Below are 63,300 nucleotides of genomic sequence, written 5' to 3' on the forward strand. Positions count from 1 at the left end.
ACTTAATCAGATGCTTAACTGACTGAACCACCCAGGCGCCTGGACAGAATGATAGAATAGACTTTTGAAGACTCAATTACAGTGTCACCTAAGTGGCAGTATCTTGCAGGGCTGAGGCAAGATTCTCCAGAAGATTGTATACTCTCTGAATCAGCATCCAATGCATGGTGCTATTTTTCCAATAGCCAGAAGCCATAGGTCCAGGAACTGAGGGATGTAAACTGAAATAGCACCACTCCCATTACCTTAGTCACCCACTAGCAAAATTTCTGATTCCTACTCCCACAACCTCATGCTTTGCTGGCCTGAAGGTCTTGAAACACAGAGGGAGAAAGGCTTCCACTAGGAGACACAATGATTCTATTGAACTGGAGGTTAAGACTGCCACTCAGCCACTTTGGTCTCTTCATGCCTCTGAATCAATAAGCAAAGAAGGCTGGTTGGGGTGATTTACCCTGACTACCAAGGGCAAATTGGACTACTACTCCACAATGGAAGTAAGGAAGAATATACAGGAGATCCCTTAGGGCCTCTCCTAGTGTTACCATGCCTTGTGATCAAGGTTAATGTAAAACTATAATGACCCAATTAATAGGCAGGATTATTAATGGCCCAGACCCTTCGGGAATAAAGGGTTAGGTTTACCCACCAGGTAAAGAACAAAAATTAGCTGAAGCGCTTGGTAAAGGCACAGGGATACAGAGGAGTAGTGGAAGAAGGTAACTATAAATACTAGCTACGACCACATGATCAGTTATATGAGGACTATAATAGTCATGAATATTTCCTCCTTATTTTACTATGAATACATTTGTGTCTGTCTTTGTTTTCTTTCCTCCCTTACATTATTATCATGTAACATAAGATGTACCAATTTTTGTTATAGGATTTAAGTATGGCCAATTCTACATCATAGTGTTTAAGTTACATGGTTTCAAGGAGAAAAGTAAACATCACTCAAGGACTTCCCTCCTCTTCTAGGGAAGGAGTTAGTGCCTTTTTGGTCTTACAAAGGTTGTATCATGCTAGACAGAATCATGACCTTGTTACTGTCCTTATTTGGCATTTATTTATGGCTTAAAGATGTATATGGGTGCCAAATTGACAAGGGGTGGGCTTAGGATGGTTAATTTTATGTGTCAGCCTGACTAATCATCGGGAGTCTATATTAAACATTATTTCTGGGTATGTCTGTAAAGAAATTTCCAGGTCAGAGCAGCATTTCCACTGAATCAGTGGCTTCCAAAGCATATTGTCCCCACCCTGTGTGTGGGCATCATCCAACCCACTGAGGGCCTGAATAGAAACAACAGAAAGCAGAGGAAGGAAGAATTCAACCCTTTTTCTTTGCCTTGCTGTCTGAGCTGGAACATCTCATTACATCTCCTGCTCTCAGACTGGGATTTTTATCATTGGCTCCCCTGTTCTCAGGCTTCAGACTCACACCAAATTACACCATCAGCTTTTCTGGGTCTCCAGCTTGCAGATGGCCAATCATGGGACTTTTCAGCCTCCATAATAACATGACCTGACTTCACGTACTAACTTCATAGATATCTGCAGCGCACACTGACAAACCCATCATGTGTTTGTCCTTGCCTCACACACCAAAAAGGATGACAAAGAAACAAAAGGGCCAGAACTGCAGCAGGGGCTGTGGTATGCCCCATCACTGAGAAGCCCATTAAGGAGCCCACACCTCAGCAGAGCTCCTCAGGAGTCAGGTTGTGAGTAAAAAGTGACCTCAAAAGAGGCTCCACAGGCCTCCCCCAGCATTCTAGAAGGTTCACAGATGTTCTGCCAAGACTTCCATCAGCTGTGGTTCATGCCTTTGTTTGCATGGCCTATGTGGATGTGTGCAGGGTGCCAGGACACCAGAGCAGAACCATGTCTCTATGTACACAATAAGACACTCACACACAAAAACTCAAAGCACACACAACACTCAAGCACCAACCCCTATAAAAACCTCACAGTGAAGCTTTTAGCCCCACACACATAGATACACACCCCCTCACGCCACAGACTCAGCTGTGCCTGTTCAGGCACACAGTCAGAGACAGGGACTGTAGCTCCCCAGCACACAATACAATCAACCGTACCCGCCTGATATTGAAGAGTCAGCCCAGTGTGCTCCAGTCACCGAAGTGCTACCAGCCAGGTTCTTAGGCTTGGGAGGTCAAGTGGAGTGGACAGATAGTGACTACAGAGTGAAAGTCCATGGTAGACACTATCCAGTGTGTGAGTGTTATGTGGCTCCACTGAGTCCAGATACACAGGGGATGTGTACCCCCACTGCATGTCCCAGCTACATGCCAGTCCCCTGTTCCTGCAGACAAAGCTCCCAGTGGTGCCAAAACCATCAGCCCTGGGGATCTGGCGGTCAGAACACCTCCCTCCAGACTGGGCCCTTGTGATGACCCTGAGGTAGCCCAGGAGTCCCTGTGCCTGAGTGACCCACTGTCTATGTCCACACTGGGGAGAAGGGCCCCTAATGCAGGTCAGAGTAGGGTTGCCAGAGAGGGCCTTCCTGCTCCAGCAGCAGAACAAGACTGTGGAGCAGCCTCCAAACCAGGTCTGCCAGACTTTGCCGACCTGGCCTTCCCAGGACTTGGAACAACCAGATACACTGAGCTTGTATGGGCAGAGGGGCCTTATGATCACCCAGATGACACAGCACAAATCCCTATCTTAGACTCCAGGCTTCATGCAGGTACCCTTCACAGATGGGGAACTGAGAGGTGGGCCCAGACTGAATCCCCATCACTTTCCGTCACCCAGGTCTCCTTCAGAACTTGGGTGGGCACCCTCACCCAGATGCTGCTATCACCCTCTAACCATGACCTCCAGGGAGGTGACAGCATCCTGGCCTAAACCAGCCCATTCCTCCAGCCACTCACAGCCGCTCAGTGCCCAAGTCGCAGCTCCTGCTCCTGCCACCAGCTAGGAGTGTGGTGCAAGGTGCCAGTGTGCACCTCCAGCTATGGGTTTTGCCTGTCCTCCATACTCTACAGCACTGGCCTGAGTGCTTGTCATTCATTCATTGTATTCATTCCTGGCCCCAGACTCAGAGCATATGTGGGGAAGGGAGAGCCACTCCTGCCAGGACTGAGGAAACATCGTGGAGAAAACTGTGAGGACTAAGTGGGGACTTCAGTACAACCCCAGATGGCTCTAGAACCCCACCTCCCTGTGTTGCCTTCCCCTGACCCTGACCCAGGTGAAGCCCTGTCATCTCACCAGCATGGTGGCTACTGAGTGGCTTGTGAAAGGCAAATCTGATCATGTCTGTGCCCCCAAACCTTCAGATCTCCCTACTGCTCTTAGGACAATCCCTCAGGAGCCTCTGTAACATGTCCCCGCTGCACTCTCCCTTTGGTTGCTGCAGCCCAGCCACATGGGTCCTCTTGAGAATAGGAGAGTAGGGGACAAGGAATCTGATCGGTTTCAAGGACAATCAGATGTCAAAGGTAGGGAATTCTCTCTAAACTGACTTACCAGGATTCTTGCTGCAACTAGACTAGGCAGGCTTAAGACAGCGCCCAAGCATGAGGCCTAGTTAAAAAGAGAGCTAAAGGGAGCCTGACCAAAGTTTGGTTAAGGAGTCTTCTTCAAGGAATCAATCACCCCAGGAAACGCCCTAGTTAAGCTGCCTCCTCTCCTTGGGGCTGATGCTACATAGCCCCCAGGGCGTCAGCATGCGTTTCTCCTCCAAAGTCTGGGCATTCTATCCATAGTCAGTTGGATTTGTCTGCTCAAGTTGGCCACACAAGCCTTCTTTCTGGTTGTCTTCTTCATGAATCTACCTACTTTTGCATTTTGCTATACAGCAGCCTCTTCCCAGTTTTTGGCAGCACTGAATACTCTCCCACTGAGATGAAGAAAACATGATGCTAGTTCTCCATGGCGGGAATCCCCTGCCCCCATGAGTCCAGCAGGATATTCAGCAATCCAAACTTTGTTTTGTATATTTTTGTGGCTTATGAAGAGTGTAATTGTGGATTCCAGGACTTTTATTCTCAATGTTGGATTGAAGCATTGGGCCAGGTTTTCTTCGACACGTTGACGACGCTGGTGGAGGCAGATAGGGGGTGGGAACAGAGCTCTCCCACGAAGGTGTTGGGGCTGGGGAGGGCGAGGGACTCACCGCCATCCTTCCTCCAGCGCGCAGACCCTTCCTGCACCACCGCTGCTGGAGCTCCCAGACCCCATGTCAGAGAGGGAGAGAGGGGTCTCGCTTGACAGGTAACCCGGACAAACGCCCCATGAGTGGAAGACAAGGAGACTGAGGCCTGAAGGTGACAAAAATGGCCCAAGGTCACGCCGCTAGTATTGGTGGAGCTCGGGACTCAGTGACTCAAGCGCTTTTGCGGGGAGCAAAGAGGAGCAAACACGTTGCGACAGCAGCAACCACACGGCATCCCAACAGGCGCATGCGCTGGACCACACCCACACCCTCGCTGAGTTAGCCTAGTGGGGCGGGGCCTCGGTCCGCGCCGACTCGGGGCGGGCAGGGTGGGCTTCTTCGAAATCTCGCGATTTCGAGGCTGTGGTGTTATGCCTTAGGTCGCGTGGGCCAAATGGCAGGATAAGGGGTGGGGACAATGAGGGACCCTCCTAGGAACCTCTGCGTAAGAGCGGAGCGAGCCTCGTACGGGAGGGCGCAGGAGGTGGGCCGCACCGCCTCAACTGTCGTAAAAGGGGGCGGGACGCGCCGCGTTCGAGATGGTCGTAAAATGGGCGGGATGCGTCTCACTCGGACCTGACGCAGAGGAGGCGCGGGTTGCTCCGGCCGGCGGCTGACTGGGCGCGACCACCATGGAGCGCTACGGTGGCGCCTTCGAAGAGGCGGTAGATGGGGCCCGACAGCAGGAGCGGCACTACCAGCTGCTATCTGCACTACAGAGCCTAGTTAAAGAGCTTCCCAGGTGCGCGGCCGCGGGGTGGGGCGGAGCGGGCAAGCTGAGGCGGCCCTGGGTCCCGCCCGCGCTCACCGCGTCCCTCTGCCCGCAGCTCTTTCCAGCAGCGCCTGTCCTACACCACGCTCAGCGACCTGGCTCTGGCGCTTCTTGACGGCACCGTGTTCGAGATCGTGCAGGGGCTGCTGGAGATCCAGCACCTCACCGAGAAGAGCCTGTACAATCAGCGCCTGCGGCTACAGAATGAGCACCGAGGTGCGCGGGGGAGGCGGGACGACGCACGCTTCTCCTCCGGGAGTTTAGCTCTCGGTGTCTGTGTAGGCCGAGTCCTTCCCTGGGTGTCGCTCGGATGAAGACCCTAAAATTGACCAGGTCACGCGCGTGGAGACTGCTAGCGCTTTTTTGGTGACAAAAAGGTCAAGGCAGTTTAATTTTGTCAGTTGCACGACCCCGCATCAACATAACATCGACACTCCCTGCCCAGACTTAGCCTTGTCTCCACCCTCGTCCACGCAAGATGGCCCAAGGCCTTCCTGTGTGGTCATTCCGTGGGCGGATCCTGGTGCTGGCGGTCAGCGGTAGCGGCTGACTACCTTCGGTGATGCTCCAAAGTGTTGACAGTTCTTCCGTGCTTTAGGGTCAATTCCCCTTCCAGCGGCGCAGAGCCCCACACCACCCCTGCCCCCTCACCCGCACTATGCCCTGTGTCACCCTTTGGAACCAAAAATTTCTTCACTCGAGCCACACCCTCAGCCCTTGGCTCCTCCCAGGCGTACCCACTCGGGGGTCTCCGGAGCCCCTTCCTGCAAGGTATGCTGGGCAGTTCTCCCTGCCCCCATGAGATTTCCTACCTTTGTTATTGTATTTTTACCAAACTTATTTAAAAAAAAAAAAAAGGTTAAAATATTTAGTAAAGTTGGAAGAATAATGTATACCTGTATCCCCTCCAGGTAGATTCAATAATTAACATTTTGCCGAAGTTCTTAATACCTCTAAATATATATGTAACACCATAGGGTTTCACCCTGGGTCTTCAGCATTCCTCTAGACTGGGGTTTTCTAACACAGCACTGTTATTTGTGGCTGAACAAGTCTTAATGGTGAGACAGTGTCTTGTGCATTGCAGGATGTTTAGCAGCATCCGTGGCTTTTACCCATTAGATGACAGTGGCATATTCCTCCAGTGACAGCCAAAAATGTCTCCAGACATCATTGGGAGTCAACGTTGGCCCAGGATTGAGAACCAGTGCCCTAGAACAAGAACACTCCAATGTGACCAGGGACAGCATCCTGAGAATTTAATCATTCCAGGGTGTCTTCTGACCTTCAGTCCACAGTCACATTACCCAACTTGTCACAAACTGTCTCTGTAAGGACAGTGTAGGTTTATGCATTGCATTTGGTTACTTTGGTCTCTGCTCCTGGAATAGTCTCAAAACATTTACTATGGCATTGACTTTTTGAAGAGAATGTCCCCATGCTGGGTCTGTCACATTGCTTCCTCATGCTGTCATTTAACCATTTCTCCACCCTGTTTCCTGTAAACTGGACAGCAGTTGCAGACCCAATGATACGCAACTTAAACGTTTATGGCAGAAATTAGCATTTCTCTCAGAAACCAACATTGGATTTTGTTGAATCCCTTTTTCTAGATCTATTGACATGATCATGCGGCTTTTTGGTTACTATGGTGAATTACACTGATGTTTTTAATTCCTGGGATAAATCCTAGTTGGTCAGGATGTATTATCCTTTTTGTCTATGTTGGATTTGATTTGCTAAAATCTTGTTAAGAATTTTTGCTTCTGTGTTCATAATGAACATTGATCTGTAGTTTTTTATAATGCCTTTGCATGGGTTATTAGGGTAAGGCTGGCTTCATAGGATGAGTTGGGAAGCGTTCTCTTCAGGTTTTTAAGTTTTTATAGAATTGGTGTTACATTTTCCCTGCTGTTGCAGTGGTTGTCTTTGTAAACCTTTCCATTGAGGCGTAAAATGCATACAGTCAAAAATCCAAAGTACATAGCTCATTATTCTTTATAATGCTCAAATTGGGCCACATATGGTCAGTGGGAGAGCTCTTGGGCTGGCTCCTGTGTTCTTTTGATGTGTCCCCATCATTCTTGGAGCACTTCCTTGCTTTCTGGTACAGGAAGGTGTTTAGGCTCATCTTTTCTTGTCTTTCCCTGCCTCAGTCTGTTTCCGGCTTCAGCAGCCTCCCATCAGGATGGACCTTTCCCTTTGGCCACCAAAAAGCTTTCCCACTCCTCCTGCCTGTGGTTGAGTCTCTACCAAATGCAGGCAGTGATGGTCACTTACTCTTGCTGTCAATAAGTAGTTCTCATTCTCATGTGGGTGGCCTTTGTTTATCCACAGAGATTACTAGTTCAGGGAGTGAATAAAGCACTCCGAATAATAAAGGGGGGCAGGCAGGGAGGGCAGCAGTTACTCCAGAGTCCTGGTTCCTTTTAGTGAAGATGTTTTGATAATCCTCTAGACACCTTGCTACTTGTGCTTCAGAAGTTTTGGACAGGTTTTGATGTCACCAGCAATGGGTGAGTACCCTGTGACTTTCTGCTTTTCCTTCCGACTCAGCAGATGGTGGTGATTGGCTGCCATTGCTTTCCTTGGTCACTGCTAAAGCCAGGCAGTGGCCACAGCTCTCGTCTCACCCAGTGGAAGCTGGATGTTGTCCTGAGATTTGCAGCAATGTTTGATAAACAAAGTGAAGGAGATAACGTGTTCCTGCATTTATCTATTTATTTCCTCCCATCCTGCCTCCACGTGGTGTAAACATTTACCAGGGAGCATCTTCCTTGTCCCTGTGTGTATGCAGGTGTCTCAAGGGTGGTTCTTGGTTTCACACTCATTTAATGTGATAAATGCCATTGTTGAGGTGTACACAGAATGCCAAGAAACAGGAGATTGGTAAGGTTCAGGGCACAGCAGGTGCCAAACCACTGGCTAAGAGGTATCTGCCTAAGACCTAGTGTTGGGTTTGTTTCCTTATGGCCGAGGACCCCTCCTTACAGGAGAGATCTAGCCATTTGACATGGGTCTAAGATCTATGCTGTAGAGTTTTGTATATTCTGTTTTGTGATTGGTTTCTTTCCATCCCATGATACCTTTCTCCTTAGCCAGTCCTATCAGATTAGACAACTTTGCTTATGTTTATGGTATGATTTAGTGGCAACTGTAGGAGCTTTCCTCAGTGGCCTTGGTGAACTCCTCTCCAAGTAACATAGACACCCCCCCCCACCCCCAGCAGAGGACCTCTAATGGCTCATCTCATCCTTGGGCCCATCCTACTCCCTCTGGGAGTGGTGGATGGGGTGGGGCAGGTCTGCCCACCCTGAAGGGCAGCTCTGAGGGAGTGACACAACCATGCCTCTGGAAGCAGAGACCATGCCATGCTTTGGCACAATGACTCCTCATCCTCCTTTTCCCAGACCTTTGCCTGGGTGGTCTCCTGGACATCTCTGTACATATCACATGGGTGATGGGCAGCTCACACCCAGGAATGCTGGCCTGTGGCCATCTGAACCTAGAAGCCTCCAGACCGCAGTCTCCCACTCCTGTTGGTCTTCTGACCCCGGGCTATAGCCCCGGCCCCACCCCTACACCAGCCTGCCCTCGCTCACCCTCCTCTGTTGCATTCTTGCACCGAGTCCCCTCGATCCTCGCTGCTAGAGAATGGCCCTGCCCTGGCTGAGGGAAAGACTGAGTGAGCTAGGGGATTGGGCATCCCCCAGAACTCCACCCAGCTGCTAGTTCAGGGCTTTGGGCAGGCTGGGTCATCAGGCAGGGGTTCATGTCTGCGCCTTGTCCTGGCTGCCCCATGGTGGGACAGCCAGGGCAGGTGCTGAGGCAAGAGGTATTCCCTGACCCCCTCCCATCTCACCTCCCACTACCTACCTGACTTCTCTGGTCTCATCTCCTCCTAGTGCTCAGGCAGGCGCTGCGGCAAAAGCACCAGGAAGCCCAGCAGGCCTGCCGACCCCACAACTTGCCCGTGCTCCAGGCAACTCAGCAGCGTGAGCTGGAGGTAGGGGTGTGGGCAGGGTGACTGGGCCATGGTGGAGGGGGCCCAGGGTGGAATGGGAGCTGCTGTCTGCTCTGGGCCTCAGCTTGGGTGGTCCACTAGAGACCTGATGAGCCCCCAGTATGGCTCTTCACTGTGGGGGTTGGGATGTGGCAGAACTGGGTAAAAGCGTATGATTCCCTGCTCCCTGGGGCTGCAGCTGCTCGTGGGCCGGGCCTGTGCAGGGCAGGTGCTGAGTGGGAGGCCGTTGTGCCCCAAGGCTTTAGAGGTGCAAGGGCAATGGTGGGATTATGAGGCCAGCCCCAGAGGCCTGTCCTGTTCCCAGATTGCTCAGGACAACCAAGAGACCCATATGTAACTGAGAAGCCATGGGTGGTAGGAGTGCATGGAGGGATTTGTACAGGGTCCCAGACGGCCCCAAGCCAGGGCATACAGGGAAGAGGTGCTGAGCTGGGGTTGACTGGCAGTCCCAATGGGGAGGGAACATATGCAAAGGCACAGAGGTGGTTGGCAACTTGATAGTAAGCAGAGGTGGATCTGGCATCTGGCCAGCTCATGGTGGTCCTGAGCGGTCATTGCTGGGCAAAGTCTGGCACAGCAAAGGAGGGACACCTGGCCGGAGGTCCTGGAAGGGAGAACATTTGGGGTGAGGCAGCTGAACTTTTCTCCAGGGTTCAGTGTGGCCGAGGAGGGAGCAACCTGGTGCAATAAGGGCACCATCAGTGGCCTTGGAATGACTGGGAAGGTGGGGGGGTGGGGGAGGGCTAAAGGAAGTGGCAAGCCACCAGTGTATGTTTGAGGCATTGATGGGCAGGGGGCTAACCCCCTGAGCCGCCCTCACCGTGCAGGCAGTGGAACACCGGATTCGTGAGGAGCAGCGGGCAATGGACCAGAAGATTGTCCTAGAGCTAGACCGGAAGGTGGCAGACCAGCAGAGCACACTGGAGAAGGCAGGGGTTGCTGGCTTCTATGTGACCACCAACCCACAGGTCAGTGCCTCAGGTCTGCCCTGGCGCAGCCCAGGGGATGCTGGTTCCCAAAGGTCCAATTCCCTCTGGGGTTTTATCATTGGTCACTGGGGAGCTAGGCCCAGGGTGTGTAGACAGAGGGGAGAAGGGAGAAATTAGTAAGGCAAGTCCCACTGCCTCTGCCTCCCCTTCCCCAGGCCTGCTACTCACAGGACCCTCATCTCCTCCCTACATACATCTCTGTGTGCACCAAGCCTGGACAACTGCAGCCTTGTTGGGGTTGGCATCCCCACTTTTTCCCCTTTCTGGCAAGCCATGGGCAGGATTCACTGGAAGTCAGTCCCATGGGTTCATTGCTTGGCACTCTTAGGCCCTGGTAGCTGCCTGTGGGCCTTTGGGAAAAGGAGGCTTCTGCCTGGGGCTCTTGCCAGTGCAGGAGAGTCTAGGTGTCATGCTGACCTCACAGCAGCCCTTCTGCATCTCAGGAGCTGACACTGCAGATGAACCTATTGGAACTCATCCGGAAGCTGCAGCAGAGGGGCTGCCAGGCGGGGAAGACAGCTCTATGACCAGATGGGGTCCCTGCCAGTTACCTGCTGCCCATCATAGCTGAGAAGACAGCCCTGTTCCTCAGTTGCTACAGGCAGCAGAAAGCTGAATGGAACCTGGCCACCACCTTCCCAGCTGCCTGCAGGAGGAGTCAACCCTCTGAGGAGAGGCCAGATGGGACTCTGGCTGCACCTGCCATCCACCTTTGCTTTTGTCCAAAGCTAGGATGGTATGGTAAAGGGAAGAGTGGGCCCATCCTGCTAATCGGATGCCTCAGAGCTGAGCACAGTAGGGCTGGAGGTCCTAGCACCTTCTCACTCCACTGGGCGCACCCAATCTCTGCCATGCTTCAGGCTTCATGCTTGTTCTGGTCTCAGCCCTTCCCTTGGCAGATGCAGCCCAAGTCAGTGGGAGAGGCTCCAAGGCCCAAGCCCTCTGAGGCCCAGAGAAATAAAGGTGCCACAGTGTGGCCTGCACGTGGCTTATATGACAGCTCTGTGGTATCTGCCATGACTGGGGCCCTCACCTGGTAGCTCCATGGCCTATGGAGGAGCCAGCAGATGCCCCCACTCCCCATGTCACAGAGGTTCCTCCCAGGGGCACCCCCTCTGGAGCTCCCTCATGGAGCTGCAGGCCCAGCCATACCACCTTTCCCCCAGGGCACTAAGACTATATCTAGTCTGCTCTGGGGCTGAGGACTAGAGGGAGGAGGCAGCTATGAGTCAGCTCTGGTCACAACACTAGGAGCCTGATGGGTCATTAGGACAACTGGGGTGAAGGGCACCGAGCAGCAAGTGTCGGGGGGGCGGGGGAGAGAGAGTCCAAGGTGGGGAAGCAGCAAGCCCACCCCAGGAGCATCCTGTCTGGGGGGGGGGGGGGGGGGGAGTCCAGGGTGGGGAAGCAGCAAGCCCACCCCAGGAGCATCCTGTCTGCATTGGTCTGTGCCCAGGGGCGCTGCTATCTGTCATCTTGGGGTGGGAGTGTCTAGCACCCTACATAGCCAAATCTGTGATACAGCCTGAAGGAAGGATTGGTGGGTCCACTCCACCCATGGTGGGCCTCACTCCCAGGGACACATGGTGACAGAGAGGCAGAGCCATCAGAACACTCTGTCTTTGATACTGACCCCACAGGAGGACTTGAGGGGGAAAAGCGTTGCAAGAAAGAAGTTGAGGGCTGCAGGAATAGTGGTTTATTGACCAGGCCAGCTTCCCCACTGGTGACTACCCACCTGAGGGGCTCAGGGTATGGGCTGGATGAACTCTGTCAGAAGGTGGTCCTTTGGGTCCAAGGTCATGGGGTTGTGCCCACTTATTGAAGGGCAGTCCCTGACAGTTCCCAGTGGCTCTGGCAAGCAGCAGACATGGTCTGGGTGCCCATGTCCTAGGCAGAGGCCAGAGGGGCACCGAGGCCCGACTTCCAGTGGATCTCATAGTCTTGGGGCATAAAAAGGTGAATCCACGTGAAGTTTTGGTTGGGCTATAAATGTGGCATTGGCCTAGGAGGCCATAGCCCAGGCAAGGGAGCATCTGAAGGCCAAGTCTGAAGGTGGGTGGTGGTGCCCCACGAGCACTAGGCTGGACGGTGAAAGAGGTTGCCTGTGCGGAGCCTCCGCTTGAGCTCCTGCCACAGCAGCTGCCTCTCCCGCCAGGCACCCTTCATGACACCACTGTTCTCCAGGGCACGGCGGGACAGGTAGGGCAGCACTTCCATCACAGGGCCATAGGGTACATACTTGTACACGGGAAAGCCCGCCTGACCTGTACACACAGGCAGAAGCAGTGAGTCCCAGTCCTAGACTTCCCCACCCCTGCTCCCCTGGGAGACTCAGCTCACCTAGTGGGAAGCTGATCTGATCACACATGCCCAGTAGCTGTCCAAAGTACACCTGACGGTCAGCAGGGTGCAGGCCCAGCTCCTCCATCCTGTAGACAGACAAGATGGCAGGTGAGCCCCCAGGGCAACTTGAGCTAGCTCTGAACCCTCCACTTCCACTCCCAGATCTTCATACACTTTAGTTTCCATCCCCTGCAGGGTGGGGCATAGGTTTAGGCTCTGTGCTGCCCAGACCAAGCATCTGCCCTGCAAGTCCGACCTCAGGTCATGGCCACCAAGTTCCCTCCTCTCCCAGCCAGCCTCCCCCTCCCACTATGCTTGCTCCCCATGGCCCCTTCCCTCTCCCCTCTCGTCTGCCCTAACCTAGTGAGGCAGGCCTGCCCCAAAGCCTAGCCTGGGTAAGCTCTCAAGAGACCCTCGTCCAACCCCTTTTTGAGCCCCTCTCCTTCAGTGCCACATCCCCTCCGTCCCACACATCCCTCCACCCCACCCGGTCTCTTGTCCTCCCCTTACTGGCTGCTCTGTCCCATACAGCAGCACCAGCCACTGGTGCCCAGAGTCTCTGAAAGTCAACTGGTCTAAACTGAGACGTGCTAGAAGTATCTAACACACATGGGATTTTGAAAACTGGAAAAAAGAATATATTGTTTTTCTGAAATACTGAATATAGGTAATATTTTGGATATGTTGGGCTAATTGAAAGGTATTATGGAAATTAACGTCATCTCTTATGTGGCTAGTAGAACATTTAGAGTAGATGTGGCTCACATTTCTATTAGTGCTGCCCAACATCTGGCCCCCAACTGTGTCCAGCACCCTTTCCTGACTTCACACCTCCCTTGTATGGTCTTAGAAAAATTTCCAAGGTTTGCAATGTCTACTTACTGAGGATTCTTATATTTTTACCTCCAGCTTGCTGTATCCACATGTCCAGACTCAATTACCAGCGCTCTGGAATCTGCCCTCATCCTTCCACCTCCCTCCAAGGGCATGTTTAGCCTGGGTCCTCCTCACACGCACCCAGGCTGCAGGCCAGCAGTGTGCTTCCCTGTCTCCAGGGTCCCCCTCTTCTCACTGTCTCAGGCCCCTCACTCCTAGAGCATTGAGGACATCTCACCCCGGCCCTCCACATGAGGATCATCCTCCAGAGGTCCTCTCCCTCTTTCTGTCAGAGTGGCTCCAATGTGGGGGCCACCTACTCTAAAGCAGGCCATGGTCTCTACCATGTGGCCCCGGTCTCCAGCTTAAGTATCTCTGTCCCTCACTGGAGCATGAACCCTGTGAGAGCAGGGCTGCCACCACGTTGCTGCCCACCTGACTGGCAGTGGTGGGGACATTCATGTGGTTCCTGCGGAAGTGGCTGCTGACCCCTCTCCACCCACTAGGCCATGTGACTGCAGCTTCTCCCAGCAGGCAAGGTTCTCCACCTGGCTTCTGAGCTAGGCCTCCTGACTTCCTCTGGCCAAAAAGAGAAGAGCAAATGTGATGTGGGCAAAGGCTTGCCCTCTCAGGGCTTCTGGAAGCCTGAGACCACCATGTGGCAAAGCCTGCACTGGCCTATAGGAAACTAGATGTGATGCAGTCCCTTTGCTGCCCCAGCCATGAATGAAGCCATTTAGGTCCAGTCAGGCCTTAGCTGACCACAGATACAAGTCAGATCTCAGGGCAGGGCCAGCAGAAGCAGTCCCCAGCTGAACCCAGCCAACACTGCTGGCCCACAGAACATGCTGTTGTCCAGGCCTCTTGAGTTCTGGGTTGGCTTGCCACTCAGCCAAAGCTTACACAGGCTGTCTGAGCTCCCTGATGTGGCATCAGAGACCCACACTACTTCATCAGGGAAAGTAAGCCCAAGCTGCCATGGGCTCCCCAGCTCCCAGTGCAAGAACACAGAACCATGTCCTGCAGGAGCCAAGCCTTCTCCATGATAGTATTTGTGGAGTGTGACACGGGCCCTGGGGGCTATGAGAAAGGAGAGCGCACTCAGCTGGCACTTCAGACAAAGGAAGCCACGTCCAGGGCAGGAGCCTCCCTGGCTAAGATGCCGAGAACAGGCTTATTCTCAGCGGGAAGATTCAGAAAGCAGAAGAGAGGAAGCCCTTCTGAGGGCAGGTTATACCTTTAGAACTTTCACTCTTTTCTGTCTAGCTGGTGAGTGGCCTACCTGTGACCCCTACCTAAAATGGGAGTGGTCAGGCAAAGCCTGCTGAGCTCATAACTGAAACCTAAGAAGATGCCACTTGTACATCACTGACCCTGTGGGCCTGCCACTTGTGTAGGGGTGCAGGTTCCCAAGTGCCAGGCCAGGGGCACAGGGAGGCTCTTTGTATACATCATCTAGTGGATGATCAAGTTTCCATCACGGAGTAACAGAATATTTTTTAAGTCTAAGGGAAAACCAGGTTTTAAGATTTGCAACTTAAACCATCTGTTTTAAAAGTCAAACCAGAATTTTTTTTTTTTTTTCACCAAGCACAAAAGGTACCCCTGGCTCTCTGACATCCAGTCACAAGGCTGGGGCATCCAAGGCAGTAAATGAGCAGCTGGGAAGTCCCCAGGGATGGAGGGAAGAAGGTGGAGCAGTCCTGTCCAGCTAGGACTCCACTCAGCCCCTCACCAATCCCACAGAAACAGCCAGACCCTGATCCTGGCAGGGACTCTCAGGAGGGAAACTTACCACAGTCTATACTCGGCCTGGGTGGCACTGGTGGCCTCAGCACTCACATCCCCACCCTGATAGCTGCAACTGCTGTGCATTAGAAATCATGGTTTTCACTAACGGGAAAACATGCTCAGCATCACTCATCATCAGGGAAATATAAATCAAAACCACAATGAGGCACCACCTCACACCTGTCAGAATGGCTAAAATTAACAACTCAGAAAACAACAGATGTTGGTGAGGATGTGGAGAAAGGGGAACCCTCTTGCACTGCCAGTGGGAATGCAAAGTGGTGCAGCCACTCTGGAAGACAGTATGCAGGTGTCTCAAAAAATTAAAAATAGAACTACCCTAGGGATGCCTGGGTGACTCAGTAGGTTGAGCATCTGACTCTTGATTTCAGCTGAGGTCATGATCTCAGCGTTCGTGGGATCGAGCCTGCTTGAGATTCTCTCTCCCTCTCTCCCCCCTCAATCTCAAACAAACATTTAAAAAATAGAGCTAGCTACCTACAATCCAGCAATTACACTACTATGTATTTATCCAAAGGATACAAAAATTCAGATTTGAAGGGGAACATGCACCCCAATGTTTATGGCAGCACTATCAACAATAGCCAAATTATTGAAAAAGCCCAAATGTCCAACTGACGAATGGATAAAGAAGATATGGTGTGTATGTATGTATGTATGTATATTATATATATACACATACATACACACACAATGGAATATTGGCGACCAAAAAGAATGAAATCTTGCCATTTGCAACAATGTGGATAGAACTAGAATATATTATGCTAAGCAAAATAAGTCAGAGAAAGACATATCATGATTTCACTCATAAGTGGAATTTAAGTAACAGATGAACATAGTGGAAGGTAAGAAAAAATAAGAAAAACAGAGGGAGACAGTCCGTAAGAGACTCTTAAATACAGAGAACAAACTGAGGGTTGCTGGAGGGGAGTGGGTTGGGGGAATGGGCTAAATGGATGATGGGCATTAAGGAGGACACTTGTGATGAGCCCTGGGTGTCCTATGTAAGTGATGAATCACTAAATTCTCCTGAAACGAGTATTATATGTTAAATCACTTGGATTTAAATAAAATTTTTAAAAAATAATAGTTTTCAGCTGCAATTTTAGGCTGTGAAAAAGCAGTGCCATCACAAGCAGAGAATAAGCACTGCTTCACCAAATGGGTGTAGAGTGACCAGAGTCAGCTCGTCAGGCAGCTGGCTGTGCCGTGCCTTGGCTGTTCATTCACTGCTTCTTCTGGAAGCCCTGCTTGGCCACAATTTGGCTGCCCTGCTTTGCTCTTGGAAAAGGCGAGAGCCACCAAGACCACTGCCACCGTGCTTCCTGTCGGGCCTCAAGCCCAGGAAGGTGGAGACTGGGGAGCAGGAGGAGTGGCTAGGACCCCTCATGTGGTGCTCCTTGGGTTAAGATAGAAAACACAAAAACATGGTGATAACACTGGAATATTTAAGAATTTACTTCATGGGGCACCTGGGTGACTTGGTTGAGTGTCCGACTTTGGCTCAGGTCATGATTTCTGTGGTTCACAAGTTCGAGCCCCGTGTCCGGCTCTGTGCTGACACCTCAGAACCTGGAGCCTGATTCACAGTCTGTGTGTCTCCCTCTTTCTATGCCCCTCCCCCCTCTCATGCTCTGTCTCTCTCAAAAATTTAAAAACATTAAAAAAAAATTTTTTTAATTTACTTCACCTTATTCCTATATCAGACTTGCATGGATTCTACCAAAGTTTTGCCCCACAAGACACACACTTAAAGAGAAAACAGACTATATTAAGTTCCAAATGCAATTTAAAATGTTAAGAGTAACTATTTATAAATAAGATGATATGCTGGAGGCCTCCTGAGGGGATCTGACATTGCACACTGTATTTGTGCATTTCAGCAAGCTATTTAAATCACCTAATGAAATTTAATTTCTGATTTGAAATTTCAATAAGTCAGGTATTAATTTTTAAAAACCCAAGTCACTGCAAATAGCCTTTTTGCTACTGCAGTGCCAATGGCCAGCTGGACCTGGGGAGACAGGAAGCTGGCAGGACACTAAAGGTGCCACTCTAGCTCATCCCACATACATCACCCCTAAATGCCACCACTCTGCATAGCTTCCACACCACTCATCCCAAGCCCTCCCTCACTAAGAACACCAGACAGCTGAAGGGGGTGCCTACCTGCGCAGCGTGAAGCGAACTGTGTCCTCATTGTGAGAGGCCACCATCACTTTGGCCTTGGCATTGTGCTTCAGCTCCTCCAGGACATAATTGAGGCACCTAAAGGGAGTGCCACGTAAGCCCCAGCCTGTAGAGGCCACAAGCAGGCCCATGGCTGTCCAGCGAGCCCACTCCAAGTGTGGCCATGGTAATGGGACCAAGGCTGTACTTGTCATTCCTCAACACCTCGTAGGTAAGAAAGAAAACGTGAGCAGTACCTGGGGCTAGACATTCAAAAGGAGACTACCTGGGACACAGTGCACTCAGGACAGATGGAGCTTTGCTTCCAGAAGGGGTCCATAAGGAAACTGAAGCCTCCCTGAGCATAGAGAGTGTGAGGGTTCTGCCATCTGGCAGTGATGGTGTGTGTCCTTATGACCATTTCCAGGAACATGTGACAACTATGTCTTTGCCCATGAGTACAGGAGACAGGGGCAAAGTGTGCTATGAGTCACTACTGTAATGGCCTGACAGCAAACCACCAAAAGCTCACAAAGATGGGCACTCTGCTGGCTGTTGGGTTAACACTGTGGGCTGGCACGCTGACACAGGAGGATCCAAATACGTGTTACATGGAAAAGCAAGGGCACAGGACTGAATGCACAATGCCAAAGCAGATGTGGGTATACCCATGGCACACTTGGATACTCCCAGAAACCAGGGCACTGCCAGGGAGGGAGCGGGAGCCAAGGCACTCAGGGTCTATTTGCGACACACACACACACACACACACACACACAACCTCACAAAGAAAAAGCATGGGATCTGCATGCAAGGCAGGAGGGCTGCTCAGGGATCTCTTGTCCTAAGTGTCAACAAGAGCTGGCTGGGGGACCTGGGCCAGTTTAGTTTTATTCAGTAGACTTTTCTGTACTAAAAATCCACCTTAAAAGTTTTTAGAAAGGGTAAAACAAAAGCTGAGGATTCAAAAAATAAATAAAAAGCAGAGAAGATAATCAGCTCTGGTCTCAGGACAGAAGTCTTGCTCCTACAGAGGCTTCTGACACACTGGGCTGCTCCACAGTCAGATAGGGGTCACATCAGGTCACTTCCACCACCCCTGCCCTATTTTGTCATTCCCCTCCCCAGGAAGCCACGAGGCCCCCAGGGGCCAAGAAGGGCTGGCGCACCTGTGATACATGGCATGAGTGGCTTCGTACGTAGGGTTAATGGGGTCCTCATAGCCAATCTCCGCGGCGCGGGCACGTTCCTGGGCCATATATGCACCCCGCACCAGCTTGGCCCCAAAGCACCAGCCCTCACGGCGAGCCAGCTCCACATCCAGGGTGATGTTGACATAGGCGTCCTGTGGGACCAGGGCCAAAAGTTGCTGCTGACCAGGATGGGGCCCTCTCCAGCCTGTGTCCCCTGAGGCCCAGGTGCCCAGGGAAGCAGGGAGACAAGTGTGAGTGAGGAAGGCCCTCCAACCTCCATCTCTAAGAAATGGTGACTCCTCAGTGTGGCCTGAGGACAACTTTGTTGGGGGACAGACTAGGTGCCAGCAGCCACGGTATTCTCCGGAGTCTTCTCAAGCTGACTCAGGGGCAAGGGATGCTGCCCCATCCACCCACCCACCCACCCACCCACTTCCCCCAGCCCTAGAGCCTTGACACCCATCCCACACCGTCTCCTCCAAATACCTGGCTGGTCCCAGAGCAGCCCAGCCCAGGTCTGTGCTCAGCGACCCCACCCTCAAGCACCCTGGGCTCCCTGAGGTACATGCAAGTCTCTTTGTGAGAAGGGGACCAGAGATTTCATCTGATCCTCAGAGGGACCCAAACTAAAAAATGGCAGGAAATAAAAATAGCAGGAAAAAACTTACTCATGAGGCCTTCAAATTTTAGGGATTAAGGCACATGAAGCAGACTGCAAAAAGCCTCCTTCATCTTCCTTCTACCCCTTCAAAACCCTGTCTGGGATCTGAGGCCCAGAGAAGGGCCAGCACACAGCCGGTAACAGAGTCCTGGGGCCTTTCCTCCCACTCAGAGGCTGGCACACTCAGGCAGCGGCCTCTCCCAGCACCAGCACAGGACTCAAGTGAGGGGCATCACCTGCAGACCGGTGGCGGAGGTGGGGGGCAGTAGGCAGGGGCCATACCTTGAGGTAGCACTGGTATGTGTTGAAGATGAGCGGCTTCTCTATGTTGAACTTGCGCTGCATTTCCAGTGTCAGGCGGCTGATGGCTGGCTGGAAGTAGGTCTGCTCGGCATCCACCATCAGCCGCACGCCCACCTCGGTGGCTTTCTGAGAAGTACAGGGTGGGACAGAAGGTTTGACTGGGATCAAGTGAGACAGGTGCCCCCCACCCTCTCTGGGCACATCCCAGGGTCCTCGACCTTGGCCAGGATGTCCATTCTTTGCAGCATCCTCGTCATCTGCCGCTCTTCCTCCTCAGTGAACTGTGACAGGAGAGGCTCCAGCTGTCCTGTCTGGGGCAGCATATGGTCAGGCCACAGCAGGGCCCCAAGCTCCCACCTCTCAAAGGCACAGCTCCCTCTGCCTGAGGGCACCCACCTGCCCCCATGTGCAGGTCCTACCAATACCCCAGGACCAGCAAAGGCTATCCCATCCCCTGCCTTGGTCACATGGTACCCCAGAACCTTGCTGCCAGCCAGCACCCTCTGACTCACAGAGCTAGCTGCCCCAGGTCACACCTACACCCAAGGTGTCTGCTCCCACACAAGGGTGAGGGTCCATCCGATCACCCAGAAGGACTCAGCCCCTAGCAGAGAGAGGGATCGGAGAAAGAGTGGTGGCTACAAGCAGGAGGGAAAAGTTGCAGTAGACAGACAACACAGAGCGGGGACAGAGGCACCATCTCCAGACAGTGGTGGCCTTCAGGGAGCTGGCAGGTCAGCAGAAAGCTGGTGCTCAGCAGCTGGGGTGGGGGTGGGTTTGCGGGTGGGGAGCACCTACCCTGGAGGCCTGTGCAGCCCTGGGCCCTCTGCTAGCCCCAAATGCCCACTAACACTGCCTGGGGCGCTCTCAGTGGGGCCTCAAGCATGCCCTTCCATTGGCCCTCGGTGTCCTAGCTTGGGGACTGAGCCCTCCATCAGCTGGGGCTGGATACTCGTGGAAGGCAGTATCTGTGGGATGTTTTCCCAAGGGACTTCTGCTGCTTTCCATCCCAGCTCAGGGGTGGTTTCAAACAGGGCACAAATTCCAGGCACCTCCCACAGGCAGGATGGGGCGGCTGGGCGGGGGGGGGGGGGGGGGGGGGGGGGGGGGGGTGGTTCTCATTCCTCTCCCCCTGAACACAGGCTGGCCTAGTAACTCGCTTTTAACAAACAGAACTGGGCCTAAGTGATGCTGTGGGACATCTGGAGCTAGGTAATAATGCTTCCGCCTGGCTCTCAGGGGACACTCAACCTAGGAACCCAGCCACCACATGGTAAGGAAGCCCTGGCCCACAGCCAGAGTCAACTGCTGACTGTGTGAGTGGGGACCCACAATGACCCCAGCTCCCACCACCCTCTGAGAACCGCAAGGGAGACCTTGAGCTAGAACCACCCAAGCTGAGCCCTGTCCTTCCAGAACTGTGACGTGGGATAATATGATTACTGCCATTTCAGGCCAATAATCATATTAGGTTTGGGGTGACCTGACACGCAAGGAGAGAGGACACAGGTCTCTCTCCCCTTCTGTGGGGCACTCATGGATCTGTCCTCTTCCTCCAGACCACAGGGGTGTTACGCAGCCAGGAAGGACTCTGGTTTCATCCAGCTGCGACCCCAGCTGCTGCCTCAGGGAAAGCAACAGGGAACATTTCCCTTCTCAGCCTTGTGCCCCTGTGAGACAGGGTGAGGGGGCGAGGGGTCATCACCTGCATGTTAGGGACCACCAGGTGCTTAGAGAGCTCAGTCCTGCTGTCGATGAGGCTGCTCCAGTCCAGTAGGTCCAGAGTGCTGTGGAAGAAGCTGCATCAGCACATGGGTGCTAGGATCTGTGGGGGGGCCTAGGCCCCAACCAGCCCATTCCTTAAAAGAGCATCCCAAGCCCAACCCCCACAAAACTTACCTCAGCTTTCAGTTTCAAAGGACAGACAAAATGTTAACATCATCCTCTGTTTACAAAATGGAAACCAAAACCAGAACATTCTTGCGTCAGGGTGGTAGCAGCTATAAAAACCCAGGGAGAACACCAAGAACACCACGAGCCATGTCAGGCTTGGGAAAGAGCCAAACACGGGAGGCCAGGAAGGAGGCAGACCCTGCACGTAAGGGGACACCCTCTGCCAGTCCGGGGAACCTGGTGACCTCAGGTCCAGCCCCCAGGTCTCTCAGGATGAGGCATGGGCCCCTCCAGGATCTCAGCTGCCCTGACCCTCCACCTACCTGCCGTGTGGGTCCCAGGAAGGGCTGAGTGTGGCACCCTCATGCTAGGACCTGAATAATTCTGTGAGCAACCCTGCTGGTTGTTGTCTAAGCTAGCCCTGGGCTAGCTGCAGCCCCAGCCCCCAGGACTCCAGACTCCCTGTCAACTCCTGCTGTATGTGTCAGGGAACAGGTCCTTCAGCATTGTCACCCCAGGCCCATGCTCTTCAGGAGGGCAATCAGGACTGGGAGAAGCCGTTGCAGCTCAGCTGGAACCATGGCTGAACCAGAGCATACACTCCCAAATTCCCAGCTAGGGGGCTACTCTTACCCAGACACGCCCAAGGTCTCCGCAGTGAACCAGCTCTCAATCTCCGTCCTGGATGCGATGCCCATCTTTGCCACACTTTCCTTGAGAAGTGAGAAGGTGGCATTCCCATGGACGTGCCCCAGCCCCATTCACTAACATTTCCTGTTTCCCTGAACATTTGTGTTGCTCTTTTGACTTTATTACACAATTAGCGAGAACAAGATAGTTTTGGCCTGTGTTTCTGTTCCATAGACAGGTCTATTCCTACCTGTCCCTGATGCCCCTTCCCAAACCCAAAGCCAGCACTCAGCCATGTGCAGGGCAAGTACCCCCCTCCCTAAATCCTGCTGCCCAGCATGTCCTCAACCTCTGGGAACCCACCTCAAACACTGCCTGGCGAGGTCCCCCCCAGGCAGGGCTCCTTCCCAAGCCCCCACTGTGTCCACCCACTCATACCCACGAGGGCAGGGCTGTCCCACCTGTAGCACTGCCACCTCCAGCTTCATGTCCATGGCAGCCAGCCCAGCCTTCCCTTGCTCTGCAGCCATTTGGTGAAAGAATCGTCTCCACTTGGTCAGCACGTCTGAGAACTGCAGCTGCAAGTGCAGGCCTGAGGCACCGGCTCTGGCACATGCCCAGCTCCCTGCCCCCAGGGAGCATAGCTCCAGGCCCCCTCCCAGTCTTTCCTGTGTGCCTGGCTCCCAGCACCAAGGTACCAATACATGAGCTTTCACTTAATGCTCATAGCAGCCCCAAGTTCTCACAGACTCTCTCTGCAGGTGGAAGGTTCTGGCACTTACCAGAAACTGGGGTCTCCCCAGTGCGGTGAGCTTGATGGCTGAGAAGCCATCATCACTGGCTCTGCCTGTCAGAAGCCACAGGAATAACCATTAGGGCTCCATAGGGGGATGAGGAGGACCAGAAGCCTGTGCCCAGAGCGTATACCACTCAAGAGTGACAGACACGTGACAGACTGCAAATGGCTGGCGTGGCCCCTCTTCTTATCAGTTACCTACAACATACATGGTACTGGGTCTCCCTGACAGATGGGCCCCCAAGACCACCAGGGAGCCTTGAATGATCCAGTTGCCAAAACTGATGACAGTGCAGTGGGACCAGCAGATCTCTCCCCCCTCCCCCACCCAAGCCTAGCAGGGGCTGCAGCAATGTCTGGGTGGGCTGCCTGCTCCCCAGCATGCATGCCTTACCCTCCCTAGAAGTAGTTCTAGTGACAGCTCAGCAATCTCAGGCTAAGGTGGGTGGCACCAAGGATCCCTGCTGCCCCTGCCCCCAACAGGAGGAGAGAGCCCAGCAAAGAGTCAGATATCCTGGGCTGCTGGCTAACCATTTATAGGCAGAAGGACCATGTCTCTACCAAGCACATAAATGCCCATGTACACAGCTGCTCAGATACCCCACCTTGGAGGCGGGAACAGGCAACTTGGCAAGGTTTGTTGGCCACATGGGCCCAGGAATGCACTGGGCAAAGGAGCCAGTGAGACTGGCCCATTCTGTCCCTGCCTCCATGTCCTCTCCCATGCCACTGGCACCCCAGGCTGCCCGTGGGGGGATTCACAAAACACAGAAATGCCCAGTGAAGCACAGGGTGGAGCACCGAAGGCACTCAACCACACTTGCCTCTCTCCTCCCTTCCAGAAACCCATGACCCATCTTGGCTTCTGTGACCTTTGCTTCAGGCAGAGCAGGCACAGAGGTAAGGAGGCGCACCATGCTCTGGACCCTCTCTGCCTGGCATCTCCCCAGCGCTGATCTCAGAAGGCTGCTTCTGAGTACAACTCACTCCTGCTCCTTCTAGCGTTCAGAAGGTACAGAGCCCACTGATGGAAGGGGGCTCTGTGGCTGGGGCCACATGGTGGGCCGCACTGTGGCTGGGGGGGATGTCCTAAAGAGTAAAGGACTCAGAGGCCCACTTAACTCACCTCCCTTGGCAGGCTCTCCACATAAGGCCAGGCAGGAGGAGTCCTCTGTGGCAACAGCACAGCCATTGGCAAACCCCAGTGCCACATGTGGTGAGGCTCAAGCCCCTGACCTATATGGGGGTGCTGCTCAGCCCACTGACAGCCTTACTGAAGTTCACATCTGGGCACTAGTATCTAGGAAGGGGCAGGAGGTGCTAGGCTCCTTGGGTAGGAGCTGTACTCAGGCGTGACCCCAGTGTGACCTAAACCCAGCCTATCTTCCCCAGTGTCACCCATGGTCATCCCTCACGACTGTCCAAGCCCCAGGCAAGTGCTCTAGCCTGGCCTTGCTTTCACCCACCAGCATCTCTACACAAAGAGGTTGAGCCTCCCTGGCAGGTGTACAGCCGGCCCCACCTGAAGCCTCAATGCAGCGCAAGAACGTCTCCATGTGGCTGTCACACTTGGCTTCATTGGCATAGAAGTAGGTGCGGGCACTGATGACACCATCCCTGCGGTCTCCAAAGGCCCGGTGGGCCTGGTACTGCTTCTCCCTCTTACTTGTACCTGGAGGGATGGGCACATGGCCTGAGCACACACAGGCTCTGTGCTGTGCTCTGGCTCCCACCCCACTCTAGGCAAACATGGGGCTTCCCCTGCATCCAGCAGGACCTGCCCATGGCCCACAGCCCTCTTCCCTCAGGACAGGCTCCTTAGCAGCCACAGCCCCCTCCACTGTGCTGCCCACCACTCCCTGCTCCTACACTCAGTGTTCCTTCCCCCTGGCCAAATCCTAGTCACATGGCAAACTCAGGCCAAAAGGCAGAACCCAGACCCACTTAGGACAAGGGGATGAGGACCCCTGGGAAGGCCCTGAGGATGTCAGCAGATCTGGAGCAATGGCCTGGGTGCACACAGGGAGAAGCCACATAGGCACAGGGAGGAGCCTTGGCCCCAAGTCTTGCCTGTGCCCTTGAACCCAGGTCTCCCAAGTAGGGGTGGTGAGGGTGAGGGGGGCAGGTGGTGAAAGTATTTGTTCCTGAATGGCCTCCTCATACTCACCACTGCCCTCCCTCTCTACAGCCGATGTACAGGACCTGTGGGAAGGAACAAGAGGGTGAGGGTGGGTCACACCACCTCAGGCTGCAAGTGACAAGCACGTATTCCCTTTGAGCAAGCAGAGGTGAGAGGAAGCCAGGGGTGGAGTCCTGAACCTGACCTGACATGGCGGACTGTACAGGAATAGCTGGGTTAGCCTGGGCAGGTAAGAGTGACTCAGGTGCCCCACCCACCTCCTTACCCACCCCAGGCCTGCAGGGTCACCTCCCCTGAGCAGGGCAGGGCAGCAGCCTCACAGACCAACTTGGCCTACAGGCTCTACACCCTGGAGAAGGCTCAGATTCCTCCTGGGTAGGTGAGGAGTGAATAAAACTAGCTGATAGCCCAAGGCAAAGAGGAGGTGCTTGATGAAAGCTAGCTAAGGGGGCATTCCTTCTGAGGGGAAGACAGAGCCTCAGGGCCAGCCAGGACTGATAAGGAACGGAGCCCGACAACTACCAAAGTACAAAATTCCCAAAGCTGAGGAACGAGGCCGCTTGCTCTGCCCTAAGCCCCCTGCATCCAGGCACCTCCAACCACCAGGAACCCCAGGCCAGGCTCTGGGCTCCTGCCCAGGTGCACAGCTAGCTCCACCTCCAGCCACTGCCTGCCAGCACCCTGCTTCAGTCTTGCCCCTTAGGTGTATCTTCTAACCAGTAATCAGAATTTTTCTTTTAAGATGCAAGCCCTCCCCTGGCCTCCCATCACAAGGGAATAACACCCCCCCAGTTCTCATGAGGACAGATCAGTGAGGCCAGTCTGAGAACATGGTTGCCTCTGCCCACCCTCAGGCCTCCCTGCAGTCCCTTGGCCATGCCCTCACCACCCCTGCCTGGTCTGCCCCCACCCAGGTGCCCCCTCACCCAGAATGCCTGCCAGAATCACAACAGACACCATCCCCCTCTCAGTGGCTATGACGTCTGGGACAGCAAATGTCATGGCTAAGCCTACTCAGATGAAGGAGCCGCTCACCATTACTGTCCTGGAGTGGCATTCGAGCAGCTTTGTCCATCATCTGACTTTGTATTTAAAGCCTCTTAAATCAGTTCCCACAGAAAGAGTGCAGCTGAAGCCCTGTGGCTTATCTGGTGAACTCCTAAATGCTCAGACCCCTGGGGGCTCCTGAGGTTCTGCCCATACTTCACAGGAAAAGGACAGTGTTTTCCCCGTCCCCCACCCCCACCCCCTGCGCTGGGGCACTTGAGACAGAGGTAAAGCCAGCGAAGCCACAGAAAGCTAATTGCACCTGTGGTAGCCTCAAGCTGAATCAAAGGTCTAAGGCAGCTTTTGACCTCCCTGCTCCTGCACCCAAGGGCTGCCAGCCGCCTTCCAGGGAGCCCTCCCTTTAGACCCTGGTTCCTGTGTAACCTCAGGGCCCATATCTGGCAACTGTGAGCCAGGATGCCCAGGTCAGGACCCAGGAGTCCCAGTAGCTGGGACAGTTCACAGGAGCCGCGCACATGGCTGCACAGCCCATAAGACCCCCGCCTGGGAACAGGGGACAAGAGCCACTTCATGCCAACTAGACATATGTGCTTGACATACAGAAGAGGGTGAGGTGTGCCTGTGTGACAATATCTGACTCAGTAACATAAGGGAGGGGGTCAGCCCCACACACAACATCCCCACTGGGAATAAGGAGCACCTGTAAGACCAGCCCCAAGCTGTGGTCCAGGTACAACCAGGCAAATAGCATGACTCAGGACCCACCATCTGCACTAAGGCATGGGTCTAACCAGCAAGGACGATGGCTGCTGGGGACTCGGGCCTTCTCTGTAACCACACAGCCCATGGCTCAGGGAAACACAAGTATTCACCTTCAAGGTCCCTGCATTCTAGGTAGGCTGCATTCTTTCACATGGGCCCCCAGGGACCCAGCGCTGTGTAAGGTGCCCACTCAACATTTCCACAGCTGGCCTACCCACCCTCCAAGCCCCAGCCAGTCTCCAAAGGGTGTGGGCCACTCCCATCCTCACTGCCAGTAGGTTCAGTGGCAGGAAAGCAGTCAGTCTGTGCTATTTCCATCCATGAACCTTCTGGGCACAAACCAGAGGGGAAGCACTTTAGAAATGGACTGAGAAGAGGAACTGGGTCAGCTGCACAACCATGTGGTCAGGGGGACAGCGGCCTGTCTCTGAGCAGATGGCACTGAGAAGGATCAGGGTCACACTGTCAACCAGACCTGGTGGGTGGGTCACAAGAAGACAAAGATGGCAGCTGCCAGGTGCAGTGGAAGGGAGGAGGGTCATGTGACTGGCAGGGACCGGAAGAGACCACCCAGTGCGAGCACGCGCACACGTATGCACACATGCATGGCCCAGGATGTGAAGGAGGGAAGAGAATGCGCCGAGGGGCAGAGGGCAGAAGAAGATGAATACAAGTGGCCCAGGGGGTTGAAGAGGCAGTAGGGAGGCCCTGACCATCTCTTGGCTACCTCCAAGCTCAGCTCACTACACTGGGTGATGTGTTGACTGGACGCCTTTTAGAAAAAAGCAGAAAGTGAGGGGAATAAGGTAGCAGGAAGGAGTGAAGCACAGACAAGCCCAGTGGAGCTCATTCCTGCCTGCACATCCACATCCCTAGCCCCTCAGACCCTGGCTCCAGGCAGCACCTGAGTGTTCTGCGCACACCAGTCCTATAGAGCTGCCCCTACCTTGGGGCTCCACCGCCAGCCAGTCCTGTGTCTGCACAGGCAAGACAGGCACACCTGCCATCCACACTATCCCCAGATGTCCTCGTCATAGTCAATCATCAGGAGGTACACTTTCCCTATCCCCACAGCTCTCAGCCTACTGGGGAGACCCTCTGGGGCTCCTGCCTTCTACCAGGTGTTCTGAGAAACACCGTCCCACCCCTGCCCTATGTGGCTACTCTCTCCCTCTGCCACCTGTAGCCTCCTACCTCCTGCTTCTTGCCCAGGGATCCCTTCCAGGGTCCCCTCCTCAGAACTTCAGGAGGCCTGCTGGGCCTCCTGTGCATTCAGACACTTCTATCCTTTCTGTGCCTCACATGGTTTTGCCCACAGCAGGCCCAGCACCACCTGTACCCTTCCTACTCCAACCCCTGTGAGCTTAATTTGGGGTAGTGGCCTCTATATCACTCCCCAGAGCAGGGTCTATGTGCCTCGTGACAGGATTAGCAAAACAGACCTCTGGGCCCCACCAGGACACAGAAGTAGTTCTCTGCATGGGGGGTTGCGTGGATGAAGGCTGCACGGTAGGAGTCACTCTTGACTAAACACCCAGGAAGCCAGGCAGGCAACTTGACAGTATAGATGTTCAACCAGCACCCACAAGCCTGGTTCCGTCACCCTGGTCCAGGCCTCTCCAAAGGCACATGCCTGGCAGCAGACCTGGGCATGAGTGGACACCTGCCACTGGCATCAGATGGTGGGCACCATGTTAGGATGGGAGGGACCACCACTCACATCCCAAAGCCCACCAAGCAGGGCTGCTACATCATGATGGGTATCAACAGCAGCATGGCCCAGGGGCACAGGTTCCTTGGCTCCAGGACAGGGCAAGGCCAGCCCACATCCCAATGCTCCCCCTGCAGGACAGGAAGGAAGCCAGCCAGATCACCCTAGGAAAGAAGTCTTTTCACACCAGAGGGAGAAAATCCTATTGTGAAATCACTCTGCCCTCAACTTAGACACAGCGGGAACACAGAGTCCCTTAGTTATTCAACAGGCAGCCTCACTGAAGGCTGCAGCCCCAGGCCACAGTGAGAAACACACAGAGGGGTGCCAAACTGGAGAACCCTGCCTTTAAGACAGCAAATGGCTAGACAGGGGCTGGGCTCCCCAGGCCAATCCTCTGCTGCTGTTGCTGCTTGGCTTGGACATTCCGTTCCCAGGGCAGGAGCTTCATGTGATGCCTTTCCCTCCCCTCCCCTCCTGTCCCCATGCCAGAGCAAACACCCCAGCGTGCGACAGGGCAGGTTACTCAGCAGGCCTGTCTCGAGCCTCACGTGGTCAGGCACAGCTGCTATCAGAACTAAGGGTCCCAAATGCAAGCAAGGGCCTGGCATGAAGGGGTGCATGTATCAGCACAGGAACCAGTCATTTTGCACAGAAAGGGCTGGTCTTGCCGGGATCTACTGTGAGGCCACCTCTCCCGGAAGCAGAGGGTGACCTTGTCCTCTAAATTTTTTTCTGTGGCCCAGAAATGTAGGTCAGGGAGGTACCCATCTGCCCCTATACCCACTGCCCAGAGAACAGGTCCTACAGCAAGTTGGTGATCTCAGGAGGAGACCCCAGGCCAGCCCGTCACACTGCTCCTGGCTGCACATTCCCTTCTTGGACCCTGGGTAGGCACCAGGCTTGACAGGCTCCATACTTACCAGGCAGGGCCCACCTGCTAATTAGAAAATCCTCCCAAGAGCTAGGCAAGGGTTGGGCAGTGGTACCTGTCCAACAGGTTAGCAATGCCTCAGAAGAAATGCTTTAGTAGAACAGAAAGCCAGAGCACCTCCTACATCAGGGTCAGAAAACGGTTTTTGTAAACGGTCAGGTAGCTTCTATCTTCAGCCTTGTGGGCCATATGGCATCTGTCACAGCTACTCAACTCTGTTCCTCTAGGTCAAAAGTGATTTGAATTTCATATACTTTGTTTTCAAATGTTTATTTTTGAGAGAGACAGAGAGAGAAAGAGAGAGAGACAGAGCATGAGTAGGGAAGGAACAGAGAGAGAGGAAGACACAGAATCCAAAGCAGCTCCAGGCTCTGAGCTGTCAGCACAGAGCCTGCCACGGATCTTGAACTCATGAACTGTGAGATCATGACCTGAGCCGAAGCTGGACGCTTAATCGACTGAGCCACCCAGGCGCCCCGAATTTCACATACCTTTAAAGTGTCACAAAATAGGGGCGCCTGGGTGGCTCAGTCAGTTGACCATCCGACTTCTGCTCAGGTCATGATCTCACAGCTCATGAGTTCAAGCCCCGCGTCAGGCTCTGTGCTGACAGCTTGAAGCCTGGAGCCTGCTTCGGATTCTGTGTCTCCCTCTCTCTCTGCCCCTAACCCACTCGCATTCTGTCTCTGTCTGTCTCAAAAACAAATAAACATTAAAAAAAAAAATTTTTTTAAGTGTCACAAAATAGTATTCTTGTTTTCTTCCAACCATTTAAAAAAGCAACAACCAATCTCACTTTGCAAATCACACAAAACCAGGCAGGCCAGCCACATTGGGCTGTGGATCATGGTTTGCCAACCCCTATCCCTGCCCCTCCTCTAGGCTTGTGAACGCAAGACCTTTTGTGAAAGCCCAGGGCTGTCATCCTCACAGAGCAAAAAATACAAGAACCCCAGGCGGAACACAGGAGGGCCACTGGTAAGCAGACTGACCAAGCCCTCCTATCCTTGGGGACCTCCTCCCAGCCCAGCCCCAGGTGGCCCCAGGATGCTTTGGGGTTACAACCCGATGCCCAGGCAGGCCTTACTCCATCTCCTTGTGCTCCGCCTCCTGGGGGCTCAGATCCTCCTCCACCCCGTAGTCCAGGATGGAGCCCACGCCAAAGGCCCTGTTGTGCTGGATCAGGGGCCGGATGGACTCCTGGTCCTCACCAGCCACAAACTGCCCATAGAAGGTCATCTTCATCAGCTTGTCAAACAGGCTTTGCCCCAGAAGTCTCCTGGTGAGATGGAGCAGCTGAAAGGTAGAGGGAAAGGGCTGTCCTGGCTGCCTGGCCTCCCCATCCCAGCAGGACACCCCTGCTTCCCCACCCACTTTGCTCCAACCATAAAGCCTTGACACACATCTCCCAAAGTCAAACACAACTCAGGGCCTTGATGTAACTGTGGACACCACCGGAAGCAGCTTGCCTCTCCACTTGTAGCTACTGTCAATCTACTCATCATGCAGGGCAGAGGTCCCAGTGCCGCCCCCACGGCCACTCACACTTCTCTGCCCTGCACACTCACGGGTGACCCAAGCAGCACATAGCAGTGCCAGACTATCATTTGGTGGATAAAGAAATGAATAGCAGGTCTCTCTGGGAATAGCAGTGGGTGTGTTCATAACATCCTCTGTCTTCATACCTCAGTGGGTTATGCCAGGTAGGATTCGGTGCAACTTTCTAGCAGGCAAGCACCCAGATTTTTTAATATTTTGTTCACTGCTTATTCCCAGTCCCTAAAACAGTGTCTGGCAAGGGGCCGGCCCTCTAGTAGTTACTGAGCAGATGAACACATGCTAAATTCAGAAGGAGTCCGACTTCAACTGGAGCAAACATTAGGCGAATAATAAGCCAGGTGGCCTTCTACGAAGTACACAGTCATCCAGGGCCACAGCAGACCCACAGCTAGAGTGGACATGCCCCTGAAGAAGACAGTTGCCCATAAAGCACTCAGCTCCTCTAATCACATTTCACCATATCCTCAATTTCTGCCATCCTTTAAACAAAGTCCTGAGTCACTGCTTTGTGCCCAGTACAATTCCAGGCTAAACAAAAGAGAGAAGGAACTCACATCAAGTCGGGAAGAGACCTTGATGGAGCGAGGCACCTTCACGGTGTGATTCAGAACAGGGGGTGAGGGAGTGACTGCCAGAGCACGGGTGGGAAATGTTTGCTAACTTAGACCCAGAGAGGGGGGCTTGCCAAGGCTTGGAGGTGGAACGGAGTTCCTGCAGTAAAAACAGCCAGGGCAGGAAGGAGTGATTACAATGGAGGCCCCTGAGCCTGGAAGGGATGGCTGCTTGGAGGGCACGTCTGCCACCTGTCTGGGAATTCCTATGTGTCCACTATCCCCCTCCACTTATCTCCAAGACAGAAAAAGCCTGAGGTCTGTCAAACCCAATGGATAACAGAACCCCTTTTGTGAGGAACATCTCTTGATTCAGGGCTTCAAGGAACAATCTCTAGTTTAAGCAGAAGTATGAGTAAATCAAACACCTTCATCCCCAAACCAGTCCTGAGCAGCCTCACATTGGCCCAAGTCAAACACACCCTGAATCACAGGCGGGCATTTGGTGGAGATACCTCAGGACCACACCTGAGGTCACCACAGGGCGTCCCAAGGACAAGGGTTTCCAGGCCATCACCTCTGCCTTGCTGCGTCCTCTCTGCAGTCGTGTCTGATTTTATTGCATCTCATTAGGATTTTGTCTGTTTTTTTTTTTTAGAAAGAGATACAGAGAGAGAGAAAAAAGGGGAGCAGGGCAGAGAGAGAGAGAAAAAATGGATCTTAAGCAGGATCCGTGCTGGGCAATGTGGGGCTCCATCCCACGACCCTGGGATCATGACCTGAGCCAAAATCAAGAGGCAGACACTCTCAACCGACTGAGCCACCCAGGTGTCCTGCATCTCATTGTTTTTATAAAGAGGATGAGAAACAAAAAATTATAGCGCCAACTCGGGAGAACAGGACAGGGTGTCTCGGCACCATACAGCCTGGGCCAGTGGTCAGGGAGTCCATCGACCAGAGCAGCCTCACCAGTGGAAAAGCCAGGTCTTGATTATATCAAAAATCACCCTAGTGGCAGGTGGGGCAGAATCTGACACCCCAAAATCATTATATGGCTCTGGGAAACCCCGACATTGTACATATCAGCTCTGAGAACTGTCAGAAACCACCATGTGCAGAAATGGGCCAGTCATCTACTCTTGACCCAGCAAACTTTCCTATACAGGGCCACATGGTAAATAACATAGGCTGTGCGGGCCACACAGTCTCAGTCATAACTATTCAGCTCTGCTGACGAAGCACAAAAGCAGCCACAGCCAATGCTAATAGAAGAAGCAGGAGCAAGGCAGACACTGGAATTTGGCTCGGGGAGAGGGGGGGCCCTGGGCTGATAACCTCCCGCACACCCTGCACTTCTCACTGACCAGCTCCTCAGGTGTAGGCGGGGCTCAGAGGGAATGACAGGGAAGGCCAGCCAGGTCACTGAGCCGGTCACTTACCCTCTCACTCTGCCAAAGGGGAGGCCAGCCTACCACAGAAGGTTATGGAACCACATGGGACAGGGCTGGCAGTTTTAAAGCTATCTCCAGAGCAAAGCCGCCCCTTTAAAACCATCCTGGCATCAGATGCATCCCTGGATGGCACAGCCTGAGATGAGGGTGGCGTCCCCTCTTCTCCAGGTAGGGGCATCCTTCATGGGTTTAGAAACTCACACCAGGAACACATATACTCGCTTTCACTGTAAAAGACTCAAACAGATGTGTGCAGATCAAGAAGGGGTAAAGCCAGTTCTCTGTCCCACAAAGGCCACCATCACCATCCATCCTGTCTCCTTCCCTTTCTGTTACCCTCTTCTGCACTGGCTTATACCCAAGTACAGAAGCTTTGTCATGGAAGACTTGGGTTTTCTAAACTCTTGTCTTCTGGCAAGGAAGGGACAAACTGGGTGCCAAACCAATGCAGCAGCTCCAACTGAGCTCCTGCAGGCTGACACTCCCTGGGAACGGATTTGATGATCCCCCACCCCGCCCCACCGAAGGTGCCACACAGACCCACACTGCTCAGCAGGAAGAATTTTCACTGCAGGCCAGAGGACAAGGTAAATGCTGGTTCTGAAGAGCAGCCTACAACCCTGCAGCCTGGTCTCTGCCCCATTTCCTTCCAGCACCAGGCACCGAGGCCACTGGCACCAGTGTGACCCCTAGCAATGTTGTGGTGGAACAGGTCCCACAGGGGGCAGACAGAGTGCCGTTAGTGGGCTCCCTGAAGGCACCCCCAGGACACAGGTGGGACAGGAGGGGAGCCTGGGATAAGCCTCCCCACACCTCCAGGTACCTATAGTGGTCCTTGCACTCCAGCACTTTCTGGCACTTGGACAGTGGTCACCCACAGCACCCCCACGGTCTCCAGCTGTGCTGGCTTCTCTCTGGCTTTGATCCAAAGGAAGAAAGCTCAGAGAAATATGGCCTAGATGGCTCCAGCCTTCACTCTCTCCCTTCCAGTCACATGGCAGCAGGCACAGCTCCTGCACCACTTCTGCCCCATGCATCCCAGTCCCACCCAGCAGTCCCATGATGCCCCAACAGCAGGAGCCAGGTCCCTGTCTTTGTCCTCCACGGAGACTTCATGGCCAGCCACTTTCTCCCCTAGTCGTTCCCACCCACCACCCCCGCCCCAGCTGCCTCCTCCCTCCTGACCCCTGCACCTCCAGAACTTGCTGCTCCTTTCTGCCCTTCAGACGCTGGTGCTCCTCAAAGGGTTCTCAACACCTCCACCCCTCACCAGGCTCCTTGAACCCCAAGTGTTCCTTTCTGCCCTCCTCTCCAGTTGGCCTGGGCTCTCCACAGCCACAAATTTGCCTCAGTACATCCACATCTACTGCAAACACAGATGACTTCCAGAAGCCTCCATAACTCCATTTCTGCCCCTTCCGCCTCCTTCAGGGACCAAGGGAGGCAGTATGATACCCTCAGCACAGCCTCGCTTGAGAAATCAACACCACCTGCATAAAGAGCCTTCCAGACACTTAGCACCAACATGCACCTTTGCAAACTGTTTCCAGGATCACCCTGACATAACTGTCATCTCCATACACCCAGACTGACAGTGGCTAAGACGGCGTTCTGCTTTTTACTTCCCCAAAGCCCACACACTTTTCACAAGTTACTATATTGAAGTAATAAAAGCTATAGTTCAAGGGGCTTCCCATTTTCCCTCAACACTGTTCGGAGTGGCTGTGTCTGGCGAGCTCCTGAGTCACAGTTTCTGAGAAACCAAGACCCTTCAATACCACCAAGACTCCCTTTTAGGCAACATTTAAAACACTCAATTTTCAGGTGACAACTTTGCATCACCACAAGGAGCATATAGCTTAAAAATTCAGAAACTGGTCTTTGTTTTTAGTTGGTAGTAACTGGTATTAGGAAAATTCACGAAGCTCAAAAGAGAATGCAGGAAACACCTCCCCTTCCTGACTTCCCAGCTACAAGCAATGCTCAAGGCGCTCCCCCGCGTTACAGTGAAACTTCATAACGGATCCCGGAACACGCAGAGGATCCAGCGCGCTCCGCTGCGCACCTACCCACCCACATGCCCACCCGCGCACCTGCTCGTGGTGCGCCAGCAGCGCAGGTGAGGCGCACAAGCGCAACACCAGCAGGCTGCGCGCCAGCTCCCAGCTGCGCCGGCTGCGGTACGCCTCCTGAGTGTTGCCGAAGTCCACGACGGGCAACGGCGGTCGCGCACCTTCGGCCGCCCGGCATCCTGAAGTGGCCTCCCGGCCTGCGGCGGACTGCTCGCGAGCCACGGGCTGCTCGCGAGCCACGGGCGCCGTGGACAGTGGGGCGACGCGGGGAGTGCCGAAGCGCAGCACAGAAACGATGCACCTCAGAGCCATGGCGGGGCGTCCGCAAGCGCCAAGACTGCTTAAGTACGCGCGGCCGGCCCCGCCTCGCCCCGAGCTCAGCCGCGCTCTCTTCTAGAGGCCCCGCCCCAGGACCCGCGCTTTCTCTTCGGGAGGCCCCGCCCGCCCTGCCTTAGGATGCGCGCCTGATGCTGAGCCAAGGCCCTCTCCGATAGACCCCCAGCCACCCAGCGCCCTGAGCCACGCCCCCTTGCCAGGAGGCCCCGCACCGCGCCTCGCGCCGCGTGGGCTCCTAGTGAAGTCCCGTTCCGTCCCGCCCCGCTCCAGGACCCGCGCCTTCCGCCCTAGAAACCCCGCTCCGCACCCTGAGCCGCGCCCTCTCCTGGGGGTCCCCGCCTCCCGCCCTTGAGCCACACCCCCACGTCGGGAGGCCCTGAGTGGCGCCCTCCCCTTGGGAGGCCCCGCCCCAGCCTAGGATCTGAGCCACCTTGCCAGGGAAAGCCCGCCCTGGACTCCGCGCCGCGTCCTCTCCCCTAGGAGGCCAGACCATTGAGAGTTCCCACATCCGGTACGTTCTGCGGCCGCCTCGGCCACCCAATGGCGCCAAACGCGCTTGAAACCCTCCTTCTCAGCCTGTGGCCACACCCTCAAAGAAGACCCTGCCTTCTTGGATGCCTATTCCCAGCTTCATCTTTCCCGTAAGAGACTCCGCGCCTCCAGGGACTGGATCCGCAACCAAGTGTGCGATTTCTCCCTGAGTTTCCCCGGTCCACATGCTGGCCCTGTGGGTCCGGAGCCCGCGCGTCGGCGCCATCACACGCCTGCATACCTGGGCTCTTGCGTGGTCGTTGAGCCTCACGGACTCACAGCTGAGGCCGGGAGGACGTAGAAGCCATTAAGGCTGTAATGTGGTGCCGTTCCTCGCGCGTACAGGGACGTTTAGGAGGCCATCTGGCCTCCTTCCCAGACCTATGGCGTGAGCGGGGGAAGGAGCCCCATTAAGGGCATGCCCAATTCTGTTCCTCTCCCGTCCGTCCAGTCCCACCGCCCACCCAACGTATAGGCATGCACCTCCAGCTTCCTCTTGGAACCGCTGCAGCCCCCACAGTTTCTACCCCCAGCCACCCCTTCAGGCCCTCAGTGCTGCCCTTGGGGCTGATAGCAAAACCATCTGCTTTGCTACCTCTTTAGGGCCTCCCTTCACTCATAAAAGCCTTCCCACCCTCTGCCCCTTTGCTTCCAATCCCTTCCTTCCAACATTGTAGGTGGCCTGCTAACGGAGCCCCAGATATCCTCTCTTGGGAGGGACCTGCCCTGACTGCCAGCCTTAGCACCTTCTTCCCCTTCGTTCACCCCTTGGCCCCTCCTACCTCTCATCAGGACATTCTGGCACCCCCTCAGCTGGGTCTGACTGTGGGTGGCAGCCTCTCTCAGCCTCACTCACCTGGTGCTTCATGCATCTTGGGGCATTGGATTCCCTGAACTATTTGACACTGTTGACATTTAGGGCTGAATAATCCTTTGTTGTGGGGAGGATCTGTGCATTGCAAGATGTTTATCAGCCTCCTTGACCTCTACCCACCCAATGCCTGTAGCATCCTTCCCCCAGACCTTACTAATGTTCCCTGAGGGACACCATCACCACTGCTGTACACTAAGGGAGACTTCCTGAGGCAGTCATGGTTTTTCTACCAGCTCTTGCTCTCATTGGGGCTGAAGAGAAAAAAGGGAGAGACAAAAGGGGCAGGTGAGTCAAGGCCTAGAGGCAGGAACTCAGGGATTCCTACAGCAGCTTAAAAACAACTCACAAGAGTAGGTCAGCGTTGGCAGCTGGCCATGGTCACCAGACTACTTTTCCTTTCACAGATGATCTTCCCTCCTCCTGAAAATCCTTCAGGGGCTCACCACTGCCATCATAGCAAAGCTGCATGGCTGTCTGGCTCATCCACCATCAGCAGCCCTGCCCACACCCACCATACCTCTCTTACCCATGCTGGTCATTTCGCCAGCCCCCCCCCCCCCCATGAGCTCCAGGCCACTTGAATTCCGCTCTCCGGCACCTGTCCCTCCCCCTGCACCCCAGCCTCCCTACTACTCCTCAGGATCAGCTTGGCAGGCATGTCCCTGGCTGGGCACCGACTTGGCCACAACACCCTCTTCTTACACACGTTGCTGGTTTTAAACCTTAAAAATAGGGACACCTAGGTGGCTAGTCGGTTGAGTGTCAGACTCTCGAATTAGGCCCAGGTCATGATCCCAGGGTCTTGGCATCAAGCCCTTATGTCAGGCTCCGTGCTGAGCTTGGAGCCTGCTTAACATTCTCCCTCTCCCTCTGCTCCTCTCCCCTGCTCATGCTCTATCTAAAATAAAAAATAAATAAACCTTAAAAATAAAACTGTCCGTTAAAACAAAAATGGGTTTATTCGGGAATCTCAGAGAATTGCAAAACCATAGGCAAGTCTGGAGAACAAAGGAAAGTACTGCTCTTTTATAGAGGAAGGGGGGAATTGGGGAGGAGCTGTTATAAACAAGAAGTCCATTGGAGAAAACTGGGAGTCTGAAGTATACTGGCTCTTCATTGGCTGAGTTGTGACAGTCTCATTGGCGGTCCTGTTGCTGGAGGAAGAGAAAAACCTTTCTCCTGCTAGGGTAGTAAAGCAGCTAAAGTAGTATGGACAGGCAGGGAGCAGCTCCTCCTTTTGGGCATGAGAGCTCCCACTGCTGGCTTCCGTTCTCCATTTATAAACGACTTTTCTTTTTATTAATTTTCACACTGGTGACCCTGACTGCTGAGTCCCAGCCACTTGCCATGTTCCCCCACACTGCCTCTTTAATGTGTCTTTATTGAATGAAGGAAAGAAGGAGCATGTGTGGTGTGGGAACTCAGTCTCTAGGCAGGTGGCTGTGGGTTTGAGACCTGTCCTCTGGGCCCTGCCCTGACCCCTGAATCACCTTGCTCCACATCCAGCCCTTGCCCAGCATCCGGGCTCCTACTTTCCCATGCAGACACCCCTTTGGGGCCACATTCTCTTGTGTGTTGTGCACACCAAACTTCCCAGGCTGCAGTGTTCCCCCAACAGCATCTGTACCCAGGTACCATAAGTGCACCCAGGTTCCCAGCACTCAGCCTCCACCCCAGCTTTATGTGTCAGGAGAAACAGTGCAACTGAGCAGGAGGCACAGTCCTGCCTTGTGGTCAGGTACATGTGCCAATCAATGAACCCAATGCGCCAGTCAGTGTTGCTGCCAGCAAACACGGGGCTGGAGAAGGTGGGAAGAACTGACCCTAACCCTCCCCCACCAGGAGCCAGTACTGTGCTCAGCCCATCTTGGGTATAATCTTATTGATTTTATCTGCTCCTGCCTAGTGACCTCTCTCTGATACACTCATATTAGGGGCAGGGAGAGGGGAGTACCTTGGCACCACCGGCTGTGCCACCTGTCACTGCCCTGATAATGGAGAAGACTCATATGGACTTTTGGCAACACAACTGAGCACATGAAATTCCAGGTTAGCCCACAGTCTAACGGTCCCATGCTCTCTCCCCCAACATTCATGGCAAATGCCAGGCATCTCCATCCCTGCTCTGACTCAGGAAATATCGGAGAGGAGTCTAAACCAAAACACAACTGACAAGGTCAAGGCTAGGTCCAGGCAAAGCTCACATATGAGATGGCCATTGTCTTGTGGTGGTCAATGACGGGGTCCAGCCTAGCACCAGCACCCCAGACACCCAGGACAGTCCCTGGGGTTACTCAGTCCAACCTCATGCTAGGAGGAGGATGCATTGGGTTCATCACCTCTTACAGAAAAACGTTCACTCTGTAGCCTCTGGCTCAAAAGCAAAGGATTTGAGGATGGGCAGTGAAAACAGTGGAGTGGAAAGCCCCAGGCATTTATCTCTCCACTGAATGAACAACAATTGAACTAACAATTGAACTAAATGAAACTGTCTTAGGCAACTATTTTCTGGCTCTGGAGCCTAGTAGACCGCTTGCAGCCTGCAGGGAACAGCTAGATGAAGAAGTTGGTAAATTTCAGTGAATTTTAGTCAATTTCCACCTTTCTCAGGGCATCTACCATCCCCCAATCCCTGAGCCAGGGGCAAGCAGCCTTGGGGGAGAGTGACAAGTGATCCTGGCTCATAGCAGCACTAGTCATAATAACCATAATAACTAAAAGGTAGAAGCAACCCAAGTGTCCACTGATGAACAAATGGAGAAACAAAATTGTGGCACACTCACATGGTGGAATATTATTCAACCATAAAAAGGGAATGAGGTACTAATGCATGCTACCATATGGATGAACTTAGAAAATAGTATGCTGATTGAAAGAAGCTGGACACAAAAGCCACTTGTTGGTAATTCTATTTATATGAAGTGTCCAGAATAGGCAAATCTATAGAGACAGAAAGTAGATTAGTGGTTGCTACTAATAGGTATGGACTTTGGGTATTAGATGTTCCAGAACTAGATAGTGGCGATGTTTGCTCAACATTGTGAATATATTAAAAGCCCTTCAGTTGTACCCTTGAAATAAGTGAGTTGTATAGTGTGTGAATTGTATCCCGATAAGCTGTCATGTTATAAAAAGCAAAAGGCTTACAGTTAGGGCATTTGCTTTAAGGGAGCCCATGACCTGGGGAGAGGATACGGAGGCAGGGCACACGGTGTTCGCCAAGACCGTCTGCTCACCTCCAGACTGAGGCAGGACACGGATGAGCATCGCAGTGCACAAGATCCCCAGGGAAGATAATCTACCTGTGAGTGTGCTTGCAGAGATAAGACTGGCCTGCAAGATGCCAGCCTAGTACAAACATAAATAAAACAACTGAGTTTCACAGGTGCTCGGTCAATGCTAAGAAGGCAATTCTGCTGGGAATAGCTGCTGGCACATTTTAAAAGAAGGACAGCCCCAGGGCCATCAATTCTGGTGGGAGTTTGTGTGGGGGTCTCCAGGAAGTGAGCCCAGGAGGCAAAGGGCTGGGCTTTCTGTCCTCTATCTCAGAAGACTGAGGCATATCCAAGAGGGCCAGACCTCAGTGGATTTGGTCATGTGGCAGTCACCTGGTGGTCACCTCCCGGGGTTAAGCCAGTCAGCAGGGCCAGGGACTCCTGGGGAGGAAGTACCCAGGGGACAGACCTTAGCAGGCCACCTGGCCAGGCATCTCAAGACACTTACAGACCCCCTTTTGCTGCAGTCATGTGCCATGGCTCTTCCCAGACAGCCCTCCCTCTGAATTCCTCCCGTGTCCTGTCTCCTACAGATACTTGGTGAAATATTTGTTTTCACTTCAGTCGTGAATTTGACATTGGAACTCTGTCAAAGCTATTATTTTGCCATGTGCCTCTTACCCATATTTCCTGAAATATCTATCTACCCGAATAGTCAGAATTCATTCTGATTTATTACGTTTTGCTGCTTGCTCTGTACCCATTTTTACTGATATATTTGCTCCGTCTGCTTGCAGAGGAATTCATTCACATTTGTTTAATTTGGGGCTTGTTTTCCTGTTATCAGCCTGCACCAAACACAAGCCAGTATTTGTGCCCCCATCTTGTAAATTCCCTCATCGGCACATTATCCCTTATCCACTCCATGCCAGTGTTCATGGATTCTGCTCAAGCTCTATTTAGCTAAGAGATGTTATTCATTGTTTTCAGAGCTAGTAAAACATGATTGTGTTTCCTGAAGTTAAGATTGTCTGCTAGATCCTTTGTACTACGTTTACATGAATGCAGTCACACTTTGCCACACCAGCCACTTTGTACGGTCACTTCCAATGTTTGTGTGAGAAAAGGCGCTTACAGCCCTTCCCCACCAGATTCCTTGTAAAATCAGGGGGTACTCCATATGCGCACAAGTGTGGCAATCACAACCTTCCCCTACAGGAGCTACAATTACTGCCCCATTTTGTGCAGGGGAAACTGAGGCTCAACAGAGGAGGAGCTACCTGCCCAAGGGTTCACAGCAGGATGTGAGGCCAAGGTGGCTGTCCCTAGAGCCTTCTTCCACCTTTTCCAATTGTCAATTGTCAAGGTCCACAGGGACCGCCACCTCCCATGGGATCCCTGGCTGGTGGTGGCTGGGGAGGTGGGAACATAGGAGCCCAGCGTAGGCACAGGCCTTGAAAGGGGGCCAAGCTGGAGGGGCCCTCAGCCCCTGGCAACAGAAGGGAAGGAAAGACGATGGATGCCTTTAACAGGACCAAGTAAATGTGTGCTAAGTGGAGACTGGAATAACACAACAATTACAGCAGTGGTGACCCCAGCTCCCATTATGTCCCAGCACAGTCTTGCACCAGGAGCACATGGATGGCAGAGCCGGTCCACAGATGGCAGTCTTGGACCAGAGAGAGCTTGGGACTTTTTGTATGGGGAAGTAAGAATAATCACAGTACCCACTCCTCAGGGTCATTGCCAAGATTCAACAGGCCCCAAAGGTGTTTAGCACAGGCCTGGCACCTACTAAGCACCCGACAAACCAGAGCTGTGCCTTTGCCATCTGTGTGGGACACCTGAGAGGTTCAGGGAAGCCTCAGGAGACCAGGTCCCCTGCAAGTGGGGAGGAGCCCCAGGGGAAATCTGGCTGCTTCCTTGGAGGGGTCAAGGCAGGGCTTGAAGACGAGGAGGTTACAGGTAGGGGGACCCCATGTGGAAAAGGATACCCTGCTAGCATTAATCCTAAGGACACGGATGTGACAGTGCCCCCCCACAGCTTTCCTGCATGGTGGCTGGTAGCCTGGGGGTGGTGGCAGGTCACCAAGGATCTGGACCTTTGGAGGGATGACAGGTTTTGGGCCAAGTCTCAGAGGCAAGGCCATCCTGAAAAGCTTGACTTTGGCCTCCCTGCAGCCCTTTCTGAAGGCCTACACACACACACACACACACACACACACACACACACACACCCCTTATATCTGGACAGGATGTCACAGACATGCCACATGGGTCCTATGGGGTTGACCAGGAGCCAGAATGCTTGGTGACACTGGGCCAGCCACACCCTCTCTGCTCCAGCCCTGTGATGGTGACCCCAGCTTGGGTGGAGACTTCCCCAAAGAGAAGAGCCTGGCTGCCCCACACGGGGCCCCCAGGGGACTCTCCTGGCATCTCCCCAAGGCCATGGGGCAGGATGCAGAATGACACCCGTGACAAGCTGCTCTGGTGGCTTCAGCATGTGCCCTAGACCCAATAGGGTTTCCTAGGAGGTGTGAGGTAGGACAGAAATGGCTACTTGTTACTCTATTTCAAGCTTTTTCTCCCAAAAAACATGTGTGACTTCTGTGATAAAAAAAATATTTTGGGGCATGCCTGGGTGACTCAGTCAGTTAAGCGTCTGACTTCAGCTCAGGTCATGATCTCACAGTCCGTGAGTTTGAGCCCCACGTCGGGCTCTGTGCTGACAGCTCAGAGCCTGGAGCCTGCAGCCTGCTTCAGATTCTGTGTCTCCCTCTCTCTGCCCCTCCCCTGCTCATGCTCTGTCTCTCTCTGTCTCAAAAATAAATAAAAACATTAAAAACTTAAAAAAATATATTTTTAAGTGCATAAATAATAGCCATAGAAAGAAAAGGCACAGCAGTGGCTTCTGGCTGAAGTCCTGGACACTCACGAGGGGCTGGCCTGTCTGGATTATGTGACCAGCTTTTCATAGCTTTGGACACCGGTGGAAATGGCCTTCACTGAGCCAGCTGCCTTGCATTGGTAGAACCTCCTGCTCTCTGTCCTTGGCAGTGTGTCCTCTCAAGGTGGGTGGCCCCTGGTGTTCAAGGATGAGCTTGTCCAGTGTCCCCAGGGCCCAATCTGGATGTGTGTGTCAAGCTGGCTGCCAGCAAGGGCCTCAATGCTGGCTGTATTTCCTGGGTACGCATGCAGGGGATGGAGGGCTTCCCAGAGGAGGTGACAGATGAGTTGAGACAAGGAGGACTCTGGCTTGGTGAGGAAGAGCTGGGGCCTCAGGGGGTCACAATGAATCTTGGAGATGGATAGGCTGGCACCCCTCCTTTACCAGCCAAACTCACCCTGAGCTGCCCTTCTAGCCAGCAAAGTGCCTGGGGGTGGCTCACAGTCTCTGCTTCTGATTTCTGACCCTTTGCCGTGGGCACCTCATGCCCCTCATCTCCCTCTAGCCATGCAGGGACGAGCCCAGCTCCCAAACTGAGGGTGCCAAACTATGGCCTCTCATGAGAGTCTGGGCACAGTAGGAGGTTGGGGACACCCTGCTCTACCCCCACCCCAGTAGATGCACCAGAACTTCCACCAGGGTCACTGAGCTGGGTCCCCTGGTAGAGCTGGAATGGAAGGGAGCTGCACATAGCATGGCTGAGGGCTCTGGTTCCACCTGCTGCCCGAGAGCCTCTCAGAGGCGTCAGGCCTCCTGTAGGGCTGGCTCCTTGGGCTTCGTGGGAGGCATTTCAGCCCAGGTCTTGCTGGACCTCGCTCGAAGGCAGGGACAGAACAGGCCTGGCCCACAGGTCCTGGGTGAGGTCTTGGACTGGGGCCTCTCCCCGAGCCCCCTGATAAAAATGGTTCAGGATATCCTTAAATGTCACCACTGGGGTTGAAGGGCCAGGAGCACCATGGGGCATCCACACCAATGATAACATGAGCAGCTATTTGGGTGCTAGCCACATGGTATGTGTCCCTGATACACAGGGAGGGAACACCTTTACAGGTGAAGCTGTATGCCCACAAAGGCAGTGGGAAGGGGGCAAGAACACACAAACTGATGGGGCACCTGGGTGGTTCAGTTGCTCGGGCATCCAACTCTTGATTTCGGCTCAGGTCCCATCTCACAGTTCGTGACATCAAGCCCAGCATTGGGCTCTGTGGCGACAGTGTGGAGCCTGCTTGGGATCCTTTCTCTCCCTCTCTCTTTCTCTCAAAAAATAAATAAGCATTAAAAAACATTAAAAACATAAAAATTAAAAAGAACACATGAACTGAGGAAGGCAAGACTCAGGATGACACTTGTTTTTTTATTTTATTTTTTTAAATTAATTTTTTTAACATTTATTTATTTTTGAGAGGCAGAGCATGAGCAGGGGAGAGGGAAAGAGAGAGAGAGACACAGAATCTGAAGCAGGCTTCAGGCTCTGAGCTGTTTGTCAGCACAGAGCCCGATGCGGGGCTCGAACTCATGAACTGCAAGACTATGACCTGAGCTGAAGTCTGACGCTCAACCGACTGAGCCACCCAGGCACCCCGACACTTGTTTTTTATGGTAATGTGTTTGTATCGATTGCTTTTTTATAAAGAATCTCTATCACGTTTTACAAAAGCCATAACACCATAAAATAACCCTACGGCTTGGTTTTTAATGTGTGATAATTTGGATGAGTTGGAGACGTGGGCCCCTAGGCAAACCCCTAGCCAGTGCCCTTCAACCCAGGCTCTCAGGAACTTATCAGAGATTGATTGACTGGCACTGTCCAGGGTGTCTCTGGATGCTGTTCAAGGCCTCTGGCTCCTCTCTGGGAAATGCTCCAGTGCCCAGTCAGCACTTTTGCTCCATGTGGGCCAGAAGCCTGGCCACCCCCACCAGGGATGTCCAGAGCCCAGGTGGATGGGCTCCCCTGGCACTATTCACCAGCTGCCCCTCCTGTAGGTTCCCAAGGTAAATGGAAATGTTCTTAGGGCATGTGGAACCCCCAGTTGCTCTGGCACCCCCACCCCATCTGTGTCCCTGGCCCTGTCCTTGTTCCTGCCTGAGTGCATCTGCAGCTGCGGCTAGTCTCTCAGCCCGACATTGATTTTCATTCCTCACTCTGGCCATGCTTTGACGTTGGTACATGCTGTACCTCCAGGTGCTGAGAGATGCTGACCTTGGCCTCTTTGCCCCCGGCAAAATACACGGCTGACGTCCACCTGTGCATCCTGCCACTCTCCTGAAGAGGCTGCAACCAGCACCAAGGCATAAACAACCCGGCCCCCCAGACATTTGTGTTAGACTCTGTTATCACAGACAGCAGCCCAGATGGACCTCCCTCTCCTCTGATTAATGTTTAAACACACATGGGGGCAGGGGGGAAGCAAAGGCCAGGGGGAGTCTGGGGGGAGGAGAGTTGTGTCTTCTGCAAGCCCAGAGGCTGCCAGCTGGTGAGGCTGAAGGAGCAGTAGGAAACCATGGACATTGGGGGGCCCATGGACATGGGAGCTGGCCCTGGGGAGTGAGGGTGTCTATCCCAGGCAAGACCCAGGGGCCAGGGGTGAGTCTGGAGGGACTGGGATGGGTGCCCTAGGGCAGAGCAGGGCTATGGGGCACAGTGGGAAGGTCCCACCTCCAGGCCATAAGGAGGTGAGCCAGGAGGAACCCAGGTGGAGACTGGGAACCCAGAGGTTGTGGGGTAGCTGGTAGAGAAATGTAATACATAAACACATGGTTCTGAAACAGAGCCTTGCAGGGTCCCCCCCACCCTCAGTGCTGTACCATTTCTCCCTTAATCTTCATCCCAGTTTCCAGGAACCTAGCTCTGGCCTCACCCTCAGCCTCTCAGAGGCCTTGGCTTGCTTTGAACACCACCTGATGTTTTGAAAAAGCTCATTTCCTTTCTGATTATAGAGCTAGTATGTAGCTTTTAGTAGACATCTTGATAAAAATCTGAAAAGGTAATGGACACAACAGCATCATCTGAGGTCCCAGCACCCAGGGCGGGAAGCCAGAGCTGAAATTTCTGTATATCTCTCTCCAATTATCTTTGTAGGCATGACACGCATGTGCACACACATCATGTGTGTACATGCACAGATCCACACACACCTGCATGTGCACGCTCAGCACTCTCACCTCACGCCATTCATGTGGTTGTGTATGTACACACCCGCCCTCCTTTCTGGAACTTTCCACCCCTCCTGCCTCCTGACTCCTGTGCTCCTGGTGCCTTCACAGCATCCTTGTCCTCAAAAGGGCCTGTTTGCTTGCTTCCCAGGACAAGCCATAACCAGGGGGCTCCTTCAAGATGAGTTCTCAAAACACCAGACAGCCGTGTGCCAGTTCATAGCAGCTCGGTGGGTACAGAGGCCCCAGGGAAGCCAACAGACCCCTTCAGCACCGTCCCTGCCAGCAGCCTTCTGGGAATGTGGTCCACCACAGGACTGGCCTGCACCCAGCAAGGGTGGATAAGATCAGGAGCAGTAGCTACAGGGAACATGTGACAAGTTGCTGCTGAAAGAGCAGGACAGGTTCTGGGTGATGTCCTAGAGGAGCAGGAGCCTTGGAGGTGCTGAGGGAGGCTGTGAGGGATATCCTGGGGCATCAAGAGCTTTTCAGTAAATGGCTTCTGTCTGGGTCACAATGCTTTCGCCCTGAGCCCTTCATGACCCTACCACCATGCCCACAGGTGAAGACCCAGCCTCAGCTTAGCCTGTGGCTGCTGAGAGCCACCAAGCTCCACAGACATGGAGAGATGGGGAACAGCAGTTACTACCTTGTGACAGCAGCCACGACTCACTGATTGATTACCAGAACCGGGTACCAGGATGAGTATCGAAGTCGCTGGATGTATGGAACACCATTAAGATTGATGGAATTCACTTTTTCTTGCATAGAGCTCTGGGCACACGGAGAGAGGGCCACCATAAAGGGGCATTCTCCCTTCAACATGCTGCTCTTTACACAGTGGGTTTGGGTGGTGAGCCTGTGGTGGGCTGGGGCTGGAGGAGCTTGACCCAAGTCCAGGGTACAGTTGGAGACAGAAGGCAGGGGACCCTGACCTTAGTTTCCCTTAGAGCCCCCTCAAGGGCTGAGAGTCGGGAGCCATAGTGCAGAGCACACAGGGTGATGTTTCAGGATGTGGCCACAAGGAGGCCCTCCCGAAGCTGCCTCTCCTCAGAGGGCATATGCCAGGCTGGCCCCTGCTCTCTGCCAGATAGAATCCATCTGGACCTCCTGGGGGAAGTGAGGCTGGGTATAGGGCTTGACACAAGCTTCCAGCCCCCTCAGACCTCAGCCATTCAATCCCTTGCTGGCCCCCAGCACCACCTGGGCTCTGTGGATCCAGGCCCACAGTAGAGAGAGGGGCCAGGCCCACAATGACAGAGCTGGCCAGCAGAGGGCAGCAGAGGGTTATAGAGCCACCTTGTCAGAGCCCCCTGCCTCCTGGGACTTTGTCCTTCTTCAGGGACACCTAGGCCCTGACCTGCAGCTGCAGGCGGATGGCAAGTTTCACCTCTCCCTCTCTCCACCCCAGGCAAGCTGCTAGCCTGGGGGCCACCTCCCCTTCAGATCATTCTCCTGCTGCCTACCCCTAGCACAGGGCTCTTGGCATCCTTCCTCACTGCCTCTCTCCCCCATCACACACACACACACACACACACACACACACACACGCATGCATGCACGGGTTGCCCTCCTGGACACTGTCCTGGCCTAGCCTGGAGCCCTGCACAGGGTATCCCTCCTGCACACCCGAGCCCCAGAGGATGGGGTGAGGGTCCAGAATGTTTCAGGTGGTGTTCATGATGAACGCATCCCAGGGGCCATAAAGCACGTTTATGTTGCTGCTGCACCACACATCCCTAAGAATGTACCTCCCAGCAGCACAGAGACCCCTGCTTGGCAGGTGAGCTGATGGCACTGGTTTGTGTTTGTGGACACACAAGGCGCTCCGCCTCTGGACAAGGTCCTCCTCCGTAGACAGGGAAGGCACAACAGTCCCCTGTGGCTGGGCCAAGGATGTTCAGGGTCCGACAGCTTCCAGTGGGGATCCCAACAGAGGTGACCCCAGGATGGGCCCATGTGAGACTCCCTCCCACCCAGCATCTTGAGGGCTGCAGAGCTTCATTGCCTCGAGTGACGGTCAGTCCCTTTTCATCCTCCAGTGATGGGGAGCTCACCCTTTTGGGGCTGCTGGTACCAGGACTTTCCACAGGTCCTTCCCATCAGCCCAGGCTCAGATATATCAGATCCCTCAGCCTCAGGGATGGTTTTCCAGAATTTGCTGTCAATAGTCTCAAGCCCCCCTCCTCCCTGCTTCTACTGTTGGCCCTATCCCAGTCCTGGGCCCCTCCCTGCACTGTCCATTTTCTTTCTCTGGTGAGCACATCTAGGGTCTTGGCCTTTACTAGGATCCACCACCATCACTAGTGAGGTCCACAGTCCTATCTCCAGCCTGGCCACTCCCAAGACCCACCCCTGGGCCCAGTTGGCTCCACACCTGACCTATCTAAAACTAGCTCCAGCCCTGTCCTCCCCAGCCACTAAACAGCACTGCTGGCCCTAGAGACGTTGCCCCCCCCATTCTCCTTCACTCACCCGCACTTCTTCCCTTCTCTTCCTCCTCACCCACACCACTTGGCTGACCTCTGTTCTGGACAGAAGCTCCTAACTGCCCTCCAGCCCCCACTTATTCCGGAGAAATCTCCCAGGGCCACCCACTTACAATGAGCCTCAGCTGCCCCCCTCCCAGTCACACCAGCACCATTCCTACCCCACCTGCAGCAGCTGTGACATTGCTGGGCCTGGCCCTCTCCTGTTGTGAGGACTAGAGCCTGGCTGGGCTCAGCTCGAGCCCTATGACAAGCACAGACTTGTCCCTGCCACAGCAGTTGGTCTGGATCAGGCAGAACCCAGGCTAGCCAAGTCACTGTGTCCTACCCTGGGAATGGTGATGATCCAGGTTGGTGCAATGAGAATGGAGCCCAGGGTGGCTACTGGATGGCTAAGTTACAGGTATAGACTGGGGGCAACCCGGATGGGGAGTTGGGTCCACAGGGCAATACAGCTGAGGAAACCTCAATGAACAGAGCTGAGCCCTGATCAAGCATCACCTGAAGCCCATCCAGTTACACAAGCCCACAAGTTCCTTTCACCATCCCACTCAGTTTGCAGTGAGTTTTCCGTTTCTTGGAGCCAAAGGCTCACTGTGGGTGTATCATCACTGTCCATCCCCACTCGCCCCTACCTCACACCAAAGCTTCTTCTGCAGCATGCCGAGTGAGCTCCAACTGCAATACCATTGCCCTTATTGCCCCGGTCTGGAATGTGCCCAAAGACTGGCTCCATGTCCTCTCTCCCCCCACTCTAGCCAGGCTCTTTGTTGAGTGCTGGACACTCATTATTTATCTCTCACACGCCTCTCAAGTCAGAGGTGAATGGAGCCACCCTAGGAGAGCCATGCTCCCCAGGAGGTAGAGCAAGCTAGGGGCACTGCATCCCCAACCTGGAGCCCCTGGAACCAGGAGGTCCTCGTTCCCCCACCCATGCTGGGGTTCACCATGCTGATCTCTCTTCTCAGGGTCATTGGGGGGTGTTGTGAAAATTCAGGGGAATCATGTCAGGGACAGGGTACAAGGATTCCACCTGTTTTAATAGGGAACTCATGTTTTGGTTTTATTTTTCTATTTCCCAATTAGGAGTGAGGAGGCCTAGGAGGGAGTGTTGTTACTGACCCCACGGTCTGCAGGATGAAATCCAAATATCCCCTCCACAGACAAGGGGCTGTTCTAGGCCACAGTGAACTCTGGTTTAAGGACCATTGTAGTTTTCTAAGAAAGAAAAGTGAGGAGGCTTCTGGGAGCTGGAGGGGTGGTGGTACAAATTTCACTTTTAGGGTCCCAAGGCACCTGCTCCCCCACACCTCAGTTGCCAGGAAAACACCACCTCCCTAGGCCAACAGTGGTACACCGGGGCTCCCAATTAGCCACGGGGGCATGGTGAGCCACTAAATTCCTGAGTCCCAGTTTGGGAGGATGCACCCCAGTGCTCGGTTCCACGAGCCTGCCTCGTTAAAAAGCCTTTCTTCCCAATTATCTGCAGCCGGCTTGCCTTGGGGATAATTGGCTCCCTGTAGCTCTTCTCGAGGTCCTCTGCCTCCAGAGAGCAGGCGAGGGACAGGTTAGGCAGTGCCCACCTGAAAACAATCACATTGGCCCACAATGAGCCCCAGAGGTGACCAGCGGCCCCAAAGGGCCCAGTGCCAGCCAACAGAGATGCCCATCTTGAAGTCATTGATTAGAAGAAGAGAATGCCCTCAACACAGATGATCAGGTCCAGACTCTGAAGGCACCCATACGGTCCCACTCCCCTGTTCCATTACCCAGGGGAGGCCACCCCTTGGCCCTGCTCACTGCCCCTGCCTGGGTCCACAGCCTTGTCCTCAAGGTCCCGCAGCCCCACAGCACCTTTGTCCAGCCTCCTGAGCCCACACCAAGAGTCTGCAGCCCCCTGCCCTACATGGGGAGAACCAGGAAGACAGGCCAGGCCTGATGTGTCCTGCATGTGGTACTGGGTTTGTGGCCAGGCAGGCCCGTGGGGCACTGGCCATGGTTGGGTCTCTGATGAGCTTTGAGAGGCTGGGGAAATATATGGGCTCCCTCTAGGAATGGGTATAAACAAAACTCCAAAGCCTGTCTCCCTCAGGGTGTTGGGATGGATACCCACCCAGGACACCAATGTGGGGCCCCTCAGCAAACACCTGCAGAGTAAGTGACCGCCCAAGTTGGCAAATGAGACTCAAGCCCAGGCCCCTGGTCCTGGTGATGACAGGCCTCCTGTCAACCGGCAGGGCCTCTGATTCGGGGAACGTTCCCTGAGGAACAGCCCCATTGAGTCAGGGCCCAGCAGAGTGGTCACCTCAAGCCTTCTCCACAGGGGACAGATCTAACCCGGCTTCACCTTGCTCCTTCCAAAGCACTGTGTTTTCAAGGATAAGGGCATTTTGTAATGAAAGGATTTGATGAGTAACGGAAACAACTTCCCACTTACAAAAAATTGAATAGAGCTGCTGCTACAGGCTCCCCATTCAAACAGAGGCCTCCTACCTGGCTCTGCTCTCTGGAGGGGTAAGCTAATCCTGCCGTCCCCCTCTGCCCCCAGTGGCGGCCTTGGGCCTCCTATACTATCACTAGTTTTCCTAGACCCCCTCATCTCCACCGTCCCCAGCGATGGCCCTCACTGGGTCCTCCTCCACGCCCCTGATGATTGAGGCCTCCAGCTGGTGCAGCCTCGTGCCTCTTCCCATCAAGGCGCAGGACAGTGGCCCCTGTCTCCCAGCAGTTGAGAGCACCTCCTGGCAGAGCAGCTTCCAGGAAGGGGGAGAGGATACAGTACCGCCCAGCCGGGTAGCCCATTAGCAGCAGCTCCAGGAGAGAAGTCGTGTGGGGGCCTGAGACTGTCCAGGGGAGAGTCTGGCCACACAGAGGCCACCAGGGATGAGACAAGTCCTGGGTGGCATTGACGGCGACACTCCCCCACCATATCTGTGGGTGGCAGGGTCCTGGCAAGAGAAAGACCTCAGTTAGGATCAGAGAAGTGTGGATGGGAAGCGGGGGAAAGCACTTGGCAGCCACAAGCCTTTTTTCTGAGCATCAAGAGGAGTTGGGGCTTGTCTGGGCTGGAGCCCTGCAGCAGTGGGCAGTGGCCACAGCTGGAATACATCGTTTGTTACCACTGACAGTGTGGTTTGGCGGACATCATTTACACTCCTTGGGCTGGAGTGTGCCATCTTTAGAATGGAGGAGCCAGGGGCTGTTCCAGACACAGTGCCCATGGGGAGAATGGGTTCTGGGCTATGTGCCCTCTCCACCTTGTCCACCTTCCCCCACCGTGTGCAGATCTGTGCTGGCTGAGCCCATGTCCCCTGGCCTGTCTGCTAGAGTCTCCCCTCTTCCCCTTCAGTCCTGCCTGGTCCACAGGAGCTCTCTCTCCCCTGCCTCATGGTTCAGACCCCAAAGTCAAACACAGGAGAGATCAAACTGACCCACAGGGAGGGAGGCAGACTCCCTGGGCAGAGGTGGGAGTGGGAAAGTGTTGTCTCCAAATGTGATAGGAGGAAACAGCCCCAAGTACCCTAAACCACCCTGAGGCTGGTGCTCAGGGAGTCAGGAGCTGGGGGAAACACTGTGGAAGGTATCAAAAAGCTCAGACGGTCACATGGGTCTCAGGCTCCAGGCTCCAGGCTCCAGACTCCCCAAAGGACTTGCAGTTTCCCAGGAACCTTGAGACCAGATCTCGGGATTGGAGAGGACACAGCATTTTCTACAAGCCCCTCTTAAGCCCCATGATTTGGCTTCTCAATAAACTCTGAAGACCCTAGGGGTGGGCATCCTCCCACATCCCCCCCAACCTTGGCTCAAACCAGAAAACATATGTGTGGCTCACTGTATGGCTGGTTTTGAATTTCCAGTGAGGTTTCTCCAATTTCACAAAATAGTGCCTCAATCTAGACCTTTACAAGGAAAGGAGATGGGATGTGATGGCCGGGATGATGGGGAGGGACTGTTGTGGATAGGGGTGGAGGGGGAGCAACCGTGGAGCTATGACACTCATCTCTCTTCCCACACCCCCTCTATCTCTATGTCTATCTCTACTCTTGCTTGCTCACTTTCTCTCTCTCTCTCTCTCTCTCTCTCTCTCTCTCTCTCTCTTCAATCTGGCTCAGATATGTTTTTAAATGAAAATCTCTGCTCCACAGTGGTCGTTTCTGCACTGCAGCCTGGGTCTCTAGGGTCAGAATTCCCCCTTGTGGCACCCTGTGTGCAGTTTCCTGCACTTTAGGGGATCAGAACTGAGGAGAAGGTGGGGTTGGCACCTGGACACCAGGAGTAGATGGCAGGACCCAAGCCTGAAGCAGGCGGGACCCAAGGCACCTAGTGCCCAGGTCCTCTGATGCCCAAGGAATGGAACCTGTGGCCAGATGTGTGGGAAAGAGAGGCTGCAGTGGGTGGATCTGCCCTGACTTTCCTGCCTATCCTCACATACTGGCAGTTCTGTCCTGCCTCAGGGCCTTTGCATTGCTGGTGCTTTTGCTCATGTCTGGCTCCTGGTCTCCTCTTCTGAGAGGCCCTTCATTAGTACTAGGGAAGCAGCCCCGGCCCGAGTTCTATTTCTGCAGCAACCCGTTCAGTTGCATTTCCTCACTGCCTGCACCTGCCCTAACACCTGGCATGCACCTGCCCTAGCACATGTGCCATATAGAGACTGGGGCGCAGTGGAGAAGACTCCCTTGCCCCTGGGGGATCTCTGAGGTCATTTTGCAGGCTAGATGTATGCTGGACTCTTGCCCCAGCTCTGCCCTCCATTTGTCCATGCTCTGTCCTCTTAGCCAGGCAGGATGTCTCAGTGGTCCTGGGAGGGTGCTAGGTCAGGGGCCTGCCTATGGGACAGAAAGCACAGCCTCAAGATCTTGGCCTGGCTGTGGGTGTGGGCACAGCCCGGCTCCCCGAAGCTCCCTCCCCATAAATAAAAGATTCCCTTCCTCCTTCCAGCTTTGCGCAGCCGCTGCCTGCTTGTTGGCCCGGCCCTTTGTGCCCACGCGTTGCCATGGAGACAGCAATTCAAAGGCCTGGTACTTCAAGGCTTCTTTCCTCTCCTGCAGTCTGGGGCTGGGGCAGGGGTAGCTGGTATGATTGTAGGTTCTGTCCCCTCTTTCCATCCAGCTAGAGGCCTGACCCTGACAGGGTTAGTGCACCAACTACCTCTCACTCCCCTGTGGGTGGCTGACTGGGCCCACCCGGGAACAGGTACGCTTTTACAAGGGCCTTATTCAAAGTTGGCTGTAATGGGGAAACTGAGGCATGCTGAGCCCTGGTGAGACCTTGCTCCCTTTGGTCTCTCGGCAGCTCTCTCTGCTTGGCACATGGAGGGTACAGCATGTCACACGATGGCTGTGTGACTCTGGACGTGCTCTGCCCCCCCCCCCCAATTTGCCATCTATACAGTGGGGTATTGTTTGCTTGGGCTCCCAAAGGGTTCCTGAAGCTCTGGGACACAGGCCTGGGGAGATGCTGCCCCTTCCTCCCTGCCCCTAGCACAGGACGGCCTGGGACTGGCCGTGGGTGGGCTCCATGGGGCTCCTGATCCAGGACCAAGCCCATCCCTCTGCTCTTCCATGTTTCCTGTGTGAAGCCTGTTTCTGAGTCACCCCATCGAGAGCATAGCAGGGTCTTTGAGGCTCTTGCACTTTCTCTATGTCCTGTGCATCACTCACACTTTTTATCTCACCATAATCCACCTTTAATCATCTCTGACTCCTGCAACTAGAAAAATGTACAGCAGAATTTTCGGGCTGCAGCCACTCCCTCCCACCCACTCTGGCATGGCAGGGGGAGAGGTGGCCATTTGGGATTCATTGCCTTCTCAGTGTAGCATTCAGGCATACCTGGGACTACTTCAAGCCTCAGTTTCCTCTCCTGCATAATGGAAGTGTCAATCCACTCTTTAACAAAAGTCCACAGATGTGTGGGCCCAGGACAGGACACCCCTTTGCTTCAATCCTGGAACTCTGGTGAGGGTGGCCAGTCATAGGGTTCCCTCTTGTCCCCACCTCCAGGCCAGCTGGACCAGTCAGGCACTTCCCCAGGAGTTTACAAATGGAAGGAAAGAAGCCAGAGGAAGGCAGGAGAGCTGGCTGCACCCTGGGCTGACTCCCTTGGGCCTGAGCTTTGCACCCACCTTCCGTGGCCTGGTCCCCCATCCAACCTGAACAGCGTGGCCCAGGGTAGCTCTCATTCTCACAGGCTGCACAGATGGTGTCATGGTCCTGACCCCAGGAGCAGGCAAGTGGTGTGGACACAAACAAATTTGGTTGTGCAGGTCAGGTCCATGTGACAGGGCACAGCAAAAGCCAGGCAGCTTTGCTAGATGTTGTCCCAGCACAGCAACTAGGCGACCCTCCATGTTTTACCTTAACCTCCTGGGAGCAGGAAGGTGTCCTATGACTCTACTGGGCCCAATCCTAGCAGACAGAGGACCACAGCCACCCCTAGGCACTGCCTACTAGTGTCTCGGGTCCACGAATGGGCAGTTTAAGTGGACGAGTGTGCCCCACGGCTGGGTCAGGGCTCCAGGCTCCCAGGTGGGCCCCAGGTGAGGCCTCCAGTCTTCATAAAGAGAAACAGTATGTGTTAGCTGCCCCCCTTCTCAACCTGAGGCTGAGTCCTGGCCTTTGTTGCTTGGAGGCCTGCCCATCAGGCTCTGCTGCAGTCTGAAGGTATGCCCCCCAAATTCATATGTTGAAATCCCAACCCCAAAGGTGGGGCCTTCAGGAGGTGCTTAAGCAAAAAGGGTGGAGCCCTCACAGATAGGATTAGTGACCTTATAAAAGAAGGTCCAGAGAGGTCCTTTGCGTCTTCTGCCATGTGAGGAAATAAGAAGCGTGTGACGCAGCAGAGAGCCCTACCATGCTGGCACCTGATTTCAGACTTTAGCCTCCAGAACAGTGAGCAATAAATTTTTGCTGTTTATAAACCACCCAGCCTGTGGTATTTTGTTATAGGAGCCCAAACAAACTGAGACAGGCTCAGTGCCTCTTCTCTACCGCATGAGCCTCCAGCAGGCCTGACCTGGGCCCCAGGTTGTGTCTGGGACTGACTGTAGGGGCCTCCGGCATGGTGCATCCTAGGGCCTGGCACATAGCAGGTCATTAAAAGAGCTAGGCCCTTCCCCACCTCCACCCCCTATCACTCCCAGGCCAGAGAGGCTGGGAGACACAGCCACAGCCTTGCAGGAGAGAGTCAGCTGGGACTGAGCCCACTGCCCCCACCTCCTGGGAGTTCAGATGGGGCTACTCCCTCCATCTGCCATCTATATACGGGATCACCCATAGGGGAAGGGCTGACCTCAGTCCACCAGGAAAGGGGTCCAGGCAGATTCCTAGGTGCAGAGGTACCCTCTGCAGAGTAAGAGCCAGACCAACTCAGAGCTCATCACTATGTCCAACAATGTGGGATAGAAGGATGGATTACACTCTTGGGGCCTCCCACTGCCAGGTAGAACAGTCCTGAGGATGTTCCAGGCAGGGAAGGTGTGGGTGAGAGGAGAGCAGAGGAGGGTGCTATGGAACTAGGCCTGACAGGGTTAAAAATGGGCACTATAAACCGCTTGAGCCATGGTCTGGGTCACCACTGGAGGGAGTGTGATCCCACTGCTTAATTCTGTATATCCCAGATTTTTGCTAACAGACCTTTTTATTTTTTTATAATATTTTTATTTTAGAACAGCTTTATATTTATAGAAAAAAATTGAGAAGATCGTACAGGGAGTTCCCATATATCACACACCCAGTTTCTTCTATTGTTAACATCTTACGTTAGTATCTATAATTGATGAACCAATGTTGATACGTTATTATCAACCAAAGCCCATACTTTATTTCTATTTCCTTAGCTTCTACCTGATATCCTTTATATGGTCAAGGATGTGCCTGATTTTTAGTCACTGAGACTCCCCAAGAAACAAAGAAGTGTGGTTGCCTGGGTAGGCCTCCAGCGGCTACCTCCCCCAGCAGCACCGCCCGCCCCCAGTTCCCCAGGCACTCAGGGACTTCCCCAGAAGTCAGACCTGGACAAAGTGGAGAAAGGGACTCACCACACATCTGGTTTGTTGCCTTTCCCACTCCTTACTCCTAGGGAGACCTTCCTGGGCCTCAGTTTCCTCATCTGTGACAAAGGCCCAGGCTGCTGCCACATCCACAACCCACTTGGGCATACAGCAGAGCCTTCCTCCTGATTTTGGCTGTGGCCAGATGCTTTTGGGGCTGGACTACCCCCTTCCAGGAGCCTGGGTCCCCTAGACAGGGTGTCCCTGTCTTAGGGTCTAGGGGAGGAGGGAGCACACAGCCTGCTCCACAAGGGGCACATAGGAGACATTTCCTGACCTGGCAGGTGGAATGGATCCTGGAGGCGTCTCTCCCAGTTCATACTCCCCCAACTGGTGCTGCCATCCTCCCAGCTCCAGCTCAGACTCAGCTGAAAAGGTGACCTTTTCCCCAGAAAGCTCTGACAGGACAAGACAGGCTGGTGAGTTATGGGGCAGGGGAGAGCCACATGCTCTGCTTTGGTGAGAGCTACTCCCACATCACTCTGGTCCCTGAAGTTCAGCCCTAGGGCGGCCCAGAGCTCCAGCTTGTCAGGCACCCCCTGCTTGGATATGAGTAGATGAAAGGTGGACAGGCAGAAGTAGCCGGGTGGGTCCCTGCAGAGTGGACACTCAACCTTGGCTACCCTGGCCTGGCACTTAGGGACCAGAAATCTGGCTCCTCCAGGCAGCCCTCCTGGATCACCATCCCCTTGTCCCAGATGATTGGCATCTCTGCACCTCCCGGATGGACATCACTAGGTAGGCCCTGAAAACTCAGGGACCCTTGACCTGTTCTGGGACCCCCTGAGAGAAGCTGTTTCCCCCACGTTCCACTCCTCTTTCCCTCCCTGTTCCTGTTAATTCTCCCTCCTATGAAGTAGGTCTCACCCCATTTTGCCATCAGAGAAACTGAGGCTGAGAGGGACAGGGACTGCCCAGAGACCATGCCCAGTCTGTGGGAGGCCTGGGATTTGCTGCCCACCTGTGACACATGGGTCCAGACAGCTGAGGCTGATAATACAATATAGGCAAAGCTGACTGGACCCAATGAGGAGGGGCAGTGAGGGCCGGAGGCCAACTAGAGCACACCCAGTTGAAACTGGCACTGCTCCCCAGAAGCAAGACAAGAGACTAACTAAAGCAGGCCACTGCCAGCACAGTGCCAAATGAGGACAAAGGGGGAGCAGGTGCTTACGGGTGCTTGTCAGCAGCTCCCCACAGGTGGGACGGCCAGGAGAGCCCCTGCCTGCTGCCTTGGTGTTGGGGGCAGGCAGGAGGAGATGGTGTCATTAGTTTTATTTTAAAATAATGCTTTATTTCCTATTTTGGATCCCTGGGCCTGTGACATGGAATAAAAGGAACACAAAGAAACATCTCCCTCCCTCCCCATTTCCAGCCACCTGACACCCCCAGCCCTACCTTCAGGTGTCCTCTCCCTCCCCACCCCAAGCAATACATGTGGGTGTCCCCCTCATCATTCCCCCAACCATTTATACAGGTGTCCTCTCCCTCCCCACTTCCAGCCATACATCCATGTGTCCCCTCCCTCATCTCCCAACAGTACCTGCAGGTGCCCCCTCTCTCACCAGAGTGAGTCCCCCATCTTGATGAACTCCGCTGCGCTGTCAGAGGGCAGGGTAACTGCATCTTACTGTAATTTAAATTCGCATCTTTCTCATTTCAAGTGAAGTTGAGCCTGTTTATATGGGTTCATTTCAGGTCTTGGTCCATTTTTCTCTTGGGTTATTGGTCCTTTTCTTACTGATTTGTGAGAATTTGTTACATGTAACAGTGACCATTTGTGAGATAGTTGCCTATATTCCCAGTTTCTTGTTTATCTTTTTATTTTGCCCCTCCCTCCATGCCTTTTATTTTTCTGAGGATGAATATACCCATCTTTTGTTTTATGGCTTCTAGGTTTTGTATAATTCTTAGAATGATTCAAAATTACAGATTTTTTTTATCCTTCTAGTAGTTTCACAGTTTCATTTTTACTTTTTAAAGCTTTGATCCATTCGATACTTATTTTAGTGTCAAAGAGTGAGGTAAAGATCCAAACATTTCCCCCAAATGTCTGGTTAGCTGTCCTAAGATGGTATATTTGTTATATATTTTGAATTATTTCATGAATAACCCATTTTTCCTCCTGGATTTCACCTGCTCCTTTCTCATATTTGCACTGGAGTCTCTTTCTGGATTTTTTCCCCTGTCATCTGACTGTCCATGGGCTGTGTTAATTATTGTGGTTCTAGAACATATTTTAGGATCCCACATGGCTGGTCTACCTCGGTTGGCTTATTTTTAAAAATTTTCCTGGATTTCTTTGCTCACATATTCTTTCATGTGAACTTCAGAATTGCTTTGGCAGGGCCTCTTGATTTAATCAGAGAACAAGCAGTTAGAACTTTAGCAAGGCCCGAGAATACGCAACACCCAGGGCCCAGTTTTGGGCTCTTCTAGACGACCTGCGTGCCGCCCACCCCTCGCCCCCACCCCTCGCCCCCACCCCTCGCCCCCACCCCTCGCCCCCACCCCTCGCCCCCACCCCCTACTCTCCAGGCCGACCACGCCCACCTCTCCCGCGGTGGAGCGCGCAGGCGCAGTGCTGTCCAGGGTGCTGGGCTGTGGCTCTGTTCCTGGCCGTGGGAGTGTCTCAAAGGAGTGGTTGAGGCAGAGGACCTTCTCTCTGGGTGTCCTCACTTGCCTATGGAAGGAGAGTTAATCGTGGGATTCTTTAGGCCTAAATGTGGGTCATTCTGTCACATGCACCTGAGCTGGACAGCAAAAACCCCCTCACTGTGGCCCCAGAATGGTTTTGTGATGCCTGCCCTGCCCTCCACTCCTGTCCACTCTAGCTGGCAGCTGTGGCCATACCAAGGTCTGCCTTCCTCAGCCCACTGGGTGCTCTCCCAGATCCTCTCACCAGGTGCCCCCCCCCCCGACCCGGTTTTGACCGCCCGCTGGGCTCCTAGTGTGAACAGCGCATCCCAATTTAGCTGTCACTGCTGGGTGGGTGGCTCTGGAAGGATCCACATTCCCTGCAGGGGTGGAGGAGGGGCATGAATCAAGCACTGATGCCTTGGGCACAGCCATGGGACCCCACCTTCCGGAGTTCTGCCCCTGCATCAGACTTTGGGCCCTCAGAGACAGAAGTATCTTACTTATCCCTAGCTGAGAGACCACCAACTACTGCACCTGCTGGGAGAAGACCCTGAGCTCACCCTTCAGTGACCGCCAGGGAGCCCTGGGGTCTCACTCCACCCTTTGGAAGCCAGAAGGGGCAGATCTAGCCTTGAGGTCTAGGTGACAGCAGCTTGAGTCTCCTCCCTCTCCAGGGTCAGGCTCCCCTCCTGGAGTCTGGCCACAGGGGCTCCAGGTCAGTGGCAGGGGGGTGGGGGTAGTGGGGGAGGGAAAGGTGGTGTGGTGAGGGCTACCACTGTGCAATGCATACACCTTATCCACAGTCCTCAGCAACCTCTTGGAGGTGGAAGGCCTGAGGAGCACACCTATGGGAGGAGGCCCCTGTTCAGTGCAGAGGTTGGAAGCACTTGGAGATGAGCAGACCAGTGGGATTCCTGGGAATTCTGCCAGGGGTCAGGCTGTCGGCCCCTTCCCTATAATGGTTCCGATTGCTGCTGTGTGTGGCTTTGATGAATAAGAGATGAAGAAACAGATTAATTATGGCTTAATATGCACCAAAATTGGGCAGAGGGACTCCTCAGGGGTGCAGGGCTGATGACAGAAGACCAAGACACCCCCTGAAGCCATGAGGTTGCGGACAGTGAGGGGCTGTGGAGGAAGCAGTGGCTATGGGCAAAGGTGGCCCTGGGAGAGGTTTCCAGGAGGTGGGTCTACCTAAACTCCCCTGACCTCCATTTTCCTGCCTGTAAAATGGGGAATGCTGGTGGTGTCTACACCACAGGACAGAATGGAACTGTGCACTTAACAGGCCTGGTGCAGAGTCGTCTCAGGCCTCAGGCAGGCAGCCACCCTCTGTGGTACCAGCAGATGGCAGGCCGGCGCCCCCTAGTTCCCTGGCACCAGGACCATATTCCTAGCCACCCACTCAGAATGCCAGCAAGGGTCACATTGGAGCAGTGCCTGGGTGGTAAGCACAGGTTTGCAAGAACTTTGAGCTTCCTTCCAGGTCTCTCCCTGCACTGCCCTGGGGTGGCCCAGAATGTGTGCAACAGAGACCATGTTTCTTGCTTCCCCACCCCTCCCTGGAAAGGGATTGAGGTACTAAATGCCTGTGGGTACACCTCTGGGCAGCCCAAGCAAAGCCACCACAGGCCTGTCTCTCCAGGATAGAAACAATCCTCTGGGAGCCTGTGGAAGCAGCAGCCTTCTAAGGAGGTTGAACTGTGTTCCTGTTAGCCCAGGACCAGCCACAGCAAAAGGGTCCCCTTGTCCAAGCTGGATTCTATGAGTAAATGTGGATGTTTGAGTGAAAAATCCCACCCTTCTTGTTAGGGCCCCAATCGGCCCTCCCAAGGGATAGGAGAAGTGGACAAAGGAGAGACATTGACCAGCTGACCCAGCCCAGGAAGCATTAGCATCTACCTTGTCTACAGGCTTCACTGAGCCCAGAGAGGCCAAGGGGCTGGGCTGAGGTCACATAGTCGGGAGAGCTGTCTCACACCTGACATGCTGATTGTGAAGACTGGTCCCCAGGATGGGGGTGATGCTGAGGCACAGTACCAGGCCTCACTGGAGGGGTGTGGTGGGCTGGATGAGCTAGCAGAAGGCCATACCCTAATTGTGGTGTGTCTGAGGGGGGGCAATTCAGGCAGAAGGCCAGCCCAGGCAGGCAAGACAGGTCTGTTTAGCCTAGAGAGTAGAGCTGTCTATAGGCTTCAGACCATGCCTACTCTTGGTCCCCTGGGCCATGTGTCCAGAAAGACTAGTGAACTCAGATCAGTGGGGCCCAAATGGCCTATCATCTCTGCACCCTTCTGGGCCTCCCAGAAACTTATCAGTACAGACTGCATTAAAGGGGCAGTGTATGACCAAGCTCTTCCCATAAGGTCTCTGGCTTCCCACACACAGGTTGATCCCCTAGGGTTGGCTGAAGCCCCTGTCAAGCCCTCTGCCCACCCCTGACCCTTCACCAACTGGGGCCCTCTCTCTGTCACTCTTTGGACCCTGAATAGTAATGGCTCCACACCTGCCCTGCTGGGAAGTATACCGTCCCTCCTGCTGTCCTGCACCTGCCCACATCCTGATAAATGTGCCTCACCAAACCCTTCCCATGTCTCCGGCCTAAGGAGTGAGCCGTATCCTGCTGGAGGCCAACTGACCTGCCACCCAGCCCTGCTCGGCAACCCTTCTGTCTGCCCTGAGACCCCTCAGCACTGGCTCACACCTACCCAACCCAGCCAACACCTGCAGCCAACACCCTGGCATCCCACAGGCTGGGTGTCACACAAGGAGGATGGTGGCCAAGGTGCTGACTGGGAGCACAGGAAACCTGTCCTGTGGCTCAAGGTGGTGGGCTCTCACCACACAGACCTATGGGCAGGTGGGAGGCCCAGGCGCCAGCCCAGAGCAGCCAGAAACATCTGAGCTTGGCAGCTGGAGAGGATCCCGGTGCCAGAAACCATACTGCAACACTGGTCCCCCATTCCCTCTTATGTGCACTTGGGCCCCAGAATGGCTATCCCCAACTGCCACAGGGCAGTATTTTGAATCTACAGGAAGATAGGGTCACAGTGTTCAGCAGTGGTGAGCCAGCCTGGCGTCCTGGATCATTGTAGCCACCGAGGAGCATGAGATCCTGGTCCACACCAGCTCAGACCTCAGAATGATAGCCAGTGTCACATGACTTATTATTTGGTCTAAGGCCATGCAGACAGAACTTTTCCTGATTTGGGAGCTGCTGTATGCAGGGACCCTGCAGGAAGGGTGCTAGCATGGGGATAAGCCTCAGTCTCTTGCTGTCTCTGTGAGTTTAGCCTCAGGTTTCTCATCTGTACAATGGGGGGACACACCTCCTGTGTGGCTGTGCCAAGGATTCACTCATGGCACTAGCAACCAGCACCCACTGGAGAGGTGACTATGGGTGCATGGCTGGGGATAGGAGCAAGTGCACAGGCACTAGAGTGGTCTGGGCTCCACCTCACCTCCCTTGTGTCTGGGAATTGAATGTACTCCACCATGACCTGGTAAACCAAGGCTAGGATGAGGACAAAAGGGACAGAGCAGGCAAAGATGTGATCAGAGCCACAGTGCCGCCTGAGGGATCTGGGCAGTGTGGCCTCTACACTAGGTCAGAGGGTCAGCCCAGCATGGGCACCACCAGTGGTCTCCATCCCATGAGGTTGCCTGCAACTCTGTGCTCAGATGGGAGCATTGGGCTCAGAGAGTTCCCTGCTTTCCTTTGGTGAGGCCGGCAGGCCAAAAACCCTGTACTCTACTGACTTCTCCCAATGTCACCTCTATGGTCAAGAGGCTTGGTCTTATGGAGAGGCAGAGTGCACTGGGCTTTCCAGTGACCAGGTCTCTCAGACTCATATAACCAGTGACACTGGCTGAAATCCCAGGGGGACCACCAAGCCCTTGGCCAAGATGCTGTAGTCACAGGGAAGGGTCCAGAGCCTGCCCTGGGCACAGGGTTCTGCAGACCGGAACCAATTTTGCCAGCCAGTCTCTCATCCACATGGTCCTTTTACCCACAGGGTAGGCTCAGAGAGGCTCAGGCAAGGCTAATCAGCTCCCATCACTCCTCCATGTGCAGGGCAGCTGCATGGATGCTGGCCTGACAGCTGGCTGAAGATGCCAGGATGCACCCAGGAGCTTATTCCCTGGTAGATTCCCTGAGGAGAGGGACGGAGGGAGGTCTGTGTAGGTGCCCAGGGGAAAAGGACAGGGTCAATGGGTTC

At 54.0% G+C, this 63,300-nt stretch overlaps 2 protein-coding genes across 3 annotated transcripts; one reads left to right on the forward strand and one right to left on the reverse strand.

The window, feature by feature from the left end:
- Window positions 1–4,718: 4,718 nt before the first annotated feature.
- On the forward strand, window positions 4,719–10,970 carry DGCR6L (DiGeorge syndrome critical region gene 6 like). The gene is made up of 5 exons (XM_007091449.2): window positions 4,719–4,928; window positions 5,014–5,174; window positions 8,864–8,964; window positions 9,810–9,950; window positions 10,415–10,970. Exons 1-5 carry the CDS (start codon window positions 4,819–4,821, stop codon window positions 10,496–10,498), a joined length of 597 nt encoding a protein of 198 aa, XP_007091511.2. The 5' UTR covers window positions 4,719–4,818; the 3' UTR covers window positions 10,499–10,970.
- A 685-nt stretch (window positions 10,971–11,655) lies between these two features.
- Window positions 11,656–35,487, reverse strand: LOC102965133 (proline dehydrogenase 1, mitochondrial). Of its 2 annotated transcripts, XM_042962007.1 has the most exons (14): window positions 34,864–35,483; window positions 30,296–30,504; window positions 24,821–24,855; window positions 24,176–24,325; window positions 22,640–22,704; window positions 22,319–22,435; window positions 21,861–21,940; window positions 21,040–21,121; window positions 19,553–19,645; window positions 19,314–19,460; window positions 18,347–18,522; window positions 17,178–17,276; window positions 12,315–12,403; window positions 11,656–12,238 (listed from the first exon to the last, which is right to left on the reverse strand). In XM_042962007.1, the coding sequence occupies exons 1-14, from the start codon at window positions 35,152–35,154 to the stop codon at window positions 12,051–12,053; spliced, it is 1,821 nt and encodes a 606-aa protein (XP_042817941.1). In that variant the 5' UTR covers window positions 35,155–35,483; the 3' UTR covers window positions 11,656–12,050. The 2 variants fall into 2 exon arrangements, 1 of the variants encoding a protein (XP_042817941.1); XR_006209851.1 differs by lacking the exon at window positions 11,656–12,238 and having other exon boundaries at window positions 12,318–12,403; window positions 18,347–18,584; window positions 34,864–35,487.
- Window positions 35,488–63,300: the final 27,813 nt, after the last annotated feature.

This window comes from Panthera tigris, chromosome D3, assembly GCF_018350195.1.
Source record: "Panthera tigris isolate Pti1 chromosome D3, P.tigris_Pti1_mat1.1, whole genome shotgun sequence".
Taxonomy (NCBI): Eukaryota; Metazoa; Chordata; class Mammalia; order Carnivora; family Felidae; genus Panthera; species Panthera tigris.

Excerpts from the sequence above, each read along its gene's own strand:
- LOC102965133 (XM_042962007.1), bottom strand. The coding sequence starts at position 35,154 with ATGGCTCTGAGGTGCATCGTTTCTGTGCTGCGCTTCGGCACTCCCCGC. Across the intron at positions 22,705-24,175 it reads GCGCTGCATTGAGGCTTCAG|GCAGAGCCAGTGATGATGGC; the intron begins GTGGGGCCGGCT and ends GGCTTCTGACAG. Across the intron at positions 22,436-22,639 it reads TGGGGAGACCCCAGTTTCTG|CTGCAGTTCTCAGACGTGCT; the intron begins GTAAGTGCCAGA and ends CTGCACTTGCAG.
- DGCR6L (XM_007091449.2), top strand. The coding sequence starts at position 4,819 with ATGGAGCGCTACGGTGGCGCCTTCGAAGAGGCGGTAGATGGGGCCCGA. Across the intron at positions 4,929-5,013 it reads CTAGTTAAAGAGCTTCCCAG|CTCTTTCCAGCAGCGCCTGT; the intron begins GTGCGCGGCCGC and ends CTCTGCCCGCAG. Across the intron at positions 9,951-10,414 it reads ATGTGACCACCAACCCACAG|GAGCTGACACTGCAGATGAA; the intron begins GTCAGTGCCTCA and ends TCTGCATCTCAG.